The sequence below is a fragment of the Salvelinus alpinus genome, chromosome 27 (assembly GCF_045679555.1).
Source record: "Salvelinus alpinus chromosome 27, SLU_Salpinus.1, whole genome shotgun sequence".
Classification (NCBI taxonomy): domain Eukaryota; kingdom Metazoa; phylum Chordata; class Actinopteri; order Salmoniformes; family Salmonidae; genus Salvelinus; species Salvelinus alpinus.
Genome location: NC_092112.1, coordinates 47,586,049 through 47,649,336, shown reverse-complemented (window position 1 = coordinate 47,649,336; position 63,288 = coordinate 47,586,049). Strand labels below are relative to the sequence as shown.

Here is a 63,288-nt window from a genome sequence, read left to right as displayed (position 1 = left end):
TTTGGCCTTCCTGTGACAACGGGTGCTGTAGGTGTCCTGGAGGACAGGTAGTTTGCCCTTGGTGATGCGTTGTGCAGACCACACAATGGTGAAGTTGCCGTACCAGGCGGTGATACAGCCCGACAGGATGCTCTCAATCGTGCATCTGTAAAAGTTTGTGAGGGTTTTAGGTGACAAGCCTAATTTCTTCAGCCTCCTGAGGTGGAAGAGGCGCTGTTGCACCTACTTCTCCACACTGTCTGTGTGGGTGGACTATTTCAGTTTGTCCTTGATGTCTACGCAGAGGAACTTAAAACGTTCCACCTTCTCCACTGCTGTCCTGTCAATGTGGATAGGGGCGTGCTCCCTCTGCTGTATCCTGAAGTCCACGATCATCTCCTTTGTTTTGTTGACGTTGAGTGAGAGTTTGTTTTCCTTACACCACACTCTGAGTGCCCTCACCTCCTCCCTATAGACTGTCTCGTCGTTGTTGGTGATCAAGCCTACTACTGTTGTGTCATCTGCAAACTTGATGATTTAGAGGCCTGCAGGGCCACGCAGTCATGGGTGAACAGGGAGTATAGGATAGGGTTAGGGTCCCAGTGTTGAAGATCAGCGAAGTGGAGATGGGGGGGCGGCACGTCAGGAAGTCCAGGACCAAATTGCACAGGGCAGGGTTGAGACCCAGGGCCTCAAGCTTAATGATGAGCTTGGAGGGTACTATGGTGTTGAATGCTGAGCTGTAGTCAATGAACAGCATTCTTACATAGGTATTCCTCTTGTCCAGATGGGATAGGTCAGTGTTATGGCGATTGCATCGTCTGTGGAACTATTGGGGTGGTATGCAAATTGAAGTGGGTCTCGAGTGGCAGGTAAGGTGGAGGTGATACGATCCCTGACCAGTCTCTCAAAGCACTTCATGATGACAGAAGTGAGTGCTACAGGGCGATAGTCATTTAGTTCAGTTACCTTATCACATTAAATTGTTGTTGAAATGATGTGGAAACAACGTTGATTCAACCAGTTTTTTCCCAGTGGGTATTGACTTGTGGTGTTTTTTAAGTGAAGTTGTTGGCTAACTTTTTAAAAACGGGAAAACCACACACCCCCAGTTGAGTACTGGGGCCCTTAAATACGGCTGTTGACTAAATTAGGAGCTCAGCACGCATGGTTTCCTATACATTTTTGAAAAGTCTACAATGGATGTTTTCCAGAATTCCATATTCAATCTCCTCCCCTTATCTCAACTCACCAATCCCCCCCCCCCGCTTCCTCTCAAGCCAAAAACCCCCTCTCCTTCCCTCCTTTCTCCCTCCCTCATCTTTCTCCCATTGATTCATGTCATAGAAAATCATTACAGAAAGAGCACTCAAATCAATCAATAAGTGCTATAAAATATTTCAAAAGTGCTCAAAATATTTAGGTGTTTCTTGAAAGTCTTTCATGAGCATAACTAGTTTGCTACAGGCAAAACCAAAAATACCCAAACACTTGTTCTGTCGTGTGTGTTTGCATTCACGGAGTTTCTGATGAAAGGAGAAATATTCGTGAGGGTGATGACAGCATATTTAGCTCTCCTTGCCAACATAGGCACAGATTGTCATGCCCTAATTTATGACAATGTGTGTGTGTGTATGACCCCTTGCCCCCTCATTAAACTATCACATGCAAATCTCAAGACTGAGTAGCAGTGTGCCCAGGCGAAATTACCCCTAAAAATAAAAACAGACAGAATGTATTCACAGTCTCACACACACACACACACACACTAGGGACTACATGCCTACATCTTGCAACCAATCACAAACTCAAAATAGACAACTGCTTAGCTATAGCTTACATTCTACAGATAGATAGGGGCCTTGAGCAATTGTATACAGAATTACAGATCATGGGCTACATTTATTGTGTTATATACCACTTTCTAATTGCCAAATACAGATACACACTAACTATTGTACAGACAGCAACCACAGAAACACATAGGCTTATTGAAATGACAACTGCTTTAGCCCAGCTATCAAGTTCAAATCACTATTGTTACTAGGGCTGGGAATTGCCTGGGACTTCAAGTTACAATATTATTATGATCCTTCGTAGTGATGGGGTGGCAGGTAGCCTAGTGGTTAGAGCATTGGGCCAGTAACAGAAAGGTTGCTGTATCGAATCCCCGAGCGCACAAGGTAAAAGTCTACCAGGGATCTGTCATTCTGCTCCTGAAGGCAGCTAACCCACTGTTCCCTGGTAGGCTGTCAGTAAATAATAATTTGTTCTTAACTGACTTGCCTAGTTAAATAAAGATGGGAAGGAAAATCAATAGTTACATTTCGGGATATTATTTGACAATATATTGTATCGTTAATATCACAACATTATTTTTGCGCTAGATGGCTGTACCTGCACCAAAACTCCATGGCTTGTTCTCCATCTTTTTAAATAGGGATCCAATTTGTTTTCAGCACTTTAATTTCCATGACTGATCTTGTCCCTCTGCAGCAGACATATGGTCTGGTACATTGAATCGTAATAATATCACAGTATCGAATCGCAATACATATAGAATCGTGAGAATCGCAATACATATCGTATTGGCACCTAAGTATCGCGATATCGTATCGTGAGGTCCCTGGTAATTCTCAGCCTTAATACTTAGGTGCCGATAGAATGTCAGCCAAACTCAACAGGTGGACCGCGGTCCGGACCCAGAGAAGGGTCAATCCAGACGTCGCATTTTGTTGCTCACCTCTACTAGTGCCCCGTCTAATCCAATCGTGTGGTTATATGCAAATACAAGAGGCCGTGTCTTACCCAATCACATCAATCCAAATATCCTCTGTGGAACCTTGGTTACAAGCAGGCAGAAAGAAACAAAATATTGTTAAGATCACCTATATGAGCTTACTTACCAGTATCTTTGTTAATATGGCTTGTTAATTTTTTTTTAAAGTTGACTCTGAAAACCATATTTTCAAAGACGAGTGGACGGAGCAGTATTTATTAATTCTCCCCACAAATATCACAAAACCTATGTGCCTGATGTGCTGCGAGTCCGTAGCTCTTGTGAAAATGAAGCGCCATTATGATACCAGGAATAGTACATTTGATCAGACGTATTCCCTGAACACGGAGGTGAGAACAAACAGGATTAACCAACTCAGATCCCAATATGAGAGGTCCACCAAAGTCCTTGTCAATTCCCTGACAGCCCAACAACGTGCAATTGAGTGCTCACTGAGCTTAGCTTGGGTTTTGGGAAAACACACACACAAAACAAATTCTGACGCTGAGATGGTAAAAGAATGCATGTGTGAAGTTGCTGACACCTTGTTTGAAGGTAAACAAAAAGATGAGATCAGGGAAAAGAACTCACTATCAGATTCCACAGCAATGAGGAGAACTGAAATATTAGCAGAAGATTTAACTTCACAACTTGATGAGGCCATTCAGAATGCACCAGGCATTTCATTAGCTGTGGATGAATCAACAGATAATACTGATAATGCCTAGCTTCTGGTGTTTGTCAGATTTTATAATGAAACAAAGAAGGAATTCTGTAAGGAGCTGTTGGGCTTAACAAATCCAGAAGCACAAACACAGTTAGAGGATATCCATGAGGCCATCAAAGTGATGCTGACAAAAAGGGGGATAGATCTGAAGTCAGTGGTCTCTATCACCACAGATGGAGCACCAGTCATGATAAGAAGAGTGAGGGGACTGGTTGCACATTTGAAAGAGGACCACCCTGACCTGACATCATATCACTGCATTGTCCAACAATTTGTCCTGTGTGCCAGAAAGAGTATTCTGTCATGACAATGATGATGACACTGAAACTTTTGAGAGAGCAACATCATTCCTACAACAGGCATTCTGAGGCATTCTGACAGAGGCCAATGCCAGTTTTGATGACTTATTACTGCACAACAATGTCAGATGGCTCCGCAAAGACAGGATTTTGGAACGCTTTTTTCCCCATTCAAGAGGAAATCAAAGCTTTCTTATCAGAGCAAAAGAGTGACAAGGCAACTCAGTTTTTCAGAGTTTTATGAAGACGAGAAGATGGAAACAGTTGTATTTTTGACAGACATTACATCACACCTTAATCAACTGAATGTTACGCTGCAGGGACGGGACGACACAGTGTGTGATATGATAACAGCAGTCCGGGCTTCCCAGAAGAAATGTGAGTTTTTCAAGAACGATCTTCAGGGAAAACTTGTCCACTTTCCCGATCTTCTGGTGCAAACGCATGTTGATTTAATTCAGAAGCTGATGGACAACTTCAAGGCTCGCATTGAGGACTTCAATGATGAAGAGAACTCCTGCTGCTCATCCAGAACCCCTTCTTGGTCACCAATGTGACAAAGTTGTCAGAAGACGCAAAACAGATCTTCAGATGGGTAGATGTTGCATCACTGCAAATGGAGTTGATTGAGCTTTAAGAAAATGTGGCTTTGAAGGTGCAAGCTGGTGATTGTGATCCTGTCACTTTCTGGGGAAAAATGGTGCCTGCATCTAATGTACTGAAACATTAATTTACATAAGTATTCAGACCCTTTACTCAGTAATTTGTTGAAGCACCTTTGCTTAGGTTTGTTGTCCTGTTGGAAGGTGAACCTCCGCCCCAGTCTGAGGTCCTGAGAGCTCTGGGGGAGGTTTTCATCAAGGATCTCTCTGTAGTTTGCTCCGTTCATCTTTTCCTCGATCCCGGCTAGAAAAAGGGAAAGGGGAATACCTAGTCAGTTGTACAACTGAATGCATTCAACTGAAAAGTGTCTTCTGCATTTAACCCAACCCCTCTGAATCAGACAGGTGCGGGGGGCTGCCATAATTGGCATCCACGTCTTCAGCACCCAGGGAACAGTGGGTTAACTTCTTTGCTCAGGGGCAGAACGACATCTTTTTACCTTGTCAGCTCGGGGATTTGATCCTGCAACCTTTCGGTTACTGGCCCAATGCTCTAACTTCTAGGCTACCTGCCGGTGCATCCGGCTAGTCTCCCAGAACCTGCCACTGAAAAACATCCCCACAGCATGATGCTGCCACCACAATGCTTCACCGTAGGGATGGTGCCAGGTTTCCTCCAGACGTGCTGCTTGGCATTCAGGCCAAAGAGTTCAATCTTGGCATCATCAGACCAGATAATCTTGTTTCTCATGGTCTGAGAGTCTTTAGGTGCCTTTGAGCAAACTCCAAGCGGGCTGTCATGTGGCTTTTACTGACGAGTGGCTTCCGTCTGGCCACTGTACCATAAAGGCCTGATTGGTGGAGTGCTGCAGAGATGATTGTCCTTCTGGAAGGTTCTCCCATCTCCACTGAGGAACTCTAGAGCTCTGTTAGATTGACCATCGGGTTCTTGGTAACCTCCCCCTTTTGGCCATGCGGTCAGATGGTTCCAAACTTCTACCATTCAAGTGATGGAGGCCACTGTGTCCTTGGGGACCTCCAAATGCTGCAGAAATGTTTTTGTACCCTTCCCCAGATCTGTGCCTCAACTCAATCCTGTCTCGGAGCTCTAAGGACAATTCCTTCGACCTCATGGCTTGGTTTTTTCTCTGACATGCACTGTCAACTGTGGGACCTTATATAGACAGGTGTGTGCCTTTCCAAATCATGTCCAATCAATTTAAATTTACCACAGGTGCTCCAATCAAGTTGTAGAAACATCAAGGATGATCAATGGAAACAGGACGCACCAGAGATCAATTTCGAGTCTCGTTCCAAATGGTCTGAATACTTACAGTTGAAGTCGGAAGTTTACATACACTTAGGTTGGAGTCATTAAACTTGTTTTTCATCCACTGCACACATTTCTTGTTAACAAACTATAGTTTTGGTAAGTCGGTTAGGACATCTACCTTGTGGATGACAAGTAATTTTTACCAAATTTTTTACAGACAGATTATTTCACTTATAATTCACTGTATCACATTTCCAGTGGGTAAGAAGTTTACATACACTAAGTTGACTCCCTATAAACAGCTTGGGAAATTCCAGAAAATTATGTCATGGCTTTAGAAGCTTCTGATAGGCTAATTGACATAAGTTGAGTTAATTGGAAGTGTACCTGTGGATGTATTTCAAGGCTTGCCTTCAAACTCAGTGCCTCTTTGCTTGACATAATGGGAAAATCAAAAGAAATCAGCCAAGACCTCAGAAAAAAAATGGTAGACCTCCACAAGTCTAGTTCATCCTTGGGAGCAATTTCCAAATGCCTGAAGGTACCACGTTCATCTGTACAAACAATAGTACGCAATGTTTGGAGGAAAAAGGGGGAGGCTTGCAAGCTAAAGAACACCATCCCAACCGTGAAGCACGGGGGTGGCAGCATCATGTTGTGGGGGTGCTTTGCTGCAGGAGGGACTGGTGCACTTCACAAAATAGATGGTATCATGAGGAAGTAAAATTATGTGGATATATTGAAGCAACATCTCAAGACATCAGTCAGGAAGTTTAAGCTTGGTAGCAAATGGGTCTTCCAAATGGACAATGACTCCAAGCCTACTTCCAAAGTTGTGACAAAATGGCTTAAAGACTACAAAGTCAAGGTATTGGAGTGGCCATCACAAAACCTTGACCTCAATCCTATAGAAAATCTGTGGGCAGAACTGAAAAAACGTGTGTGAGCAAGAAGGCCTACAAACCTGACTCAGTTACACCAGCTCTGTCAGGAGGAATGGGTCAAAATTCACCCAACTTATTGTGGGAAGCTTGTGGAAGGCTACCCAAAACATTTGACCCAAGTTAAACAATTTAAAGGCAATGCTACCAAATACTAAATTGAGTGTATGTAAACTTCTGACCCGCTGGGAATGTGATGAAAGAAATAAAAGCTGAAATAAATCATTCTCTCTACTATTATTCTGACATTTCACATTTTTAAAATAAAGTGGTGATCCTAACTGACCTAAGACAGGGAATTTTTACTTGGGTTAAATGTCAGGAATTGTGAAAAATTGATTTTAAATGTATTTGGCTGTATGTAAACTTCCGACTTCAACTTTATGTAAATAAGATCTTTTTTTTTGTCATTATGGGGCAATGTGTGTAGATAGATGAGCAAAATTTTTTATTTAATCAATTTTAGAATAAGGATGTAACATCCACATTTTGTTACAAAGGGAAATGGTCTGAATACATTCCGAATGCACTGTATACATGAATATTGCATGGGCCACTGTGACATTCTGGTCATTCATATGATTATTTTGTTTAACTTTCCTTTGTTCTCCAGAAAACATGCATGTTATTTTTTTTATATTTTTTTATTAATTCATTCAAGTCCCATGTACAATGGTTCACAATTATGCAACCACTTTTGTTCTTCAGTAGTGTTGATACAATAATGCACATGTTTACATTCGAAAGAAGTTGTAATTAATTCAAATTCTTCTTCTCATTTAATGTACATTTTATATAACATGGTTCCTAAGTTGTAGACAACTATGTTTGTTGCTACACTGTACCACAGTGCCGATAAAGGACGATATCCATCCGGACCTTTGCCACCCATGACATTTGTCAAATCAAGTTTTATTAGTCACATGCGCCGAATACAAAAGGTGTGTAGACCTTACAGTGAAATGCTTACTTACGAGCCGCTAACCGACAGTGCAGTTTCAAAAAATACGGATAAGAATAAGAGATAAAAGTAACAAGTAATTAAAGAGCAGCAGTAAAAAATAACAATATACAGTATACAGGGTGATGCCAGTACAGTGTCAATGTGCGGGGGCACCGGTTAGTTGAGGTAGTATGTACATGTAGGTAGAGTTAATTAAAGTGACTATGCATAGATGACAACAGAGAGTGGCAGTGGTGTAGAGAGGGGAGGGGGCAATGCAAATTGTCTGGGTAGACTAGACATTCAGGAGTCTTATGGCTTGGGGGTAGAAGCTGTTTAGAAGCCTCTTGGACCTAGACTTGGCACTCTGGTACCGCTTGCCGTGTGGTAGCAGAGAGAACAGGCTATGACTAGGGTGGCTGGAGTCTTTGACAGTTTTTAGGGCCTTCCTCTGACCTCCTGGTATAGAGGTCCTGAATGGCAGGAAGCTTGGCCCCAGTGATGTACTGGGCCGTTCGCACTACCCTCTGTAGTGCCTTGCGGTCGGAGGCCAAGAATTTGCCATACCAGGCAGTGATGTAACCAGTCAGGATGCTCTCGGTGGTGCAGCTGTAGAACCTTTAAAGGATCTGTGGACCCATGCCAAATCTTTTCGGTCTCCTGAGGGGGAATAGGTTTTGTCGTGCCCGCTTCACGACTGTCATTGTGTGCTTGGACCATGTTAGTTTGTTGGTGATGTGGGCACCAAGGAACTTGAAGCTCTCAACCTGCTCCACTGCAGCCTCTTACGATGAGAATGGGGGCGTGCTCGGTCCTCTTTTTCCACAATCATCTCCTTTGTCTTGATCACGTTGAGGGAGAGGTTGTTGTCCTGGCACCACACGGTCAGGTCTCTGACCTCCTCCCTCCTCCCTCCTCCCTACCTCCCTACCACTTGTGTCATCGGCAAATTTAATGATGGTGTTGGAGTCGTGCCTGGCCGTGCAGTCATGAGTGAACAGGGAGTACAGAAGGGGGCTGAGCACGCACCCCTGAGGGGCCCCTGTGTTGAGGATTTGTGTCACTGGACCTTCTTAAATAATAGTTGAGTACCCCTGCAATATGTGTTGCGATTCCATTTCACAATTTTATATATATTGCGATTCTATATCACCATCAGTCATGGAAATAAAAGTGCTGAAAACGTGTTAGCTCACAGTTTAAAAGAAGATTGAGGCTAAGCTATAGAAAGTGAAACGCCGTAGTTTTGGCGCATGTACAGCCGACTAGCGCTAGCTAACATTAACTACCTAGCAAAAAGAAACAATGTATTGCGATACTCTACTGTATCAATTTTTCCCCTCATCCTGAATTGTTACTAATGACAAATGACTAGCTAACATGACATTTATGGTCATATGGGGTGGCTAACTACTGCCTGGTCTAGTTAGGCTAACATTGTTTGCTCAAACCCCACAGCACTAAACTGCAAAGTTATATAAGCTCATCATTCCAGTGTTGTGTAGGATGGATTTATGACAAAGGGGTAAAAAAGGTTCAAACATCCATTCCATGACAGGGCCAATAAGCAATGTGTATATTGTGCCAATTTTCCCCCAAATCGCTGACCTATGGGCAGTTTTCAATCATTGGAGTATGGTAAGCTGATCCTAGATCTGTGCTTAGGGGAAGTATTTTTACTTTTCCTTGGAGGTAGTGAAAGATGATTGGGTTGCTAGTGTGAGTAGTGAGGGCCTCTCTGGAGTGTAGTTGAGAACTTGCCAAACAGGCCATGTTTCATAATGACTGGATGCCTAGAGACCCACAGAGAGAGCAGAGGAACACAGAAAAGGTGTGGCACGCTGCCACAAAGGAAAGAATAGAGCAGGAAAAGTTTTAATTTTTTCTCCTCTCTCCCGATAGGTTTCAGCCTCACTTGGCCTAATCATCCTCAAACTACCTTTTCCTCCCCTCTCCTTTTCTCCCTCACTTTTTTACCTTTTGTTCCTTTCAGTGCCTCTCACGAAATCGGACTTACTCAAGTCAGATTTTGTGAGAGGCACTTTTCGTTCCACTCCCTCTTTCTTTCATCTCTCTATTCTTCCAGTCTCAGGGCTCCAGACTGAGACCATGTGCATTATTCTAATGATTCCTGTAATGAAAGTCCCTACCCTGCTACTGTTTCTCTGGCGCCTGCTGCTGTGATGAGCAAGTCACTCACTCCCTCTCCCCCTACGCTCCGGATGAAAGAAATTTGTTCTGAATATAGGCTGTAACATTTCAAACACAGCTTTGGAAGCAACTAATGTTGTCACGGTTGAAGAGACAAGATTCATTCTGTATGTATAATTTTGTATCTCTCAACTCTTAATATTGAGCTCTATAGGCCTATTTTACAACCAAGATGTTTGATATGGCTTTGAGACATGGAGCCTAGGCTACCTTTAGATTAATACATGGCTTCCCGCAGTGGGTATTATGTTTAGAGTTAGCGATCTAGCTAATGTATTTGGAGTTTCCATTTAAGGCGTCAGCAAGCCTCAGTTCGGCTAGCGCCTTAGCCGAACCAAACGAGTGTGATCGCATACTCCCTTAAAAAGACTTTCGTTTAAAAAACAAGAAGAAAAGAAGCGATAGTACTGTTTGTCCATTTTGAGACAACAAAGCCAGTATATACTTCCTTAAAGCAGATAACTCAAGAAATGTCATTAATGTTGATGTTTTTGTCGAAGAGATCTTAGTCGCGCGATTTGGCATCTGACTAAGATGTTTGATGCAGTATTTTTCAATGAAAAAAATGTGCATGAAAACGAGTTGTCTCTCGTTGAATGACAACAAAGGCTTTATTGAAGAATCCCTACCATTGACCAATCACCATCGAAGGGGCGTAGACTTCGGCTTCGTACTTCAGCTTGCCTCCAGAAAAAAATGTGTGTGTCTGAATAGCTGAAAAAACCCTCACCGTGGTCCAAAACGATCCAAAACGTCATGGAATGTCCTAAAATATGCACAAACTCTACCGAACTGTTTCGGCTGGGAATCATGTGGACGCCTCTACTCAGGTGGTGAATTAACACTTCTTGACGCACGGATCCCTTTAGCGGGATCATTTTCATTAACAACCGCTGAATTGCAGAGCGACAAATTCAAAACAAAAAAAAAATACAAAAAATATTTATATTCATGAAATCACAAGTGCAATATAGCAAAACACAGCTTAGCTTGTTGTTAATCCACCTGTCGTGTCAGACAGCGAAAGCAATCCAAGCGTTTGTGTGAGTTTATCGATCACTAGACAAAACATTACGAACACCTAGCAGCAATGTAGGTTGGTCACGAAAGTCAGAAAAGTAATAAAATTAATCGCTTACCTTTGATGATCTTCGGATGTTTGTATTCACGAGACTCCCAGTTACACAATAAATGTTATTTTTGTTCGATAAAGATTATTTTTTATAACCAAAAACCTCCATTTGGTTTGCGCGTTATGTTCAGAAAACCACAGGCTCGTGCCGGTCCTGAAGGGCAGACGAAAATTCCAAAAAGTATCGTAATGTTCGTAGAAACATGTCAAATGTTTTTTATAATCAATCCTCAGGGAAAGAAAATGTCGAGCTACAACTCTCGCGCGCATGAACTAATCAAAGGACACCTGGCTGTCCACTGACGCTTTTTGATAAATCTCGCTAATTTTTCAGAATAAAAGCTTGAAACGATGTCTAAAGCCTGTTCACAACCTGTGGAAGCCATTGGAAAAGGAATCTGGTTGATATCCCTTTAAATGGAGGATAGGCAGGCAATGCAACAGGGAAAAAAATAAGAGGCACTTCCGGGTTGGATTTCCTCAGGTTTTCGCCTGCAAAATCAGTTTTGTTTGACTCACAGACAATATTTTGACAGTTTTGGAAACTTTAGAGTGTTTTATATCCTAATCTGTCAATTATATTCATATTCTAGCATCTGGGCCTGAGAAATAGGCCGTTTACTTTGGGAACGTTATTTTTCCAAACATAAAAATAGTGCCTCCTAGCTTCAAGAGGTTTAAGAGCTTTCCAGACATGAAGCGGCAGCGGAGTTTCCCATTCATTTTCAATGAAGCTAGGTGAGGAGGGCGGAATTCTATCCAGGCAGAGTGATCGGTGGTGCTTCTGCGCCTGAAAGCCGCTCAGCCGATAGAGAGAAAATATGAATTTGCTTTGGTGAACCCCATTCCGCCCCATTGCTTTAAGGGCTGGCAATTGCCAGGGACCTCACAATACCATATTATCATGACACTTAGGTGCCGATACATTCTATTTGTATTGTGATTCGATACTGCGATTTTATTGCGATTCGATGTTCCAAACATATTGCTTACCATGTTTGCTGCAGACTGACAAGAGAGAGCAATGAGATAACGAGTTTTGATCAGTCATGGAAATAAAAGTGCTGAAAACAAATTGGCTCAGTACTTAAAAAGAAAATGGAGAACAAGCTAGGAAGGAAAAATACTGGAGTTTTGGTGCAGTCATAAAAATTATATTGCGATATTGTCAAAAATAATATTTAATCTTTATTTAACTCGGCAAGTCATTTAAGAACAAATTCCTATTTTCAATGATGACCTACCCCGGCCAAACCCTAACCTGGACGATGCTGGGCCAATTGTGCACCGCCCTATGGAACTCCCAATCATGGCCGGTGGTGATACAGCCTGGAATCGAATAAGGGTCTGTAGTGACGCCTCTAGCACTGAGATGCAGTGCCGTAGACCGCTGCACCACTCAGGAGCAATATATGATAAAAAATAATAACGATATGTAACAGTCTTGATTTTTTTACCCCACCACAAATTGCTTCATGTCTGGAAAGTCCTTTAACCCATGATATCAGTGCACAAAAATGAATCTCCATTGAACAAAATAAAATGATTCCATATTTTAAGAGTCAAATATAAGAAAAATTGCCTAATTGTCAACCCAAAATTCATGACAATCCCTGAATTGGGTTGCACATCAAAATATCTTGAAGCATTCCTGCATGGACATCTTACGTGAAACAACTTATTTCTTGAATACCATCAGTAGTTTACTACAGGTTATCGCAAACTTTTTGGGGCCAGGGAACCCTTTTGTGATAGCAAATTCATCGAGGACCCCCTCACAATCAGAACATATAAAAGTAGTCTACATTAAGTCTACATCTCTTGACATCAGAAACCAAATATTGCAGTTTTAAAGGTAATTTCCTGCAACTCTACACATTTTGTCAGTGGGCAGAGAATGTTTTGTTGTTGCAGCTTTAAAGCTAATATCCTGCAATTCTTCACACAGAGATAAAGCTTTTCAGTTTTAAAGCTACTTTACAGTGCCTTTATGTAAATACAAATATTGGGGGAGGGGGCATAGTTTGGAGTTGAAAATAATTGGTGAGTACTGTGGATACCAATATTCCTGTGAGCCTATAGATTAATAATATTACATTGTATTACACACTAAAACGGATCCCTTGGCCAAAAATAGTTTAATCTGTTGCTAATCATTCAAGGGTTTTTCTTTATTTTTACTATTTTCTACATTGTAGAATAATAGTGAATATATCAAAACTATGAATTGACACATATGGAATCATATATTAACCAAAAACGTGTTAAACAAATCAAAATATATTTTATAATTTGAGATTCTTCAAATAGCCACCCTTTGCCTTGATAACAGCTTTGCACACTCTTGGCATTCTCCCAACCAGCTTCACGAGGTACTCACCTGGAATGCATTTCAATGAACAGGTGTGCCTTGTTAAAAGATACATTTGTGGAATTTCTTTCCTTCTTAATGCGTTTGAGCCAATCAGTTGTGTCGTGACAAGGTAGGGGTGGTATACAGAAGATACCCCTATTTGGTAAAAGACAAAGTCCATATTATGGCAAGAACCCTCACAACACAATTGGTCAGAGCTCATCCTTTTTTAATAACTGACAACTTGAGAAAAGAGGAACACCCACATTTCCTCTAAAGACACGTGGGTTCTGTCTACTAGGGCACATGTCATGACAAAGATCTAGTCTGCAACCACAGGGGCACATACTACACAACTTGAATATACTGTATATACCCAGTGTATATATAGACAAGTTATCGTTACTCATTGTATATTCATTGTGAGTTTTACTTTTCTATTTTTTCTTTCTCTCTCCATTATTGGGAAGGGCCTATAATTAATCATTTCACTGTTAGCCTACACCTCTTACACCGCATGTGACAAATCAAATTGGATTTGAAGAGCCAATGCAGACCAACATAACCTACATATTATACAAACCCACGTACAGTAAATACACACTAACAGCATCAGACACATAGACCCAGCGTCACCAAGTGTCACTTCCTGGTGAACGCGGAATGAGGAAGAGCTCGGTTTCATTAATTTGAAAAGTTTGTAGTTTGAAAGGGTATTGGAAAGTTCTTGGTAGCTAGCTAGCTTCTTAGTTTGGATCCCGCGACGCCGTTTCCATCAGTTGCTGGGACTGCTTGTCTCTTTCCAGTGATCCTGCCGACCAAGGACGGGTCTGAGGAGCTATTTGGCGTCGCAGCTAGCCTAGCTGCTAGCTAGCTGCATATCAAGCTAGCGGGGTTTTCTTGAACGCAGCCCGCGATGCTGTTAGCCATTGTGGCTGGGACCGCGGATTGTCCCGGGTTTGTGGCTGTCTAGATCCCTACTGTTTGTTGTTTTCAATCTTCCTCGTGACCTGCCCTGTCTGGAACTGCGAGGAGTAACAGCGTAACCTAACTTGCTAGCTACCATGACAAAGACCAAAGCCGGCGGGAGTACCGTTGAGGACAATGGTGTCTCTCTATCACACATGAAGGATCTTTTAAACGAACAAAAAGAGACCTACAAGCAGTTGTTACAACAACAAGAAAATAGATTCAAGTGTTTTGTCCAAATACTCATGGATTCTACCTGTAAAAGAATGGACGACCAGACCAGAGAGGTCCAGGAACTGAAGAACAGTTTGCAGTTCTCCCAGGGTCAGCTCGATGAGTTGAAACAGGAGAACAGCGAGATGACAGCAATCTGTAAGTCATTGAGAGAGGACATCAGTTCTGTTTGTGAATCCATGATAACAATGTCAGAGAAATCAGATTATCTCGAGGGACAATCAAAGAGGAACAACATGGTTGTGGACAGAATTGCAGAATCTCCACATGAGAAATGGACGGAGTCTGAGGACAAAGTGAGGGAAATGATCTCTGAGAAATTGAAAATGGACCACAGGAAGACTGAGGTGGAGTGCGCCCACAGGACTGGAAAACCCACCACCGGCCCAGATGATACGCCCAGGCCGATAGTGGTCAAGTTCCTGATGTTCAAGGACAAGGTAGCTGTTCTGGAAAGAGCCAAGAACTTGAGAGGAACGTATATCTTCCTCAACGAGGACTATCCTGAAGCTGTGCGCCAGAAGAGGAAAGAACTGATCCCAGCCATGAAAGCTGCCAGAGAGCATGGGGACATTGCTTACATCCGCTATGACAGGTTCAATGTCCACCCTCCCTCCCAAAAGCCTGGAAAGGATGAGAGAGCCAAGCCTATTGGATTGCAGCTTCAACCCCCCCCCCCCACACACACACACACACGCACACAGTTAACCCACTGTTCGCCAGTAGGCCGTCATTGTAAATAAGAATTTGTTCTTAACTGACTCGCCTAGTTAAATAAAGTTCAAATTAAAAAGCTGCAGCAGACCCAGAACAGAGCGACAAGTTTAGCTCTGAATTGTAATCAGAGTGCTGATATAAATACGATACATGCCAGCCTCTCTTGGTTAAGAGACAGAGTTCCAACAAGGCAGAGTTCATCTCAGCCTATGCTTCCCTCCAGTCCCTCGACTTCTTGGCACTGACGGAAACATGGATTACCACTGATAACACTGCTACTCCTACTGCTCTCTCCTCGTCTGCCCACGTGTTCTCGCACACCCCGAGAGCTTCTGGTCAGCGGGGTGGTGGCACTGGGATCCTCATCTCTCCCAAGTGGACATTCTCTCTTTCTCCCCTGACCCATCTGTCTATCGCCTCCTTTGAATTCCATGCTGTCACAGTTACCAGCCCTTTCAAGCTTAACATCCTTATCATTTATCGCCCTCCAGGTTCCCTTGGAGAGTTCATCAATGAGCTTGACGCCCTGATAAGTTCCTTTCCTGAGGATGGCTCACCTCTCACAGTTCTGGGTGACTTTAACCTCCCCACGTCTACCTTTGACTCATTCCTCTCTGCCTCCTTCTTTCCACTCCTCTCCTCTTTTGACCTCACCCTCTCACCTTCCCCCCCTACTCACAAGGCAGGCAATACGCTTGACCTCATCTTTACTAGATGCTGTTCTTCCACTAATCTCATTGCAACTCCCCTCCAAGTCTCCGACCACTACCTTGTATCCTTTTCCCTCTCGCTCTCATCCAACACTTCCCACACTGCCCCTACTCGGATGGTATCGCGCCGTCCCAACCTTCGCTCTCTCTCCCCCGCTACTCTCTCCTCTTCCATCCTATCATCTCTTCCCTCTGCTCAAACCTTCTCCAACCTATCTCCTGATTCTGCCTCCTCAACCCTCCTCTCCTCCCTTTCTGCATCCTTTGACTCTCTATGTCCCCTATCCTCCAGGCCGGCTCGGTCCTCCCCTCCTGCTCCGTGGCTCGACGACTCATTGCGAGCTCACAGAACAGGGCTCCGGGCAGCCGAGCGGAAATGGAGGAAAACTCGCCTCCCTGCGGACCTGGCATCCTTTCACTCCCTCCTCTCTACATTCTCCTCTTCTGTCTCTGCTGCTAAAGCCAATTTCTACCACTCTAAATTCCAAGCATCTGCCTCTAACCCTAGGAAGCTCTTTGCCACCTTCTCCTCCCTCCTGAATCCTCCTCCCCCTCCCCCCTCCTCCCTCTCTGCTGATGACTTTGTCAACCATTTTGAAAAGAAGGTCGACGACATCCGATCCTCGTTTGCTAAGTCAAACGACACCGCTGGTTCTGCTCACACTGCCCTACCCTGTGCTTTGACCTCTTTCTCCCCTCTCTCTCCAGATGAAATCTCGCGTCTTGTGACGGCCGGCCGCCCAACAACCTGCCCGCTTGACCCTATCCCCTCCTCTCTTCTCCAGACCATTTCCGGAGACCTTCTCCCTTACCTCACCTCGCTCATCAACTCATCCTTGACCGCTGGCTACGTCCCTTCCGTCTTCAAGAGAGCGAGAGTTGCACCCCTTCTGAAAAAACCTACACTCGATCCCTCCGATGTCAACAACTACAGACCAGTATCCCTTCTTTCTTTTCTCTCCAAAACTCTTGAACGTGCCGTCCTTGGCCAGCTCTCCTGCTATCTCTCTCAGAATGACCTTCTTGATCCAAATCAGTCAGGTTTCAAGACTAGTCATTCAACTGAGACTGCTCTTCTCTGTGTCATGGAGGCGCTCCGCACTGCTAAAGCTAACTCTCTCTCCTCTGCTCTCATCCTTCTAGACCTATCGGCTGCCTTTGATACTGTGAACCATCAGATCCTCCTCTCCACCCTCTCCGAGCTGGGCATCTCCGGCGCGGCCCACGCTTGGATTGCGTCCTACCTGACAGGTCGCTCCTACCAGGTGGCGTGGCGAGAATCTGTCTCCGCACCACGTGCTCTCACCACTGGTGTCCCCCAGGGCTCTGTTCTAGGCCCTCTCCTATTCTCGCTATACACCAAGTCACTTGGCTCTGTCATATCCTCACATGGTCTCTCCTATCATTGCTATGCAGACGACACACAATTAATCTTCTCCTTTCCCCCCTCTGATAACCAGGTGGTGAATCGCATCTCTGCATGTCTGGCAGACATATCAGTGTGGATGACGGATCACCACCTCAAGCTGAACCTCGGCAAGACGGAGCTGCTCTTCCTCCCGGGGAAGGACTGCCCGTTCCATGATCTCGCCATCACGGTTGACAACTCCATTGTGTCCTCCTCCCAGAGTGCTAAGAACCTTGGCGTGATCCTGGACAACACCCTGTCGTTCTCAACTAACATCAAGGCGGTGACCCGTTCCTGTAGGTTCATGCTCTACAACATTCGCAGAGTACGACCCTGCCTCACGCAGGAAGTGGCGCAGGTCCTAATCCAGGCACTTGTCATCTCCCGTCTGGATTACTGCAACTCGCTGTTGGCTGGGCTCCCTGCCTGTGCCATTAAACCCCTACAACTCATCCAGAACGCCGCAGCCCGTCTGGTGTTCAACTTTCCTAAGTTCTCTCACATCACCCCGCTCCTCCGCTCTCTCCACTGGCTTCCAGTTGAAGCTCGCATCCGCTACAAGACCATGGTGCTTGCCTACGGAGCTGTGAGGGGAACGGCACCTCCGTACCTTCAGGCTCTGATCAGGCCCTACACCCAAACAAGGGCACTGCGTTCATCCACCTCTGGCCTGCTCGCCTCCCTACCTCTGAGGAAGTACAGTTCCCGCTCAGCCCAGTCAAAACTGTTCGCTGCTCTGGCACCCCAATGGTGGAACAAACTCCCTCACGACGCCAGGTCAGCGGAGTCAATCACCACCTTCCGGAGACACCTGAAACCCCACCTCTTTAAGGAATACCTAGGATAGGATAAAGTAATCCTTCTAACCCCCCCCTTAAAAGAGTTAGATGCACTATTGTAAAGTGGTTGTTCCACTGGATATCATAAGGTGAATGCACCAATTTGTAAGTCGCTCTGGATAAGAGCGTCTGCTAAATGACTTAAATGTAAATGTAAGAGTTGAGGAGAGACTGACTGCATCACTTCTTTTTATAAGAAACATTAATGTGTTGAAAATCCCAAATTGTTTGCATACTCAACTTACACACACAGCTCTGACACACACACACTTATCCCACCAGACATACCGCCAGGGGTCTTTTCACAGTCCCCAAATCCAGAACAAATTCAAGAAAGTGTACAGTATTATATAGAGCCCTTATTGCATGGAACTTCCTTCCATCTCATACTGCTCAAATAAACAGCAAACCTGTTTTCAAAAAACAGATAAAGCAACACCTCATGGCACAACGCCTCTCCCCTATTTGACCTAGATAGTTTGTGTGTATGTATTGAAACGTAGACTACGTGTGCCTTTTAATTTTTTTTTATGTAGTTCTGTCCTTGAGCTGTTCTTGTCTATTGATGTTCTGTATTATGTTTCATGTTTTGTGTGGACCCCAGGAAGAGTAGCTGCTGCTTTTGCAACAGCTAATGGGGATCCTATTAAAATACAACAACAAAAATAGACATAAAGAAGAGACATTTTGGTACAGCGTCTGGTGTCCATGCGCCTCCCAAACAACAAACACCCCCAAAAGGCAGGAGGCGAAACACAAAAACACCACACATATTAAGGCTTTGTCCTGTCAGCTCCTGTTGTTCCCCAGCTTCTCTTTTTCCTTGCCCTCCTGGTTTTGGCCCTCGCCTGTCTCGTCTCTGTACCGCCTGCCTGACCACTCTGCCTGCCCCTGACCCTGAGCCTGCCTGCTGACCGGTACCCTTGCCCCATCTCTGGATTATTGACCCCTGCCTGCCTTGACCTGTCTCTTACCTGCCCCTCGGACTATTAAACCATTGTTTATTCAACGTGTCTGCATCTGGGTCTTACCTTGATTCCTGATATAGTATTGGACTAAGTAAGCATGTTCAATGGATTCTGGGAAACCAGCTCTATGCATGTTAACAAACAGACACAGCGGTAGCCTATACATCAGTCTCCACACAGAAAGGTCTAGCAGAGCAGTGTAGGGCAGTGGGAAGTGGGAGTGGTGACCAGGGGTCAGGGGTGTCACTATCATGACAATCTGGTCCCTCCAGCATAAACATCACCACATGCACACGGGCCTGAGACAATGCTCCAAAGGAGACCACACAATACCCCCACAACGACACCACACCGAGCCTGCAACAATGCCACAGTAACCACACACACTGAAATAACACTGTCACCACAGCTTCAACCAGTCTAACACAATGCAATGAGGTGGGCTTAACGAAACTCTACACAATGTAACAACCTAGCCTAACACAAGACAAAGTGTCTGAAACCGCATTATCCCTAGCCTCAAAGTGTGGGATCTCCTGGGTCCAAACACAACCCCTACAGGACACCAGAATCACTTTGAACACTTGAACTAGACTTAGAACAGGACCAAAGAAAAATAAGCCCCAAATAACCCCCAGCCTAAACGTTATATCATAAACCAGGAACCAGATTTACAATCAAGCTGCAAACCATCTAGGGACACCACATATGCAGGGATGTCATCAACACAAACAAGAAAATCAAGGAAAACCCCAAATATTTAACACCAAGACCCAACAGCTCTCGAACAAGAACTAAAATATATCCCAGACTGAGGCCTTGGAGTTGTTACCCAACACAGCCTACATCAGAATGGGGTCTGGAGACCTGCCATTGGCCTATTCATGCTTTGCCACAATGTCACCTGATCCTTTAGATGCCTCTCAATCCTGCATGTTATACAAGACGGAAAAAGATACTGTACACATACCAAAAGAGCGAGCAAGATAGAGAGAATCTGAAGTCAAATGTTTACTGATGATATGGTGCTTTTGTCCTCAACCAAGGAGGGTCTTACAGCAGCACCTAGATCTTGTAAGACCTGGGCCCTGACAGTCAATGTCAGTAATAAAAAAATAATGGTGTTTTAAAAAAGATCCAGGAACACAAATACAAATTCCATCTGGACACTGTTGCCCTAGGGCATATATATATATATATATATATAAATATATATATACCTACATTGGCCTAAACATCAGCACCACAGGTAACTTCCACAAAGCTGTCTAAGATCTGAGAGACAAGGCAAGAATGGCTTTCTACGCCATCAAAAGTAACATTTAATTCGACATCCCAATTAGGATCTGGTTAAAAATACATTAAATCAGTTATAGAACCCATTACCCAATATGGTTGTGAGGTCTGGGGTCCACTCATCAATCAAGAATTAGAAAATGTGACAAACACCAAATTGAGACAGAATGCAGAATTCTGCAAAAACATCCTCTGTGTACAATGTAAAAAACACAAAATAATGCATGCAGAGCAGAATTATGCCGATACCTGCTAATGATCAAAATCCAGAAAAGAGCTGTTAAACCAAACCATCCATAACAAAGCCATCACCTACAGAGAGATTAACCTAGAGAATAGTCCCCTAAGCAAGCTGGTTCTGGGGCTCTGTTCACAAACAGACCACAAAGAGCCCCAGGACTGCAATAGAAACACAATTAGACCAAACCAAATCATGTCAAAATAAAATGATAAATTACTTGACACATTGGGAAAAAATTACCAAAAAACAGAGCAAACTATAATGCCATTTCGCCCTAAACAGAGAGTACACAATGGCAGAATACCTGACCACTGTGATAGACCTAAAAGTAAGGAAAGCTTTGACTATGTACAAACTCAGTGAGCATAGCTTTGCTATTGAGAGCAGCCGCTGTAGGCAGACCTGGCTCGCAAGAGAAGACAGGCTATCTGCACACTGGCCACAAAATTGGGTGGAAATTGAACTGCACTTCGTAACCTCCTGCCAAATGTATGACCATATAAGAGGCACATAGTTCCCTCATATTACACAGACCTCCAAAGAATTTGAAAACAAATCCAACTTGGATAAACTCCCATATCTATTGGGTGAAATACAACAGTGTGCTTTCACAGCAGCAAGATGTGTGACCTGTTGTCATAAGAAAAGGGCAACCATTGAAGAACAAACACCATTGTAAATACAACCCATATGTATGTTTATTTTCCCTTTTTACTTTAACTATTTGCACATCATTATAACATTGTACAGATCCATAATGGCATTTGGAATGTGTCTATTCCTTTGACACTTTAGTGAGTAATGTGTACTGTTCATTTCACTTGCTTTGGCAATGTAAACATATATTTGTTTCCGCTGCCAATAAAGCCCTTTGAATTTAATTGAGAGAAACAGACACACACGGGATGTTTGTTGCTTGGCCAGGGCAGGCGGAAAAAAGTGAAATCCATGCACAGGCATTGCTTGCATTCAGTTCAGTGCATGGGAAATTATTTTCTTGAAGCGCAAGAGGCCAAAGCAAGGGGGTAAAGCGTGGATGTCTGGCGCCCTGTAGTGCACGGTTATGATAACAGCCTTGTTTATTCTGAACATTATTGCAGTGACATAAGCCTAAAGGTTATGGTGGTTAGGTTGCCTAAAGAATACAATGTGGAGTTTGAAATACAGTGAAAAGGTACACACACATGCACACACAAAAGTATGTGGACACCACTTCAAATGAGTGGATTCGGCTATTTCAGCCACACCTGTTGCTAACAGGTGTAAAAAATCGAGCACACAGCCATGTAATCTCCATAGACAAACAGTGGCAGTAGAATAGCCTTACTGCAGAGCTCAGTGACTTTCAACGTGGCACCGTTATAGCATGCCACCTTTCCAACAAGTCAGTTTGTCAAATTTCTGCCCTACTAGAGCTGCCCCGGTCAACTGTAAGTGCTGTTATTGTGAAGTGGAAACGTCTAGGAGCAACAGCGGCTTAGCCGTGAAGTAGTAGACCACACAAGCTCACAGAACGCCTGTCCCTCGGTTGCAACACTCACTACCGAGTTCCAAACTGCCTCTGGAAGCAATGTCAGCACAATAACTGTTTTGTCGGGAGCATCATAAAATGGGTTTCCATGGCCGAGCAGCTGCACACAAGCCTAAGATCACCATGTGCAATACTTGAATGGTGTAAAGCTCGCCGCCATTGGACTCTGGAGCAGTGGAAACGCGTTCTCTGGAGTGATGAATCACGCTTCACCATCTGGCAGTACGATGGATGAATCTGGGTTTGGCGGATGTCAGGAGAACGCTACCTGCCCGAATGCATAGTCCAACTATAAAATTTGGTGGGGGTAAAAAGGAACTGGTTCTCTAGCAGATTAGTAGGAATGGCTCACCCAGTTTTCAAGAATGGCCTTTTTCCCTTTATTCAGATTACAACCTCTCACTTTTGGTTATTTGAAAATGAAAATTACCACAAAAATGGAAGAGGCAAGTGGAAAGGGGAGAAAGTAAGGAACTTGTCTGTCGGCCCTGCATTAAAGACCAAAATCGGTCAAAGAAAACGATATACCAGTTTAATTTAAGGACCAACAAAAAATTGACAGTTGTGCCATACAGTTTGCAAAATCGTTAGGAAGAGTTTTTCAATGTACCGATTCCATGGCACATGGTTATGAACTTATACTTAAAACGATGCCGGATTCAATACTTTGAGTTTTTCTATTTAAATTATAATACAAAATTGCAACCATCAGAATGCTACAGTATATACAGTGCATTTGGAAAGTATTCAGACCCATTTTTCCACATTTTGTTACGTTACAGCCTTATTCTAAAATTGATTAAATACATTTTTTTCCTCAATCTACACAAAATACCCTATATTGAAAAATCTAAAACAGGTTTGTAGAAATGTTTGCAAATGTATTAAAAAACATAAATACCTTATTTACCTGTGTGTGTGTGTGTGTGTGTGTGTGTCCTTATGGACTGTACTGTCAGAATGCTGTACAACTACACTGAAAGAATATATAAAAGCAACATGTAAAGTGTTGGTTCCATGTTTCATGAGCAGAAATAAAAAATCCCAGAAGTTTTCCATACGCACAAAAAGCTTATTTTTCTCAAATTTTGTGGACACATTTATATATCCCTGTTAGTGAGCATTTCTCCTTTGCCAAGATAATCTATCCACCTGACAGGTGTCATATATCAAGAAGCTGACTGCACCTTGTACTGGGAACAACAAAAGGACACTTTAAAATTTGCAGTTTTGTTACACAATGCCACATACAGTGCATTCGGAAAGTATTCACTCCTTGACTTTTAAACACATTGTGTTACGTTACAGACTTATTCTAAAATGGATTAAATAAAATAAAAATCCTCATTCATCTCCACACCATACCCCATAATGACAAAGGGAAAACAGGTTTTTAGAAATGTTTGCAAATGTATTAAACATAAAAAATGAAATACCTTACTTACATAAGTATTCAGACCCTTTGCTATGAGACTTGACATTGAGCTCAGGTGCATCCTGTTTACATTGATCATCCTTGAGATGTTTCTAGAACATGATTAGACTCCACCTGTGGTAAATGCAATTGATTGGAACACCACAACACATCACAGTTGAAAAATATATGGCAAATAGAAATCAAAACCGGATGGTGTTCTGAGATAGGAGGTTGAGGGCTTTAACCTTTATTTAACTAGGCAACTAGGGTAGCTGAAGGGTGGGACTAAAAACAATCAAACGATAACTAATGTAAAATATACTGTGACTGTAAAATGCATATAGTATGTATAAGCTGGAAGTAGAATCCTAAATGTTGTTGTCCATTCATTTTACTACAATTAGGGGAGGGGTGGTAGCGTTAGGGGAAAATAATAAAAGGAAAAAATATATTTTTAAATAATAATAATATACAGTACCAGTCAAAAGTTTGGACACACCTACTCATTCAAGGGTTTTTCTTTATTTTAAAAATGTTATACATTGTAGAATAATAGTGAATATATCAAAACTATGAAATAACACATATGGAATTATGTAGTAACCAAAAAGTGTTAAACAATTCAAAATATATTTTATATTTGAGATTCTTTAAAGTAGCCACTGCCTTGATGACAGCTTGGCACATTTTTGGCATTCTCTCAACCAGCTTCACGAGGAAGTCACCTGGAATGCATTTCAATTAACAGGTGTGCCTTGTTAAATGTTAATTTGTGGAATCTATTTCCTCCTTGATGCATTTGCGCGAATCAGTTGTGTTGTGACAAGGTAGTGGTGGTATGATAGCCCTATTTGCAAAAAAAACAAGTCCATATTATGGCAAGAACAACTCAAATAAGCAAAAAGAAACGACAGTCCATCAGTACATGAAGGTCAGTCAATCTGGAACATTAAAAACTTTGAAAGTTTCTTCAAGTGCAGTCGCAAAAACCATCAAGCGCTATGATGAAACTGGCTCTCATGAGGACCGCCACAGGAAAGGAAGACCCAGAGTTACCTCTACTGCAGAGGATAAGTTCATTAGTGTTACCAGCCTCAGAAATTGCAGCTCAAATAAATGCTTCACAGAGTTAAAATAACAGACACATCTCAACATCAACTGTTCAGAGGAGACTGCGTGAACCAGGGCTTCATGGTCCAATTGCTGCAAAGAAACCACTACTAAAGGACACCAATAAGAAAAAGAGACTTGCTTGGACCAAGAAACACGAGCAATGGACATTAGACCGGTGGAAATCTGTTCTTTGGTCTGATGAGTACAAATGTGCGATTTCTGGTTCCAACCACCATGTCTATGTGAGACGCAGAGTAGGTAAAAGGGTGATCTCTGCATGTGTGGTTTGCACCGTGAAGCATGGAGGTGGTGTGATGGTGTGGGGTGCTTTGCTGGTGACACTGACTGATTTATTTAGAATTCAAGGCACATTTAACCAGCATGGCTACCACAGCATTCTGCAGCGATATATGTGGGAACTCCTTCAAGACTGTAGGAAAAGCTGTATGTACTGTATGTACACAAGCATGTACTGGGCCGTACACACTACCCTCTGAAGTGCCTTGCGGTCAGAGGCCAAGCATTTGCCGTACCAGGCAGTGATGCAACCGGTCAGGATGCTCTCGATGTTGCAGCTGTAAAACCTTTTGAGGATCTCAGGACCCATGCCAAATCTTTTTAGTTTCCTGAGGGGGAATAGGCTTTGTCGTGCCCTCTTCACAACTGTCTTGGTGTGTTTGGACCATTCTAGTTTGTTGTTGATGTGGACACCAAGGAACTTGAAGCTCTCAACCTGCTCCACTACAGCCCTGTCGATGACAATGGGTGCATGCTCGGTCCTCCTTTTCCTGTAGTCCACAATCCTGTAGTCCACAATCACAGTGTGAATGTTGCCTGTAATCCATGGCTTCTGGTTGGGGTATGTACGTACAGTCACTGTGGGGACGACGTCCTCAATGCACTTATTGATAAAGCCAGTGACTGATGTGATGTATTACTCAATGTCATCGGGAAGAATTCCGGAACATGTTCCAGTCTGTGATAGCAAAACAGTCCTGTAGTTTAGCATCTGCTTCATCTGACCACTTTTTTATAGACCGAGTCACTGGTGCTTCCTGCTTTAATTTTTGCTTGTAAGCAGGAATCAGGAGGATAGAGTTGTGGTCGGATTTACCAAATGGAGGGCGAGGGAGAGCTTTGTACGCGTCTCTGTGTGTGGAGTACAGGTGATCTAGAATTGTTTTCCCTCTGGTTGCACCTTTAACATGTTGATAGAAATTTGGTAGAACTGATTTAAGTTTCCCTGCATTAAAGTCTCCGGCCACTAGGAGCGCCGCCTCTGGATGAGCGGTTTCCTGTTTGCTTATTTCCTTATACAGCTGACTGAGTGCGGTCTTAGTGCCCGTATCTGTTTGTGGTGGTAAATAAACAGCCACGAAAAGTATAGCTGAGAACTCTCTAGGCAAGTAGTGTGGCCTGCAATTTATCACAATATACTCTACTTCAGGCGAGCAAAATCTAGAGACTTCCTTAGATTTCGTGCACCAGCTGTTGTTTACAAATATGCACAGACCGCCCCCCCTCGTCTTACCGGAGTGTGCTGTTCTATCTTGCCGGTGCAACGTATATCCCGCTAGCTGAATATCCATGTCGTCATTCAGCCACGATTCCGTGAAACATATTACATATTACAGTTTTTGATGTCCCGTTGGATGGATATTCGTGATCGTACCTCGTCTAGTTTATTGTCCAATGTTTGCACGTTGGCAAGTAATATTGACATTAACGGCAGCTTTCCTACTCGCCTTCTGCGGGTCCGGACGAGGCATCCAGCTCTTCGTCCTCTGCGTTTCTTCCTTTTGCGAATAATTGGGATGTCTGCCCTGTGGGGTGTTTTGGAGAATATCGTGTGAGTCCTGCTTGTTGTTGAAAAAATCTTTGTCTAATCCGAGGTAAGTGATCGCTGTCCTGATATACAGACGCTCTTTTCTGCTGTAAGATATGGTTGCAGAAACATTGTGTACAATTTTTTTTACAAATATCGCGAAAAAAAACAAATAGCACAATTGGTTAGGAGACTGTAAAACGGCAGCCATCTCCTCCGGCGCCATCTTTATACTTTATTTTGATTTGTTTAACACTTTTTTGGTTACTACATGATTCCATATGTTATTTCATAGTTTTGATGTCTTCACTATTATTCAACAATGTAGAAAATAGTAAAAATAAAGAAAAACCCTTGAAAGAGTAGGTGTCCAAACTTTGGACTGGTACTGTATTATCTAAAAAACGATATATGGGGGATTGGAAATGATGCAGACAATTACACTGATAGAAGCCACAATCTATTTGTAATATTAAAGCTGATCCACCCAATACATTTTTTGTTTTTTAAATTTGGTGGAGGAGGAAAATGGTCTGGGGCTGTTTTTCATGGTTTGGGCTAGGCCCTTTAGTTCTAGTGAAAGGAATTATTAATGCTACAGCATACAATGACATTTCTGTGCTTCCAACTTTGTGGCAACAGTTTGGGGAGGGCCCTTTACTGCATATAGCCCTGTCCACAACCATCGTACACCTTTGGGATGAATTTGAACGCAGACTGCAAGCCAGGCCTAATTGCCCAACATCAGTGCCCGACCTCACTAATACTCGTAGCTGAATGGAACCAGGTCCCCGCAGCAATAATCTGACATCTAGTGGAAAGCCTTCCCAGAACAGTGGAGGCTGTTATAGCTGCAAAAGGGGGGGACCAACTCCATATTAATACCCATGGTTTTGAGATGTTTGTCAAGCAGGTGTCCACAATATTTTGGTCATGTAGTGTAAAAGAGAGTGGAAATCTATTTGTTATTTTTAAATCCATTGTCCATTAGCTTCTAAGATCATACGATCGTGATTTCAATCAAACAACAGATTTGCTGCAACCTGATCTTTGACACAACGGTATGGAGTAGACAAACTAGCTGCAATCACTACAGTTGTATTCTTCAGGATGGTCAGTTGTGTGTGTGTGTGTGTGTGTGTGTGTGTGTGTGTGTGTGTGTGTGTGTGTGTGTGTGTGTGTGTGTGTGTGTGTGTGTGTGTGTGTGTGTGTGTGTGTGTGTGTGTGTGTGTGTGTGTGTGTGTGTGTGTTTCTAATGGGCTTCCTTTCTCCATGCCTTTCAGTCTACATCGATCTCTCTCTGTATCCTTCTTTCATTCCCCTCCCATCTCTCCATCTCTTTCTCAGGGTGTGGGTGAGAGAGGGGTGTGCACTGCACTTGTGGGGTGCTGGTAGTTTTCCACTGGAGGTTGCTGACTGAATACAGAGAGAAAGGCATTACAGTCAGTGTGCTGTTAACACTGTCATTCCCCCCCTCTCCTTATTTTCTTCCATTTGAACATATTTTATCTCTCCTTTTCATTCCTTCTCTCCCACTTTCTAGCCCGCTCTCTTTCCCTTGTTATTGAATATCTCTTCCAGAAATAAGTACAGGCCAGCCCCTTGGTAAATGGTACCAACTGGACACCCTATAATGCCCCTCCTGCCACTGGTACCATAGCAACACCCCATCCACCCACCTCATCCTCCCTCCCTCTACGCCAGTATAAAATGCACTTTGGCTAACCATTGAGAGGAATAAAAACAACCCTACATTTAGAAATGCATACAGTATACACCCGTCTATTATTACAGTGAGACAGCTTTTCCCAAACTCGGTTCTGGGGACCCCAAATACAGACCCCAAATGTCACGCCCTGACTTTTGTTATATTTGTTTTCTTTATTTTTTTGGTTAGGTCAGGGTGTGACAAGGGTGGTTTGTTTAGTTTTTGTATTGTCTAGGGGTTTTGTCTTGTTTAGGGTTTTTGTTTTTCTATGGGGATTTTGTATGGTCTAGGGGTATGTTGGTTTATGGTGGCCTGAATTGGTTCCCAATCAGAGACAGCTGTTTCTCGTTGTCTCTGATTGGGGAGCCTATTTAGGTTGCCATTTTCCATGTTGGTTTTGTGGGTAGTTGTTTTCTGTTTTGTGTGAGTACCTGACAGAACTGTTGTGTTTTGTTTCACTTTTGTTTTTTGTTTCAGTGTTCAGGTTATTAATAAACATCATGAACACGTACCACGCTGCGCTTTGGTCTACTCCTTCTTCCTCAGACGAACATCGTTACACCAGAAAACGTTTTGTTTTTTGCCCTAGCACTAGACAGCTGATTCAAATAATCAACTAATCATCATCAAGCTTGAATTATTTGAATCAGCAGTGTAGTGCTTGGGCAATAAACAAAATGCTCACCCCTGTGCTTGTATGTAGTGGATAAGAAGAGTTTATAATTTCCATAAAGCTTCCAATGGGGTTGACTCTGACCTAGTTCCACACTTCCCACTCCCTCTCAGCAGTCTGCACTGAGCATTGTGTGATTCGGGAGGAGTCTGTCTTTGGGTGGTTGGAGTTTGTGTGAGGCGGTGCCCCTAACGCATGTTCAAAATATAGGTCTAGGCATGGGACGGGAGCATAGGATGTGAAAAACACACACTTATTTGGAGATGGTTGGTTAACATGAACACATTTCAGCTTACAACAAAAAGCTTTCCGCATGCAGGTACAGTTCATCTGTCAGATGATCTGATGACATGTCTCCCATAGACCCAACCCACTCAGTCTGCTGGCATCCTGAGAAACAGACCAATCTCCCACAGTCCAGGCGGCCCAAACCCCTCAGTCCTGCTACTACACAGGCCCTGCAGACAGCCAGCTGTTAATCCAGGGCGTTATATCACTATCACATTCTCCATACACAGAGAGAGCATCTCTGTGCCAAAGGTCGCTGCGCTGCCTTAATACTCTCACCATGTAATTTGTCTGACCTCGTTTGAGCAATCGCCATAATCCAGGAGATCTGCCCAGAGTCCCAGACCGCAGGCTTCTTTTCTCTCCATTTCTCTTTTTTGATACAATAAGAAAATATGGGACACATTTCAGGAAACTAGAAGTATGTCGCAAGTCACGACTTCACAGGAGAGGCATTTTAACAATTATTCAACATTTTTACCAAAATGTGTTTTTTGGCAGAAAGGCCTTCTGGAATATTTGTGACTCACCAGCTGGATTCGGTCTTATGTTGCAAAATGTGAATTTGTGTTTTTCACATTGGATAAAAGTAGAGACTCAGAGCTACACAATGGTATATCATACACTGCATTTGAGGAACAATGGGAAAGTAATTAAACTTATAAACTCACTTCTGATTAATTTGCCTTTGAATATTTTGGTATCTAGTGAAGAGCTCTTCTTTGTCTACCCCCATTCAGCATCGTTCACACCCTCACCCTAAGCTTTAGACCCACCCATCTCATTTCGCTCTCGGAGCGCACACTTGACACACTGACCGATGAATTGTTTACCTCTGGATAACATGTAAACAGCCTAACCAGCTCTGCTGGCAACAATTTCATTACGCTTTTTTACACAGGTCACGTAACGTTAGCTAACGATCCAGCCAGCAAAAGTTAGCTAGTTAAACAACAATGAACAAAGTGCCAACAATGCCTAACATTAGGCTCTAACTAGAAAATCAAACAGCACTGGGAAACGAATAATAATGTCCGCTAGGGAGCCAGTCAAGACAAGACATTTTTTACTACCAATTGGATATCACGAAATTGGGGAGAAAAAGGGGTAAAGAAAAAAAGTGTTTTCATTTCAAGCTAAAGTGTACTGTTAGCTAGCTAACGTTAGCTGGCTGGCTCCCTAGCTGACGTTATGATTTGTTTCCCAGAGCCGTTTTCTTTTCTTGTCTCATCGCTGCAACTCCCGTACGGACTCGGGAGAGGCGAAGGTCGAGAGCCATGCGTCCTCCGAAACACAACCCGACCAAGCCGCACTGCTTCTTGACACAAAGCACATCCAACCCGGAAGCCAGCTGCACCAATGTGTCAGAGGAAACACCGTACACCTAGCGACCTGTTCAGCGTGCACTGCGCCCGGCCCACCACAGGAGTCACTAGTGCACGATGAGACAAGGATATCCCTGCCGGCCAAACCCTCCCTAACCCGGACAATTGTGCGTCGCCCCATGAGCCTCCCGGTCGGCTGTGGCAGAGCCTGGGCTCGAACCCAGAATCTCTGGTGGCACAGCTAACACTGCGATGCAGTGCCTTAGACCACTGCGCCACCCGGGAGGCCATGAAAACCCTTTTTGTCAAAATTAGAAATGTGTAATATCTGAAAATGTAGCTCGCTAACGCTAGACTATCTTACCTGTCTACATCATCATGCATGATGGACGCATCTCCCTGTCAGGAATGCCATACCACGGTTGCCCTTAGTTTGAAGATGTAATCCAGAGACAGGTGTTTTCTCCATCTCTTTAGCTATCATACTCTAATTCCACTGATTTCAAAACTTGATCCTCCAGAAAGCGGAGAGCAACTCTTATGCAGCTCCGCTACACAATACATTTAAAAAAAAAGCTGCGTTCGACAGGATTACCAACATAGACTGACGAGCTCAAATAGACAGCAGCCTTCAATATGGCAAACCAATCCAAACTCCTCTCTCGGCATGTCCAGCCCACTCATTATCTCAGCCAATCACGTGTGCCTTAATAACAAACTTGTATGCCATCTGTAAATACAAATACATTTGTTAAATTATGAGTCTAGTTGGTTTTGAACCAGAAAAAGAAAGGAACCTTCCCGCTAGCCATGATTGGCGGAGATAATGAATGGGCTGGACATGCCGAGAGATGAGTTTCGGATTGGTCTGCCGTGTAGCATCTTCTGTCTATAAAATGAGCTGCTTGTTATGTGTAGATAATCATTTCTACTGCAGTTTTTTTCGAAAGATATAACGTTAGCATGGAGAACTGCAAATATGTTGCTACTGCGCTCAATAACATTGCTGCCCTGAATTTATCAGGCGCTATCAACAAAGGTCAGTGGGAAAAAGTTGTGTTGGACTACTTTCAGGAGGACGATTGTAGCATGCTGACTCTCTCTGACTCTGAAAATGAATCAGACGATGAGGAAATCCCTGACTTAGGTAAAAACATTTTAATTGAAGAAGAGTCTTCTGATCGCAGTGACTGGGAAGAAACGGCGATCAACAGTATTGTTGTCATGGAAGAAGATGACCGAGTTTTGAAATCAGTGGAATATCTGGTAGAAGCAGAGCATGATAAGGAGATTAATACAATTCTGTCTTTTGATTGCAAATTCAGAGGGAGTTGAAAAGAGAATACCTGTCTCTGGATTACATCTTAAACTAAGGGCAACCATGGAATCCGTGACAGAGGGAGAAAGATCTGATGATTCTCATGGCATTGCACATGGTCAGTGTGAACCAGAGTGACTTGACACAACGGGCCAAGCAAGCTGTACAAACAAACAGAAACGACAAAGGATGTCTTTTTTAATGAAAGGGGTTGCAGTCTGTCGTGAAGCGTTTATCCATGTATACGGACGGGTTAGAGTCGAGCTACAGTTTCAGATATTATACGTTTATAATTTTGTCAGAAAGTTATTTTCATTGTAAATTAAAGCTTACTGTTAGCTAGTTGACATTAAGTGGCTGGCTCGCTAGGTAACATTACGTGTACGATCTGTGTAGTACTATTATCTCAGAAATCCATTTGCATTGCTAGTTATAGCCTAATGTTAGCTAGCTAACTAACTAACTTTGAACATATCTAGATTGGGATTATGGTTCATTGTTTAGCTAGCTAGCTAGAGTTGAAGTCGGAAGTTTACATACACCTTAGCCAAATACATTTAAACTCAGTTTTTCACATTTCCTGACAAATTCCCTGTCTTAGGTCAGTTAGGATCACCAATTTATTTTAAGAATGTGAAATGTCAGAATAATAGTAGAGAGAATTATTTATTTAAGCTTTTTATTTTCTTTCATCACATTCGAAGTGGGTCAGAAGTTTACATACGCTCAATTTAGTATTTGGTAGCATTGCCTTTAAATTGTTTAACTTGGGTCAAATGTTTCAGGTAGCCTTCCACAAGCTTCCCACAATAAATTGAGGGGATTTTGGCCCATTCCTCCTGACAGAACTGGTGTAACTGTCAAGTTTGTAGTCCTCCTTGCTCGCACACACTTTTTCAGTTCTGCCCACAAATGTTCTATAGGATTGAGGTCAGGCCTTTGTGATGGCCACTCCAATACCTTGACTTTGTTGTCCTTAAGGCATTTTGCCACAACTTTGGAAGTATGCATGGGGTCATGCTTGGGGTCTACCAGACGATGGTTGCTGACTGTAAGACCACCTGTCAAGACCAGCAGTTGTCTCTGGGGGGCCCTACTGAACCACCAACCAAAGACATCAGGATGCATTACAGCTTTGATTTTGCTCAACAAGTAAGCAACATTTCTTCCTTTTATGATAGATAAACAACAAAATATATACAGTACCAGTCAAACGTTTGGACAGCTACTCATTCGAGAGTTTTCTTTAAAATGTTCTACTATTTGCTACTTTGTAGAAAAATTGTGAAGATATCAAAACGATGAAATAACACATATGGAATCATGTATTAACCAAAAGTGTGTTAAAAAATCTAAATATATTGTATATTTGAGATTCTTCAAAGTAGCCAACCTTTGCCTTGATGACAGCTTTGCACACTCTTGGCATTCTCTCAACCAGCTTCACGAGAAATGCTTTTCCAACAGTCTTGAAGGAGTTCCCACATATGCTGAGTATTTGTTGATTGCTTTTCCTTCACTCTGCGGTCCGACTCATCCCGAACCATCTCAATTTGGTTGAGGTCGGGGATTGTGGAGGCCAGGTCATCTGATGCAGCACCATCACTCTCCTTCTCGGTCAAATAGCCCTTACAAAACCTGGAGGTGTTTTTTGGGTCATTTCCCTGTTGAAAAACAGATGATAGTCCCACTAAGCGCACTCCTTCAAGACTTCAAGACCTTTTGTATTCGGTGCATGTGGCAAACACAATTATTTTTTATTTTTCAGTTCATGGAACATGGGACCAACACTTTACATGTTGCATTTATATTTTTGTTCAGTGTATATGTAAAAAAATAAAAATATGAAAAGCTTTAAGCTAATAACACTTTCTCCCTAGAAGGCTTTTCCTACTAGCATTGTATGATAGATTACAAAATACTTTTAATTACAGTGTCATTTTTACAAACTTGTGGCAATGAGTCTGGCTTCTTCTGATCAGATCCAAAATGTGTCCCATCTGTCTGTTTAGAAGCTCATGTAGATAATAGGAACTAAAGAACATGGTAAAACAGGATCAACTGAGATCATTTATTGTCCCCAATAATGAAATTGTATGTTAGTCACACGCAATATCACAGACACCACTGGCCCGATTTTGACGAAACATGGGTGAATGATGCATCTTGCCATGGAGATGCGAAATTAAAATGACACTGAATGGCCGATTAGTCGTGGGGGATTACATGTTTACTGTTGCCTTGTTTTACTTTGTGTGTGTGTCTGTAAAGAAGCTGTACTCCTACATTCATCGACTCAACCTCTAATGAAAGCACAATGCTAACAAGACCAGGGTGACCTTCTGACCGCTGTTGCTTATGTTGCCAGGGTGAGCTGTTCTGACCTCAGAGCATTGACCTCTCTGAACCCCCTATACAGCGATGGCTTGTAGAACTCGACCCCCCTGCCCAGCCCTACTATCCCGCAGACATATTTGGACCATGCTCCCCTAACCCTTCACCCCCAGCAGTCTCCAGTACAGAACACAACACCAGAAAAATATGAGCCCACTACTTTCACTGCAACTGTCAACACTGTCCTACATATTCAGAGGCTGCCTCCTCGGAAAATATAGCCACACGACAGCTGCTTATTTTATGTCATGGGCAATTCTATAAAATGCAGATTGTATTTTAGGATGTATCTGAACGAGAGAAGCTATTTCTATTTTAAAAAATAGCCTCCATTTACAAACACATAACCCAATATTCTCTCAGGCTTTAAGACATTATTCCACTTCATGCTTGAAAGGAAACTACATTATTCAAAGGTCATTGATATAATCCCTGGGTTGTTAACTACAGGGGTATTACAGAAGGATTCTTCTCACTAAACAGGAAACCCTCACATTGGAGAATATTGTTGGAGGGGGGCAGCTGTGTGATTAGACTAGCCGGACTGCCTGCCATGTGCTCTCCAAGATTTTCTCTTAATCTTCAGATCCGCCAGAATCAGAGGTCCATCCGCCTGAACCTCTGTGGGACCAGAGCACAGGGATGCTGAGGGACAGATGTGCAGGGCTCATAAATGCAACCTTTGGCAAGCACTCAACAATGGCAGCTTAACATAATTTGGAAATGCCAGACGGTGGTGCATACCCTCAGTGGCACACTGTTAAACCACAAAGCAGCTTTCTCTTTGACCCTCGCCCTTTTGCTCTCTCTGTCACCCGGATACACTTTTAGACACAAACATGAATTAATCCTGGAACCTAACAGGGTTTTGTCTATAATGAATATAATCCTGAGCCATATCGTCATGAGCTGTTCTGATGGTTTGTTCTTGTAGACAGATTACACTTTTATCTGGAGAGGATACAGGCTCTGTATACCAATTTATGTTAAATTACAAATCATTTAGGGCCTATTCTATAGCGTGCATTGTTTAACCTATTTTCCCATGCATGCAACAAATGGCAATATTTATAATAGTCAAAGACACCCCTATGATGATTAACACGGCAAAGTTTCCCTATGCACTGATGCTGTTATTTATAGTTTTTAAACGACCGGTATAATTAAGACAGAAAACACGAGATAGGGTCAAGATCAGAGATTAGGTTATTGTCATTTTCCTTTAGTGTTTTGCTGGTTACATAGTTATTGACCATGTTCAGTAGTCAATAATACAGTTGCCAGGAGCCCCTTCAGCATTATGATAGTGTACAATAATCTCCATCCATTGCAGCCCACACCTGTCAATGGTGATCCGTTGAGATCGGAGGTGTGCACAGGGCTTAATAACCAGACAACAACAAAACAAAGAGCTCACTCTGCCTAGCTACATGATTAAAGGTATTATGACTGTAGGCTAAACATATTGCTACAGACCAACTACTCTTCCTACATGATGTCTATTTATAAACAGAAAGATGATGTAGACTAACACTTTAGAAAACAGACTGGGACGTAGAACACCACGAACAACTGCATCATTGGCAACAGTAGTGGTACAGCCGCTGCCGCATCAGAGCAGCACCACATCTGTCGGCCTTGCAATGCGTCTTCTACTACCTGGACATTCCATAGCAGCCAAAAGCAACACTCTCTGACATCATCGAAGGGGCACTGCTTGGACAGCATGAGTAGACGGGCCAGGATGTCATTCAGGTCGCTGGTGGGGTGACCTACGGTAGCTGGAGGAGAGGGAACAGCGGCTGGTATGGGTCCTATACTCTCCACTCTCTGCATCACCTCCTGGCTGATGTGCTCCATTGCCGTGTCTCTGGATCTCGCGTCACGGCTGCCCAGCGCGTCCCATCTGGCCGTGGCATCCTGATCCTGGATGTCCATCGTATTCGGATTCTCTTGATCTCTCGTGGTATATGAAGTGCACGGTGATATAAAGTACATAAGTAAAAATACTTTAAAGTACTACTTAAGTCGTTTTTGGAGGTGTCTGTACTTTACTATTTATATTTTTGACAACTTTTACTTCACTCCATTTCTAAAGAAAATATTGGAGTGTTGGAGTGTGACCCTGGCTTCGCTTAATGAATATAAGGAATTTGAAATGATTTCTACTTTTATTTCTACTTTTGATACTTAAGTATATTTAAAATCAAATACTTTTTGACTAATACTCAAGTAGTATTTTACTGGGTGACTTTAACTTTTACTTGAGTAACTTTCTATTAAGGCATCTATACTTTCCCCAAGTTTGACAATTGGGTACTTTTTCCACCACTGGAAGTGCATGAAATGCCAACCATTGTCAAATACTCATAGACGCTAAAATATTTTATCTATAGCCTACCACCAAATGCATTCAATAGACAGCAGTTAGAACAATAATTTATGAAAGTTCTTGACAAATATGTCAAAACTTGAACAACGTGGCTAGAGGGTTTCCCCCTATTATGCAAAAGAAAAGAACACATTTTGACTGAATAAAAAGGACATTGTTTGCATTGTCAAGATATGTGTCTAAAGCTGAGAGGGAATGAACAAAAATGCATATCAATGGACAATGCAGAACACTTTTCTGAACACTCTGTGCGAAAGCCAGTCGTTTGTAAACCAGAAAGTTAATGCCAACAATGAAAGCCTGCTTTTACAGTAGCCCTACTGCAGAGTACAGCAAGCTAGCTGTACAAATCTAGCTAGCGTTAGCTGTTTTGCAGTCCGTTAGCAGCTTATAATGTGTTGTTCAACATGGAAAACCCCCCCAAAAAACATGCTTCCAAAAGGCTTGGCACTGGTCTAACAGTATCCATAACACAGCCATTGTTTTAGTGGTTTCATTAGCTAGTTGTAAACATGTGGTATATGGTTTACAGTTGGTTAGCTAGCCAAATGGTCCATTCAATCTTTTCTTGCTCTCTCGGTCTCAACCCTTTTATGAACAGTGAATGGTTACAAACACCTATAGAGCACAAATATATATTTTAGCATAGCAGCAGTTATATACCGTAGCCTCATCTTTCAGTACATCTTGCAAACGAAGGGTGTCGTTGACAAATACTTAGTACATTTACATTATTTTCCACAGTTCATGCGGCAGTGAGACACCCAAGCATATTTCATTACTACAGAGCAGCAACTTGGAAGTATTTAACAAATTGAAAATGAATCTTGATATGTAATACCCCTGTCTGTTGGGTTTATGTACTCTTGTTTGTATATTTCAGTTTATTGTATTTGTTGTGTTCATAAAAAACAAAAAAAAACAAAAAAAGCAGCATCTTGAGTTGACACTTGATTGGCAAGACTTATGTCCAATGGTCTGCTCCGTAACCAAATATAGGCAGATCTATCCAGATTTTGGCCAATAGTCATCGTTACCCACGGCAGGGGAAACATGGAAGTTTGTTTCTTTTAGCAATCGGACCCATTCAAAAATGGGATGAAGAGAAATAACAAACTACACCTCCCAGCAAACATAGTGATTGTTGCTGAGTTTATTAGAAATGTATAGTAACACAATTTTAGAAGTGCACACCCCCTACTGTGTTAGTACACAATGTTCAGACAAGCAATTCTATATATCAGGTGACACAGATGCATTTAAAATACTGTTTGCAACAGTGCCAACATTTACAACTCTTTGAATATAGAAATGTGCATTTTTCTATTTGAAGATATAGTTATTTGAAGAGTCCTTCACGATGATATGGATAGCTGAGGAACACTCAACTCTGTTATAAGAGAACGGAGTTGAGCATTCCTCAGCTAGGGTATGGAGAGAATGACATCATAGTTTGAGGTTTTTCATCATTTGGACTAATCTTTGTGAAAACATTCAGTCTGTGATGGGGAGAGTACCACAGTGGGACGTGTGCAGACTGATGTCCCGTTCAGACAGACATGTTATTTCGTTTCTTTATACATGTACACACACACACACACACACACACACACACACACACACACACACACACACACACACACACACACACACACACACACACACACACACACACACACACACACACACACACACACACACACACACACACACACACACACACACACACACACACACACAAAACCCAAACCTGTGTGGCACATGCAGAAATCTGCAATTTTTTTCTGCATCTCATCATCATCAACATCTGCAAACAGGCTGCTCCAGCTTTGACAACTTTCTGAAGGTATGAAAATAGAATTAATCATCATTTTCTACATGGCCAAATATTTTGCTAAAGTTGCTTGAAGTGCCAATTCAATCGATTTAATTATGAATCCAGACTGAGACAAAGAACAAAGGTGTTTTCAATTCTTGTCAGACTGATAAATGAATAATTTCAGATATGCCCCTGTTCCAAGCCCATTTGATTCATCATATATTATATTAGTAGATTGAAAGTTAATCTCTCAACTTGTCTCTGACGAGGTCAAACCAAAGAAGAAGAAATCCAATACCGCCTCCAGGGTACTACCCGCAATAACCACAACTTAATGACATGCAATTAAAATGTCATTTTGTGCTACATAACATTGTCTGAATTAGTCCTCGCCAGAAAATTCATTTGGGGATGCAAGAGGCCCCAGCACCAACATCTTTCCCAAAAAAGAAACTGCTCTTTGTAGCTGTAACAGTACGTCCTCATTTTACTTTGCTCTGCAAGTATATCAATATTAGGTTTGTTGAGAGAACATCTCTGTGACTGACCACATCTCTCCCTATCGTTCTCTCTCTCCCTTTCTCAGTCGACGATCCCCAGCCACTCGGTGCATGCTAACACGCAGAGTGTTAGCATGCAGAGAGATGGGAGTAACAATGGAATAAGGGGATGTTCTGGGTCTGAAAGAGAAGTGAGAGAAGGAGGATTAGTGGGGACTGGGGAGGGATTGGGGAGGGACTGGGGAGGGACTTTTTTGATATGTCTAATAATACTGTATCTCCTCTCCCTGTAAAGACAGCAGGGCTAAGGGGGAGCGGGGTGACACCCCTGCCCTACTCCCCCATTAAGACCACCTCACGGGAGGGGGGGTGGGGGAAATGAGAGCAGGGGTGAGTCAGGAGAACCTCCAGGTGCTCAGAGAAACCTAGACACTGTGAACCAGCCTGAAGAAAGATGATATCACCTAGGAGACATAGCTATCAACATGTATCAGAGCTGGATCTGGAGAATCCTTCTGTGAACAGGTTAATCTCAAACCGTGCTTGATTATGTTTAAGTGTTGCCCATTGATCAGTGTGATATGAAGATGAAAGCCTGCACACAATTTTATTTATTTAACATTTATTTAACTAGGCAAGTCATGACGGCCTACCCTGGCCAAACCGGGACAACGCTGGGCCAATTGTGCGTCGCCCTATGGGACTCCCAATCACGTACAGATGTGATACAGCCTGGAATCGAACCAGTGACTGTAGTGATGCCTTTTGCACCACTCTGGAGCGCATAGGGGTCCTTCAGGACCGGCTAAGGGAAGCACACAAGCAAAGTGTTGTGGGTCCCCCATTGTAGTTTTTACGTGTCAGCTTCTGCGTGGCCAAATGTCAAAGATATTTTATTAGAATGATTTTAGGGTAACCTTTTGTTACTTATGTTTGTAATGTATGTTCGTTTGTCATACACACTGTACATGCACAAAAACAGTCATTTTGTAATGATTTAACTATTGTGACACTTGTATGTTTTTGTCTAATAAACACTCTTAATATAACAGCATCAGACTATTTTCTTAAGTTCTAAATTCCTCAGATTTTAATGCAACTATTAAAGCCAGATTTGACAAGACTACTTTCAGTCCAGTGCTTTGTGGCCTAATGGTCACATACAGTCAATATCCACTAGATGGCAATCTTTCTCCTGGATAGGAAACTAGATGCACAGCAAGGCCTCCAGTTCTACTACAACTCATTAGTCAGTAATTGATTACAGCTTGTTGTGAAATGATGAGTTCGGTTTAGGGACATGGAGACTTATATTTCTTTACAAACAGATACACAGGTGTTGTCTCAGTCTCAGACACATAATTACCTAAGACACTCCCCAGATGCCTCCAGAAAACTGCGGTCCAACCATTAATCAACCACAACTTTGGTCCTGACGTGCAGGTGTGTGTGTGGTAATAGGACAGTGGTCCGTTTTCTCTGGTCAACTCAGGGTTCAATTAACTTCTTATGGCTGGGGGCAGTATTGAGTAGATTGGATGAATAAGGTGCCCAGAGTAAACTGCCTGCTACTCAGGCCCAGAAGCTAAGATATGCATATTAATATGGATATTGATATATTTGGATAGCACACACTCTGAAGTTTCTAAAACTGTTTGAATGAAGTCTGTGAGTATAACAGAACTCATATGGCAGGTAAAAAAAACCTGAGAAAAAATCCAACCAGGAAGTGGGAAATCTGAGGTTTGTAGGTTTTCAACTCTTTGCCTATCGAAGATACAGTGGGATATTGGTCATATTGCACTTCCTAAGGCTTCCACTAGAGGTCAACAGTCTTTAGAACCTTGTTTGATGCTTCTACTGTGAAGGAGGGGGGAATGAGGGCTCTTTGAGTCAGGGCTCTGGCAGCTGACCAGGCGCGTTCATGTGAGAGAGTTAGCTTGACATTCTCCGGTTGGAACATTATTGAAGATTTATGTTAAAAACATCCTAAAGATTGATTCTATACTTCTTTTGACATGTTTCTAAGAACTGTAATATGACTTTTCGTCTGAACTTTCGCATGGACTTGCCCGCACGTCGTGAGTTTGGATTGTGTACTGAACGCGCAAACAAAAATGAGGTATTTGGACATAAATTATGGACTTTATGGAACAAATCAAACATTTATTGTGAAACTGGGATTCCTGGGAGTGCATTCTGATGAAGATCATCAAAGGTAAGTGAATATTTATAATGCTATTCTGACATCTGTTGACTCCACAACATGGCGGATATCTTCATGGCTTGTTTGGGCTCTGAGCGCTGTACTCAGATTATAGCATGGTGTGCTTTTTCCGTAAAGTTTTTTTGAAATCTGACACAGCGGTTGCATTAAGGAGAAGTTTATCTAAAGTTCCATGTATAATACTTGTATCTTTTATCAATGTTTATTATGAGTATTTCTGTAAATTGATGTGGCTCTCCGCAAAATCACCGGATGTTTTGGAGGCAAAACATTACTGAACATAACGCGCCAATGTAAACTGAGATTTTTGGATATAAATATGAACTTTATCGAACAAAACATACATGTATTGTGTAACATGAAGTCCTATGAGTGTCATCTGATGAAGATCATCAAAGATTAGTGATTTATTTTATCTCTATTTCTGCTTTTTGAGACTCCTCTCTTTGGCTGAAAAAATGGCTGTGTTTTTCTGTGAATAGGTGCTGACCTAACATAATGATATGTTCTGCTTTCTTCATAAAGCCTTTTTGAAATCGGACACTTTGGTGTGATTAACAACAAGTTTATCTTTAAAATGGTGTAAAATACTTGTGTTTTACATGTCTGAGGAATTTTAATTATGAGATTTCTGTTGTTTTGAATTTAGCGCCCTGCACTGTTGTCATATCGATCCCGTTAACGGGATCCCAGCCATAAGAAGCAAAATCTAATTTGTAAAAAAGTGAAAATGGGGACCTGGCTGGTCTGGTCTCTAACCCTAACTGAACTGGCTGCACAGGGCCCCGGGTCATGGGAGAAGGGGCTCAGCTGACACTCGTTGTTTTTACCAGCCGTATGATTCACTTCCATATCTCTGCCATCACTGGGTTCTGTTATTTTCTGTGTGATTCGGAGCTCACTGCATCACTTTGCACAGAGAGAGGGGATAAGAGAGCAGTACTGAATCCAGTGTTTTGTTTCGTACTTCCTTATTAGATTGTCGACTAGCACTGGGAGCAGAAATCAAGTTAGCTCAGATGAGCCCTGGCTTTTCTCTACCTCTCCTTCCTTCTGTCTCTCTATTATTCCATCTCTCTCACCAGTTCCCTCTTCCACCACCAGCTTTACCCACTCCCTTACTTTCTCTCATTTACTCCCCCTTCTCACTCTCTCAACCTCCTAACCCGGTTTCACTTTCCCTCCCTCCCTCTCTTGCCCTATCTGAAACTGGCCAGTGGACAAGGCAGAGTGGTTTTCAGTAGCAGCCAGAGAGGAAGGCCAGAGTAATGTCTGTATTGTTACAACATGCCAGGTATGTTGTTGTGGGTGTGTGAAAGTCCCAAAACACAGTCCCTGGACAGTTGGCACTCAAGGTCTTTTCAAATTATAATAAAATAAAAACATGAAAAATAATAATGGCCTTTTTTTCTGTCTGTTTGGGTTACTGACAATCTCTAAACAGTAACTAAGGTGAAGCATGTTGACTTGAATGATTTCACAAGACAAATTCCCAGTCAGTTTATAACAGTGAGTTGGTCAGTAATCAAGAAACTGATAAGACTGTCTGGGAGATTTTCCCTTCTTCTGTAAAGGGCATCTGGGGTCATAAGTTAGAGATGGATTTGACTAAAATAAAACAACAATGTGGCTAACCAACCATCCATGTCCAATGCACACTAAAAGGCGCTGCGTGGTTAATCCAAAGTGGCAGTTCAGCATTTACTGCGGTGCAGCCTCTGCAGATGTCAGGGCTTTCATAATTCTTGCTCTAGCGGAGTAGAGCTATTGTAAAGGAAGTTGTCAAGGAAGTGATTTTGTGTTTATACAGGACGTACCGCCCCCACCCACCTTCAACCAATCATGTCAATGCGGAGCTACGGAGCCCTCTGCATTGTTACAAAATTTGAGAGGTGCACAGGAATGCAGTATGGAGCTCGATTTGGCCTCTGCTTGCCTCCGGAGGCTCCACAATTGCGTCCCACTCTCCATACGAAGCCTCCGACCACATTTTCAGATGAAGCATAAATTGTCTTTAAGTGCAGGGCGTAAGATTGTTATTTTTGGAAAGATAGGAAGGACAGAGTATTCAGTGTCCAAAACACCTCGTCTTTCACGTAACTTTGGCTCAAGGAAAAGAATGCCAGCCTCGAGTGCTGCTCCTGAACAGAGTGAAACCCTCTAAAAGGCGATGCATTGGCAGATGTCGGAGCAGCGCAGAGCTGTTGTGAAGATGTCAAGGAAGTGAGTTTGTGTTTATTCAGGACCTCTCGCCAACCACACTTGTCAATGCTGAGCAATATGGAGCCATCTGCATTGTTACAACATTTGGGAGGCGCATGGCAACGCGGTATGGAGCTCAATTTGGCCCCTGGAGGCTTCGCAATTGCTTCACATCGTCCATAAGGAGCCTCCGATCCCATTGACGGATCAAGCATAAATAGGCTTTAACACAGCGACAGTGCAGTCACACACACATACACCTTCAAAAACGCACATGCACTTATTCACACACACTTTCTCTCCCACTAGCATTTTCTGCTAAGTAAGCAGGACTTGTGACCCTGGGAACTGACCAAATATCCTGTTAGTTTGAGAGAGTGGACACTGAACTTTGATCTTTGTGGGCTATACTCGGCCTTGTCTCAGGATGGTACGTTGGTGGTTGAAGATATCCCTCTAGTGGTGTGGGGGCTGTGCTTTGGCAAAGTGGGTGGGGTTATATCCTTCCTGTTTGGCCCTGTCCGGGGGTATCATCGGATGGGGCCACAGTGTCTCCTGACCCCTCCTGTCTCAGCCTCCAGTATTTATGCTGCAGTAGTTTATGTGTCGGTGGGCTAGGGTCAGTTTGTTATATCTGGAGTACTTCTCCTGTCTTATCCGGTGTCCTGTGTGAATTTAAGTATGCTCTCTCTAATTCTCTCTTTCGCTCTTTCTTTCTCTCTCTCGGAGGACCTGAGTCCTAGGACCATGCCTCAGGACTACCTGGCATGATGACTCCTTGCTGTCCCCAGTCCACCTGGCCGTGCTGCTGCTCCAGTTTCAACTGTTCTGCATGTGGCTATGGAACCCTGACCTGTTCACCGGACGTGCTACCTGTCCCAGACCTGCTGTTTTCAACTCTCTAGAGACAGCAGGAGCGGTAGAGATACTCTTAATGATCGGCTATGAAAAGCCAACTGACATTTACCCCTGAGGTGCTGACTTGCTGCACCCTCGACAACTACTGTGATTATTATTATTTGACCATGCTGGTCATTTATGAACATTTGAACATCTTGGCCATGTTCTGTTATCTCCACCCGGCACAGCCAGAAGAAGACTGGCCACCCCTCATAGCCTGGTTCCTCTCTAGGTTTCTTCCTAGGTTTTGGCCTTTCTAGGGAGTTTTTCCTAGACACCGTGCTTCTACACCTGCATTGCTTGCTGTTTGGGGTTTTAGGCTGGGTTTCTGTACAGCACTTTGAGAGATCAGCTGATGTAAGAAGGGCTATATAAATAAATTTGATTTGAACTGAATGTTTTATACTAACGTTACTATCTGTACTTACTGGTGGCACAGACGCTGTTTCTTCCTTTCCTACACTGAAATTACCCTTGCCTAACGATTGCGTCTGAAGCTGGGCTTGTAGCACAGCTATTCTCGCCGTAAGGCGATCGTTCTCCTGTATATTATGAGTACAGCGACTGCAATTAGAAGACATCATGTTAATGTTACTACTTAGCTTCGGCTGTTGAAGGTGTTGACGAACCATGTCCAGATAAAGCGTCCGGAGTGAAAAAGTTGAATGAGGGAAAAAAGTTGCGATGGAAAAAAACTAAAAATATAAACGGTAATTAAAAACAAAAACAAAACAAAAAAACGTAAAGTTGTCAGCTAGCAAAGTAAAGTTGGCAGCAAAACGCACAGCAACAAAACACACAGCAACACGTCTGCAGATTCAACAGGAAGTGACGCAATACAACAAAAATGCAGCCTTATTAACTCTGTCAATAAGCCAGTCATATCAAGGTCACTGTTTGCATACACAGCCAGTGGTAGAGATCCTGTTATGTGTGTGTAAGCACTAAGTAGAGGAGCGATATCCTGTTATGGCTGCAGCCCGACACCGGAACACCTATGAAAACATCCAGCTCAAGTGCAGGGCGCGAAATTCAAAATCTATTTTTTTTTTATATTTAACTTTCACACATTAACAAGTCCAATACAGCATTTGAAAGATAAACATCTTGTGAATCCAGCCAACATGTCCGATTTTTTAAATGTTTTACAGAGAAAACACCACATATATTTATGTTAGCTCACCACCAAATAAAAAAGAGGACAGACATTTTTCACAGCACAAGTAGGATGCAAGTAGCATGCACAAGCCAACCTAACTAACCTAGAACCAACCTAAATAACCTAGAAAAAACTACCTCAGATGACAGTCCTATAACATGTTACACAATAAATCTATGTTTTGTTCAAAAAATGTGCATATTTTAGCTATAAATCAGTTTTACATTACTGCTACCATCATAGCTACAGTCAGAAATCGCACGGGAGTAGCCAGAGAAAATACAGACACCAACGTCAACTACTAATTACACATCATAAAACATTTCAGAAGAATATATGGTGGATAGCTAATGAAAGACAAAGATCTTGTGAAGACAGCCAATATTTCTGATTTTTGAAGTGTTTTACAGCGAAAACACAATATATCGTTATATTAGCTTACTACAATAGCTAGCACACAGCAGCATTGATTCTAGTCAAACGGTAGCGATAGCACAGTTCGACAGATATATGAAAAAGCATCCCAAATTGGGTCCTTATCTTTGTTGATCTTCCATCAGAATGTTCTCCAAGGGGTCCTTTGTTCAGAACCGTCTTTATTTGGATCCAGAACGAACGATTTCCCTCTTGAATTAGCAAGCACACTGGCCGTGCGGCGCTAACCTCTCCTTCTTGACAAAATTCTTGCGTCGCATCACGTCTAAAGTCCAGAATAAATTTCAATAATATAATTAAACTATATTGAAAAAACATACTTTAGGATGATATTGTGACATGTATCAAATAAAATCGAAGCCGGAGATCATATTCACCTTTAACGAGGGTTTTCCAGGAGCCGAGTCCAGGTCCTACTTCGCGCCCAGAAAAAAGCATAAAGTGCGCAACTCTCACTCCAAGAGGTTGTGTTCAATCCCAGGACGAGATAATCAAGTCATTTCTGCTCTCACTTCCGCATGACACCCAGGGGAAGGCGTATGACGCGTTTCTACAGTCCTAAGTGACATGCCCTTTTATAGACAAGCTCTTGAAGAGAGACATCGCTTTTGGAAATCTCACTTCCGGATAGGAAATGGGCTGTAAAAAGAGTTCTGTTCCACTTAGAGAAATAATTCAAACGGTTTTAGAAATTAGAGACTGTTTTCTATCCAATAGTAATAATAATATGCATATTGTACGAGCAAAAATTGAGTAAGAGGCCGTTTGAAAATGGGCACATATTTTCCAGTTTTTCAATACGCCCCCTGCAGCCATAACAAGATATAGAGAGAAAGAACGGGTAAAACAGAAAATAGTATTTTTCTGGACAGGATTTGCCACTACTACCCTGGTTAGGCGCAAGACAGGTGTGCATGTCTATGTGAGAGACAATGCTGCAGAATAAATCAGTAAAAACCTCTTGCCCCTCTACAGGAGTTATGGGCAACTTGACCCCTCCAGCACGTGGCTAGAACACCAAGCCAAGAGTGATCTGTGTTTATGTTTGACTGTCGCTGACATCCACACCTTCACTTTGGGGCCCCGAATGCAGTTGGCACTTCTTATTAGTCCAGCAGCTACTCTCTGAACTCTGTGACTTCTGCGGCAACCTGCCACCTTGTCTCCCTGATAAGAGGTTAAAACTCAAGTCTTGGTTACCAAACTGTTTCACAATGTAGAGCCCATTGTAGCGGTCTTGGTTTGTGATTTACAGCATGTTGCACAGCATTCTGAATAAGATTTCCCTGCTATGAAACGTCATAGAAGTTGCAGCAACAGTAAATACACAAAGACCATGTTCAACAATATTCAAACTTTATTGAATTTAACATCTTCAATCGAATGGCAAAACTATAAAAGAAAGGCAAATCAAGATTCCAGGCAAAATGGATATAAAACAAGCATAAAACAGAGTAGCAGGCATCATGGCTAAATAACAGCAACTGCATGTGTACATATTCATCTGTATCTTTGTGCACATGAGAGCAACGCTGAGGAATCATTCCATAAGACCTAGAACCTCTTATTTAACCGGACTAAGATCAAGGTGACGTGGACATTGTTAGAAAGCAACTAACAAAAAAAAACTCAATTTTAAAAGCTCTAGCTTCAGAGCTTCACACAGAAAATGGTGGCTGCCCCCAGAGCCATAGACATGTAAACATCAGCAAACTGGGTTTGAGATATACAATACTAATGGGCACCATTGTCCAGAGACAGCTACATTCTCAGGTCAAGAATGTAAATTGAATTATGTTGGAATGTAGCCAAGTCATGGAACACAAGTCATGGAACGCAACAATTTGACATATTTTGCATGCCTGTGAATCTGGCCAGCTGACCCATTCTTCCGTCTGGTTTAAGCTCCCAAAGTCGAGTGTGACAGAGAAAACAAATACATTTAAAGCTGCTCACCACTCAAAGCATCTTTGATTGAATCTTTACAAGGGTCTGGAAGTCCGGAGTCCCTTTAATATCTACTGGGTGTACTATCAAGTTAAGACAAAAATACAAATCTTAATTTATGTTCAACTGAGTAAGGCACTTTTCTTGAAAAGGTGCATGGAGAGGGGCCGTGTGACTTTGTCCGAGCTGAAAAAAAAAAAAAGGGTATCAGAATATTTGTTATCAGTTGCTATGGGTACTGGCAATGTCCTGTGACAAACACTGAAAGAAAATACTCACTGCTACATTGTGTGTTCCTACGGCATGCAGACATTTTAAATCACTGTGTCCTTAAGACCATGGCAAAAGGAGAAAGAATGGTTTAGTAACACTCAGAATGCACTATGGATTCACAAATGCTTATCGGTTGCCTTCTCCACCTGCCTTTTGGCCATTAACTTTCCTTTGTGTGAGTGAGTATAGAGGACTCAATGTTCAGCATACTGTGAATGCAGACAAAGCAAAACTAGATTTGTACTTCTGACTTGCCATAGTTGGGAGGGGGGGGGGGGGGGTCTTTGGGATGTAGCCTAATGCCATCGGGTGACTGCAGATTCATCTTTAAAAAAGGCAAGCCTAAGGTGATCAAGAACATACATTAAATCAGGGCCAATGAACGACAGACACGTGCACTTTTAAATTACACCGAGTGTTCCATACAAAGCAGTGATATTTTTTCAGAATTATGAAAATATTGAGCTAAGAGTTCTCACAAACATTCATACATTTTTGGCAGCAACAGGAAGGCAAAAAGTACAAAACAAAGCTGTCAGCGCCGCACTCCATTTTCCATGCCAAGACTGAGAACTTCGACTTTAACACACATTGTTCAGGCATACTCTTCTCTACCAAAATGTTTGACAAATGAATCAAGTGGTTATTTTTCTTTTAAGTGTCTGAAGCCCCAATAGCATAATTCAACAGAAAATATTACATTTCCATTTGTTTGACATGCATTAATGCAGGAAAAAATGCTAAACAAAACTGAGAAGCCATTGCAAGTGAATGCTACTGAAAAGACTCAAAGAATACTCAATCTTGCCTTTACATGATTGAAAGTTCAAACCTTTAAGGTAAATCAACTGAAAGACATGATAGCTCTATGTACAAAGGGGACAAACGTCACACTATTAGCAGCAAGCTAATCAAAGAACTAGACACATACCGTTTGCACTGTAAACTTGGGAAACCTAGTCACTGCTTTTCTGTAGTCCAACACCCGTCTCACCCGGCACTACATTTATATAAAAAAAAATTTTTTTTTTTTTTTTAATTGAGTGCTCCCCTAAGATGCCTCAATAGGAGAAAAGAAAACTCCCAAAAATGCAAAGGACAAGGTCTCAACATTAAAATTCACTTAAGATCAGGGACCAGCTATTATTAAGTCAGTTATTTGACACTTTCAAAACTCTGTCCAATTTATGCATGACTCCAGAAAACATGAGTTTACTAACTAAGCAGGTAACTGCCAATATAAAGGAAACACCAACATAAAGCGTCTTAATAGGGCGGCGGCCAGAACAGCTTCAATGTTCCTAGGCATAGAAGTACAAGTATCTGGAACTGGAGGGATGCGACACCATTCTTCCATGATAATTTCAAAAATGTGGTGTTTTGTTGATGGTGGTGGATCCAGCAGCCTGATCCAGAATCTCATTGGTGAACAACTAGATTGAGATCTGGTGACAGAGACACCAGTGGCAGCTGCTGAGGGGAGGACAGCTCACTATTTATTTCACCAGGTAGGCAAGTTGAGAACAAGTTCTCATTTACAATTGCGACCTGGCCAAGATAAAGCAAAGCAGTTCGACACATACAACACATGGAGTAAAACAAACATAATAATGGCTGGAACGGCGCGAATGGCATCAAACCATGTTTGAGTTGTATGTGATACTATATACCGATTCCGCTCAAGCCACTACGAGCCCATCCTCCTCAATTAAGGTGTCACCAACCTCCTGTGAGACACACACCATTTAAACCTCCTTTGAGACCCCTCTTTCAAAGTCAGAGATCTCTTCCTTCTAGCAATGGTCGCCAAAATAATGGGCAACTGGGCATTTTTAATACATGACCCTAATCAAGATGAGATGTTAATTGCTTTATTAACCAAGGAACCACACGTGTGGAAGCACCTGCTTTCAATATACTGTATCCCTCATTCACTCAAGTGTTTCATTTATTTTGGCAGTTACCTATAAATGCCTTTCCACCTTAAATATTTTCAAAAACACAGGTTATTAGAATGTGTCTGTACAATATGAGGGGGAACTATCAATTAGGGAGCTGTGTGGAACTTAGGCCCTACATTTAATGAAACAAAATATATTCAGTCTGCATAGGGGACACTTTTCAACCAATGGCATTCTAAATCAATTTATAGCTAATAGGTCTTCATCCATCCATCCAAAACCACGAGGAGCAACTACTGTATCTATCTACTCTTCAATAATAAAAGGCTCTTCAGTACAGCTGGGATACTAGGGTTCTCAGGGTTGGGCTCAATTCCATTTCAATTTAGTCAATTCATAAAGACAACTGAAATGTAAATCATTCCCTATGAGGAAAATGTGGACTTTCAGTTTACTACCTGGATTGGCTGAATTAAAATGGAACGGAGGCCAACCCTGGTTCTGTTCTCACGATACTGCTCCTGTCCTGTGTCCAGGCTGCTTTTACTTCACGACACTCACGCCTCAGCCAGGAGGAAGAGGAGCATCATCATAATCCTCCCTCATTCCCACCGCTTTAGGTAACAGACATTTAACATTAAAGGCACTTTGCTTCCAATACTGTCAGCATCAAGGTGCATGCCGTCTTATCTTCTTCCATCTCCATTCAACACAATAATTTATACTTCTGACTTATTTATCATTCCCATATATTTACTATAATATTTTATCTGCAGACCCCTTCAACCGTGTCCTAAAGACTTGGCTCATTGTGATTTCCTTCCTGTTAAAGGAAGGTGGTGGGTCAAGGGGGTCATCTCCAGTCTAGTGGTCTGACTCATCACTGCAATCTGTTTGGTTGAAGTCGGTAAAGATTTTTTTTTGTAGAAATTAGGGGTTGACTTGGGTTTATTGCATCGAGCTGCTCTTTTGGCAGTGTGTTATGTTTGCCAAACGCACACACAGCACTGTGTCTTAACACCAAGAGAGCCCAACTCATCCCCCACTTAAGATGGGGACATCTACATAAATAATATTCTAACTTAAGCAGAGCTCTACACTGACTTTTTTTGTGCGCCTAAGTTGAAAAATGTAAACACACAAAGAAATTTAGTAGCACAATGCTAAATATTTGAGGTAATAAAGCTAGAATCATAATTCTTCCTACGCGCATCGGTGCTCCTAAATAAATTTTCAAAATCCAGTTCACACAGCAAACTATTTACACGCATATGTGAGTAAAGTGGTCGCACTGTAGAGCCCTGCTTAGAGGATGGACCATTGCTTTTAGTTCTCCTTTTATTCTTCTTACTTTAACAGGTATCTCTGCCATCAGATGAATACAACCTCTTTATAAAGGAGTTGTGAAAACACCTACCCAGATCTGTCCCATGACAAACAAGAAAAAAAGCTATGCTATGTCATCTAGTTCCAAAAAATAAAGGGGGAGGGGACCTCAATCAAACAGTGTTTCCAAAGCGTTACCAAGGTGCATGAACAAGCTAGTACTCCAAAACTGTGGCAATCCCACTATACACCAGCGGAATTGAAAGTTTACATAAATGACTATTGGGTCTATTAATGGCAGGCCAGACAGGTAAAACATTAAGATGAAGGGCCAGGGGAGTGATGCAGTAAACAAGTCCGCTTTTCATCCAGTCAGCACACAGGAGAATAGCCACAATGACTCACTGCAGGAGAAGGGGCGGGGGGGGGGGGGGGGGTGTAGGAGAGGAGAGGGGGAACGAGAGAGAGGGGTGGGGGTGGAGAGCGAGAAGAGGGGATGAGAGACGGGGAATCCATAGTGATGTAACCCTCTGTTGAAGGCTCAAATGCCACTGCGCTGGAGTTCACTTCAGCTGCACCAGGGTGTGAGAAATGTGTAGCGAACTACGTACAGTAAAAGATGTGCCGCACTTGTGGGCGTGTACAGTTTATAACCTTGTGTGTATTTAAGCTACAGGCCTAAACCACAGGTTGGTAACGCAATGGCATTAGGCTTTTGGGAGAAACACTGATTGGAAACACTGATAATCATAATGGCCAGGGGTTAGGGTGTTCATAGTGGGCCCCAGAGTAGGTATTGTGGAGGTGGAGTGGGTTCTTCAGAGGGTGTGGTAGTTGCGGTCCTTGGACTTGCAGAACTTGTAGAGGAAGAAGACCACGGCCTGCAGGGCCAGGACCAGCACTATGCCCCCAATGAAGCTCGCTGCGTCAAATGTGGAATTCTTATGAGGCGCTGGAGAGGGCCCCACAGGTGATGCGGTGGTGACACTGACATCTGCACAAAGAGGGAGAGAGCCAAATTGGTTATATCACTGTATGAGCCACTAGCCAGGGCTAAGTGGATATAGAACCATATTGATAATACACAGGTGGAATTCAGTTTTTATTCAGTAACACTTTCTATGGAATCCTTGGTGCTCTACAAGCAGCCATAAATAAAAGTCTCTTGATTTCATACCAGACTGGGCTGGCATGGGAACTTACTTGAAGCTTGCGTTGCGGCAGAGACTGGGAAGGTGCCGTTAGTGGCGGGCTGGGAAGTTGGTACTACAGTGGTCAGGTCAGCTGTAACCAGCGGTGAGATGTCAGTTTAGTATAATTTCACTAAATGCATATACTAGACATACAAAAACAACATTTCATCTTATTTAAATTTGACATACAAAAACTCCCTCAAAAGAATCAAGTCACACAGCAAATATACACAGATTTTAGGGGAGCAGACGGGATGCTGCTTTGGGCTGGTTACCTGCGGTGGGCTCGGGCTCAGCGGTGCTGCTGTTAGTTGCATTGGCCGCAGGGGTAACTGGAACAGCAGTGGTAGGAGAGTGGGAGATTGTGGCTGGGGCAGGGATGTCAGTTACAACTGTAGTAGCAACAGGTGGAGATCCCATTGAAGCGACGGACACCGTGAGATAGACAGGGTAAAAAGCAGGAAAGAAGGAGATCGCCAGGTTATGGCGGTGTCTATGTCTGAATAGTCCCAAAATGATTCCTTCCCTTTCCTTCGTGCCTTCCCTTGTGATCTGACAGGGGTAGATTGGTGAATGTAATAGTGTGAATTCATTTAAATAGCTTTCACCCATTTAATCCTTTTGGACCAGTGGAAGGATGAGGGATGGGAGGTAGGAGCCATGGGGTGGAGAATGGCAGGGACAAAGGAATTAGGAAAGAAGGGAAGCATTTTAGAGTGTTGAGACAAAGCAACTAAGACCATAGAACAAAGATATGAAATCTCTACATATGCCTAGATCAGTCACTTACCGTTGAAGGTAGACTTGTCATGTTTACAAAGTGAGTCACCGGAATGACAAAACATCTAATCCCTCTGGAGAGGCCCTTAAATGAACCAGGTGATGTTATTAGTCCTTACCGGAGCAAGTTTCATTAGAGCAGGTGCCCACGGTCATGTTCTGACCGTTTATGGACGTGATGTTGACACAGGAAACCGTTGGAGTTTCTCTAACTGAGCAGGGGGATAAAAGAAAAACACAAGCACAAATAAAAGATGTGATTGTGTGTGCTCTACAGGAAACAACAAAGACAAGAAAATATGTGTGTGTGATAATTTCCAAAAGATTCCTTACACTAAACCTGACACCCCATGGAACACGAGCAGTTTAAAAACACAAGGATCATCTTTGTTTTCAGTCAAATGAATAAGCACATGGTGAGATTTTAATTAGATGGTTGTCAGCTCAGGAGTCTATAGTGTGTATGGGTGTTCCTTCTCACAGTCCTCCTCCTTCCTGGAAAGTCCTGAGTCAAAGCCCGTTCCCCCTCCCAATGCATAATCTTTCCATTACTGATTAATCCAAGGGTGTGCATGTGAGAAGGCGAGAGAAAAAAAAAGAAGAAGAGTGAGATGTGTGGAGGTACAGGAAGAGACTTGAAAGGACCAGAAATCCTAGCCTCTGAGCAAAACCCATTGCTCTGGACATCAGCTACGAGAAGTGACACTGACTAACCCTGTTAGTCTTCATTTAATCTTAAGAGTCTAAACACAACCACAGCCAAAACTGAACCAAAACAAAAAATGTATGACAGCTCTCTGCTGGAAAAAATGAGTGTCTGATATTCACCTCTGTTGACAGATCCTCACATGACCAATCTGGTCTGGCCTCACTATAAAAACAGTGTGAAGACAATTAGGCTAAGTTGACTCGCTGGTGCTCATAGCAAAACATCGACACAAACAGAAACCTTGGTGATCTCTTATACCCTTCCTTTTCTGAGCTTGGAGTGTTGCCACTACCCTTGCAAAGTGTCTGTGACCCCACTACTATCAGTGTATCCAGCAGGCATTCTATTGGCGGAGGGGGTAGAAGGGTCCGTTACCTCACAGGCAGCTGTGAAAGATGGAACTCACTCTCACATTTCAGAAGGATTGTGACATCATGCTAGGGGCATCCAGTGAGAGAGCAGAGAGGACGCTTGTTAGAGGAAAAACCATTAAGGCTCATAATACTGATGCGTAAGTGCGCCTTGTGTTTTTCTTACATCAAGACCTTTAAGACCACTGAGCTAAACCAGCTGACACATGTAGCTCTGCGGCATTAAAATACAGCCTTCAGAACAAAATGGTGTCACTCTGACGGCAATGCATTATTCACATGAAATCCCTAAACCAAAGACAAATCTGATAATAACAGTGGGGTTGACTAACTCGCCACAGCGAGTTGGGTTATTACCTAGGCCTAAGTGAGCTGGGTCTGTAGTGTACTTTAGAACTGCCACCTCCATAGTGAGTCTGAGCTTTCGGATTTGCTGAGTTCATATCTAATAGGCGATCTGCTGGGGAATTGTGAGAAGCATTAGTTCAGACCTAAGACCTACTGTGTGGTTAGAGATGTTAGTTCGGGTGTGTGTGTGTGTGTGTGTAAGAGTGACTGGAGTAGTGGTGAGAGTTGTTTGTTCGGGTGTGTGTGTGTAAGAGTGACTGGAGTAGTGGTGAGAGTTGTTTGTTCTGGTGTGTGTGTGTGTGTGTGTGTGTAAGAGTGACTGGAGTAGTGGTGAGAGTTGTTTGTTCTGGTGTGTGTGTGTGTCTGTGTCTGTAAGAGTGACTGGAGTAGTGGTGAGAGTTGTTTGTTCTGGTGTGTGACACACGGTGCTGTAGGATTTTGTCTATGTCGTTGTGGCTGCTAAGAGGAGCGAATATGAGCCAAACACAGCCACTCTAAGAACTAAGGCTGGGAATTGCCAGGACCTCCCAAGACAATATATTCACGATACTTAGGTGCCGATACAATATGTATTGCAATTCTCACAATTCTGTGTGTATTGCGATTCGATACTGTGATTTCATTGTGATTCAGTGATCCAAAAATATTGCTGCAGTGACGAGAGCCATGAGAAAATGTATTTCCATGTCTGATCAAAATACGTGCTGAAAACAAATTGTCTCCCTACGTTAAAAAAAAAACCTATTAGAACAGGCTATGAAGGGAAAATACTGGAGTTGGTGCAGGTACAGCAGACTAGCACTAAAATAATATTGCAAGTGTCAAAACAATACATTCAACAACAAAAAAAATCAAAATATTTTCCCCCATCGCTACTAAGAACCCAAATCAGATACTTTCTATATCTCCACACTCAGTTGCACAGGTGACCCATATAAGATGTGCGCATTCACACGGATGTAGCACACGGATACCACACTTATTTCCTGTCACTGTTCCTTTACATTTTGAGGTGGTTGTCATGGTAACGGCAGGTCATTTGCAACAAAGATATGACCCAAATAAAGGAGGAGCATCAGTGGGAAAATACCCAATTTTCATACTTGAGTAAAAGTAAAGATACTGTACCTTAATAAAAAATTACAACAGTGAGTCACCCAGTAAAGTACTACTAAAGTATACTTAAGTATCAAAAGTAAAAGTATAAATCATTTTACATTCTATATATACTGTTCAAAAAAATAAAGGGAACACTTAAACAACACAATGTAACTCCAAGTCAATCACACTTCTGTGAAATTAAACTGTCCACTTAGGAAGCAACACTGACTGACAATAAATTTCACATGCTGTTGTGCAAATGGAGTAGACAAAAGGTGGAAATTATAGGCAGTTAGCAAGACACCGCCAATAAAGGAGTGGTTCTGCAGGTGGTGACCACAGACCACTTCTCAGTTCCTATGCTTCCTGGCTGATGTTTTGGTCACTTTTGAATGCTGGCGGTGCTCTCACTCTAGTGGTAGCATGAGACGGAGTCTACAACCCACACAAGTGGCTCAGGTAGTGCAGCTCATCCAGGACGGCACATCAATGCGAGCTGTGGCAAGAAGGTTTGCTGTGTCTGTCAGCGTAGTGTCCGTAGTGTCCAATGTAACAAGTACTTGTGTCAAAATTGTATGGATTAAAACATACATTGTTTTCATTAGGAATGTAGTTTAGTAAAATTTGTCAAAAATATAAAACACTAAAGTATAGATATCCCTAAAATGAACATGAAAGTATTTTTACTTAAGTGGATCTTTCTATAAACTAGGGTACCAGCGAGCATTTCTTGTAGGAGACAACTGTGGCACTTTTTACAAAGTCAATAATAAATTAGCCTTTTTTTCTCATGTGAATACATTAAGATATAAAAGGGAAACACATGAGTTTAATCAAAACCTATGCTTTAAGTTCCTATATTTGTCAAAAATCATGTGACATAAAGCACTACCTTTCCTTACATTTATGATACTGTTAAATCATATACTAAGCATTTAACATTTGAATTACACATTGACCTTCATCCTGTGAAATTCCTGGATATTGCTGTTGGACTCTTTCTGTATGGAGATCTCGGGAAGTTCACTGTAACCTAATGCAACAGTTTTGCTTCCGTCCCTCTCCTCGCCCCTACCTGGGCTCGAACCAGGGACCCTCTGCACACATCAACAACTGACACCCTCGAAGCATCGTTACCTATCGCTCCACAAAAGCCACGGCCCTTGCAGAGCAAGGGAAACTACTTCAAGGTCTCAGAGTGACGTCACCGATTGAAACGCTATTAGCGCGCACCCCGCTAACAAGCTAGCCATTTCACACCGGTAACACTAATATTTCATATCTCTCTAGGTTACGACACTGTAGATTGCTTTTCACCGCAACTAGATTTTGAAACGCATACAATCTCTGCCTAGTCCTAACACATTTTTTTCCTCATTCCTCTATTCCTTTTCCTTCATTCCCTCTCGTCATCTTCCTGACATTCGACCCGGCTTCCTCTCCCGTCTCTGGGATTGGAACAGTCTTCATCGAGGTCCACAGTGACATGGAGTGTGTGTGTCTGAGTAGTACACACGGAGCTCTGTTATGCACCATTGTTTGGCGTCATACTTGCTCAGGCCTACTAGAGGCCTTTCAGAAAGCATCCCAAATACATTCACTCTCTCAAACACAAACAGTGACACAAACGCCGAGGGCCTTGATCCAGCTCAGTCCTCATTCCAAGTAATCAAGGAGGCTAGTATGCCTGGAACCTTGACTATAAGCCAACTTACCACACCCACAACTCAGACAGTATTTTACAGGAGTGTCTAATTAGTTTGCAATGTTAATTATGCAAATCATGACAGACAGAGGCTCTTTATAAAAACATCCCACAACCCTTGGTAGCTTAAGTGGCCGAACCTATTAAAAAACACAAGCAGATTTGCTTGGGTTCTTCCGAGTCTCACACACACAGGGGTATGACCACAGCTGCTCACTTATCATTTAGCAGCGCTCATGGGCTAGGATCTGAGCTTGGCTTAGAAAACCCCATAAAATAAAACTTCATTTACTGGGCTGATAACATCCACAGGCAAACAAATCCATTCTCCGTTCCACATTCTGATAAAGCAGTGGCTTGGACTACAATGCCACAGTAACAGGCACACTGTGAGAGTAGAGTTGGTTGGAGAGGAGAGTTTGGTTGAGTCAGTCAGAGCAGCAGGGAACAACCTCAAAGCAATAGGCTGGCTATATAAAGACTGTTATACTGCATACTGTATGACTCAGGTCTGTAGGAGCTTAATATATCACATTCGACCAAAGCAAAGACCGAAGCCTAAAAACAAACAAGCATCCCCATTGGAGATCCCATACGCACACTATCCTGCATAGTCAAGACATTTCTCAAGTCTGACCGGCACTCCCATTATCATAATGAGATTACTACATAGAAAAGTGTTCTTGTCCAAAGACCATCAGATATTTCTCTACTCTTAAATGGCTGGTACGGAAGGGATTTAGGCCAAATGTCCTAAGCTGACACTAATTGGAGGACACAAACGTGTCTGTTCACTGCCTTTGTCCAATTCCTTTTTGTATTTTAACCCCTTTTTTCGTGGTATCCAATTGGTATTTACAGTCTTGCCTCATCGTTGCAACTCCCGTACGGACTCAGGAGAGGCGAAGGTCGAAAGTCATGCGCCCTCTGAAACACGACCCACCCAAGCCTTACTGCTTCTTGACATAATGCCTGTGCTTAACCCGGAAGCCAGCCACACCAATGTGTCGGAGGAAACACTGTACACCTGGCGACCGTGCACGAGCCCGGCCCAACACAGGAGACGCTAGAGCGCGATGAGACAAGGACATCCCTGCCGGCCAAACCCTCCCCTAACCCGATCGAGGCCGGGACAATTGTGTGCCGCCCCATGGGACTGCCGGTAGATGCCCGGCTGAGACAGAGCCTGGACTCCAATCAGGATCTCTAGTGGCACAGCTTGCAACTGCGATGCAGTACCTTAAACCACAGCGCCACTCGACAGGCCCGTCCAATTCCTTTTTGACCTGCACCTCAAAATGGCTAAATCTTGATCCTTTGGAATGACTTGGTCAAAAGGCAGGCTCCACTGGCTTACAATCTACCTGAAAGAGACTGGTACTGTCTGGTAGTTCAATGATCATAACCCCAAAATACAGTGCATGGACCAGGAAATTATAGGCCTGGGCTTACACATTAAAGTCAAAATGTATGCCTCCTTATTACAATATCGCACACGTGTAGAAAATGATCGACTGCCATACCGACCACTTACCGCAGGCATTTTGCGGATATCGTTCATAGACTACACTAGAGAAATGTGAAGATTGAAATGAAATACATTTCCTAATATGGGTGATTGTTAATGGGACAATTGATGGCTACAACCATCAAACGAGTAGCAGTAGTTTAAAGGATAATGTGTATTAAAAAAAACAGTGGTGCACATTAATGTTATTACATCAATTCAGGCAATTTAACACAATATGGATTTTTGTCCATATATCACCCAGCTTTAACGGGTAGGTACTACTTACATGTGCAGTTCAACCATTGACAGTCACCGACACAAGATTCACAAGCGAGTTCAGCACATTCATCATCTGAAAGGGGAAACAATCAACATACAAGTAATTAGAAGTGTATACAAAGGTTTGTTGTAATTGACCAGAATTGTCACCAATGAGATAATTAGCCCAACTGATGGATATAGACCAAATTGGACTTGCCAGGGAGATATTTACTTAATAGGCACAACCTTAGATACTCATCAACTGTAAGTACGTTAGTCACAGGGAGTGGTACATTTACTTAGCTATGATTTCTGGTAGATGACTGCCTACGAGGTGAGAAAGGGCATGTCAATCTCTAACGTTAGTTTATGACATTTAAAACACCTGTGCGTGGAAATTAGAGGGACTGAGAAACCCGCTGCCCCAATGACGGAGATTAATATTTATTGTCCCTCTGTCCGTGTGACTTATGTAGTTTGACCTGTGATATTTTTGGTGAAATATAGCTATAGATTAATGACGCAATATAAATTAAAATGTGACGCAAGGCTGACAGGCAAGCAAGGGCCAGCTGGCCAACAAGAGCATAGTTGACCATTTCACTAACCCCCCCATCTTCTAAAGTTATGTTGTCGAAAGGGACAATAACCAAAACTCTTATTAAACAAATACATATATGTGCCTGTTATTTCAGGGTTGCTGGTTGCTGACTATAGTAGTTTTGTCCTAAAAGCTAGCAGCTATGACGATATCAAGCAGCCCACGTTGGCTATGTCGCTTGTATTCTGAATAAAGGCTAGAGGGCTAGTTCAGCTGGCTAACGTTACACATCTATCATTAAAAACAAACAAACTTGACAACACGTATGATTCCCACAATTCGTTTTTAGAAACAGTTTGCTGTCACATTCGGGGCAACTAGAACGACATGTGGCATAAATATGCACTCAAAACGGCTCGCGCATTTATGTATACGAGCTAGCGCTTAGCTCGCAGGCTTTCTAACGCAGAGAGCGCAAAAACAAGCTGTGCTTTACTAGGTCGCAAACTTACCTACGTTCGCAACTATTGTTGCAGTTACCAAGGCGAGGACTAATGTAACGTAAACAAGTTTTAAGTACATGTTTAATTTATATTTTCCCCCAACTTGTTCGTCGTTCCACCCGATGTATGCAGAGTCGCGAGAGAGAACTGATTTCTGCTGGATACGGGTAGTCTGATGCTGTTGCTATCTAACTGTCTACTTCCTTCTACCAGAGATACTCACTTTTGAGGAGATGGGAATTGTATTAACGCCTATTGTGTTTTTGCCCAAGGGTTGTCATTTGGCCGCGCGGTGCATTCTGGTAGATTTTGGCACAGGTGCGGATCGGAGTCATTTAGGCGATTGCTCCCAAAAAATAAAAGTTACGTGAACGAAAAGTACAATATTACACATATTTCCGAGGTATGAGATGCGCAACTTATTCTCTGGAATATCGTATAGTTTTGTAATCGAAACATTACGTACTTTCGACGAAAACAGTCAGGTTTCTCATATCCGGACTTTTAGAATGGTTTGCGTTACGATTAGTTTAGCAACCACTTGACGCAGCATGACAACGTGAACACAATTGGTCGACAGTGCTGGGCGGAGCGTTATACGTTTTACACCCAATTGTCGATGGGATTATTTTCTCCTCCTTTTCGAATATCTCTGCTTCTACACAGGTCATGTGGCTCTTTTTACTGCTTGCTTGCGGCAGGGTTGCCATGTCCGCGTATTTTTTGCTAATTTGTCTTCATTACAAACTATGTCGCGGGTGAAAATGTATTGGTCAACGGTTTTTGGCCTAGATCACTGCCTCCGCCGTGGCATTGCTCTTATATATATTTTTTTACTGTGACCTGCTGACTATCCGGCATTGAGTCAGACTGTTACTGAGTGAATAAGTGACTTGAGTTGTGGGGATGGCCGAAGTGGTTTGTTGCGACAGCAGGCAGCTGAGTCACGTGAGTGAGAGGAGGCAAAGCAGCACACGCGCATGTCATGACCTTTTGTAGGTATTCTATTTAAATTGTCATTATGGCGACACCTATTTATTTCCAACGTTTTCAATAAAACATGCTAAATGCTAGAACTGATGCGCTTTAATAAATAATGTCGACATAGCACTGGGAAAAAAAATGTAATTTTCTATTAAAGATATCTTTACTTTTACTGAAGTATGACAATTGTGTACTTTTCCCACCACTGGATACAATAAATGTTAAAATGGCATTATCACTTGTGTAGCCTATCCGGAGCTGGCAAACAGATTCAATAAATAGCCTATAACTTCAGTTTATATCTTGCTTAGGCTACTGTAGGCTATCTGAAATTAGATGTAGGCCTATCAAGGGCTATAGGCTACCTGCATCTAGCTGAGCAAACCATGGCAAAGTTGAATTGCAATCATAAACCCAGATTTTACTATGCAGCATATGCCTATTGAAATGACAAGTCAATCTTGCAAATGGTCCATTTTATAACAGTTTCTAGTCTTAACATCTGGCACATAACATTTTTTTTTTTTTTAAGTTCATCCAAGAGTTTCTTGCACAGAGATTGAGATCCTCTGTCCAACTGTCATCACTCAAACTCTCCTGTTGGGTTTATCTATAGTTATGCACATGTGCAAAAGGGATTTATTTACATTTACATTACATTTAAGTCATTTAGCAGACGCTCTTATCCAGAGCGACTTACAAATTGGTGCATTCACCTTATGATATCCAGTGGAACAACCACTTTACAATAGTGCATCTAACTCTTTTAAGGGGGGGGGGGGTTAGAAGGATTACTTTATCCTATCCTAGGTATTCCTTAAAGAGGTGGGGTTTCAGGTGTCTCCGGAAGGTGGTGATTGGTGGTGGTGAACAAATTTACAATTATAAACTGGGTTTGAGCACCGGAAGCTGATTGAATGAAAGCTGTGGAATATCAGACTGAATACCAGGGGTATGACAAACTTTTTACTGCTCAGATTACTTTGGTAAACAGTTTATAACAGCAATAAGGCACCTCGGGGGGTTTGTGGTATATGGCCAATATACCACGGCTAACGACTATCCAGATATTCTTGCAACATCTTTAAATTCCTTTATGTCATAGCTCGCAATAATGATTATTTTGATGAAACTGTAGCTTCTAATGTCATTACAAGTTACATCGATACTCCTTAATTGGCTTGATAACATTTTGGGGAAAGGGTTTATTGGATGAATGTGGCAACTCTTGCTGTGCAAAAAACATTTGGCCTAATTTTCAAACCTTTTGGGCTGGTTTTGAATAGTCATTGTCTAGATATTTTTGCTGGACCTAGCAAACAGATTCAATAAATAGCCTATAACTTCAGTTTATATCTTGCTTAGGCTACTGTAGGCTATCTGAAATTAGATGTAGGCCTATCAAGGGCTATAGGCTACCTGCATCTAGCTGAGCAAACCATGGCAAAGTTGAATTGCAATCATAAACCCAGATTTTACTATGCAGCATATGCCTATTGAAATGACAAGTCAATCTTGCAAATGGTCCATTTTATAACAGTTTCTAGTCTTAACATCTGGCACATAACATTTTTTTTTTTTTTTAAGTTCATCCAAGAGTTTCTTGCACAGAGATTGAGATCCTCTGTCCAACTGTCATCACTCAAACTCTCCTGTTGGGTTTATCTATAGTTATGCACATGTGCAAAAGGGATTTATTTACATTTACATTACATTTAAGTCATTTAGCAGACGCTCTTATCCAGAGCGACTTACAAATTGGTGCATTCACCTTATGATATCCAGTGGAACAACCACTTTACAATAGTGCATCTAACTCTTTTAAGGGGGGGGGGGTTAGAAGGATTACTTTATCCTATCCTAGGTATTCCTTAAAGAGGTGGGGTTTCAGGTGTCTCCGGAAGGTGGTGATTGACTCCGCTGACCTGGCGTCGTGAGGGAGTTTGTTCCACCATTGGGGTGCCAGAGCAGCGAACAGTTTTGACTGG

The 63,288-nt window shown here is 42.5% G+C and overlaps 1 protein-coding gene across 3 annotated transcripts; it reads right to left on the bottom strand.

Moving 5' to 3' along the window:
- Nucleotides 1–47,186: 47,186 nt before the first annotated feature.
- LOC139556667 (sialomucin core protein 24-like) lies at nucleotides 47,187–60,537 on the bottom strand. 3 transcript variants are annotated; one of them, XR_011671162.1, is made up of 7 exons: nucleotides 60,326–60,534; nucleotides 59,298–59,363; nucleotides 53,387–53,479; nucleotides 52,763–52,879; nucleotides 52,498–52,578; nucleotides 48,074–52,288; nucleotides 47,187–47,980 (listed from the first exon to the last, which is right to left on the bottom strand). XR_011671162.1 is itself a non-coding variant. In XM_071370899.1 (6 exons), the coding sequence occupies exons 1-6, from the start codon at nucleotides 60,393–60,395 to the stop codon at nucleotides 52,113–52,115; spliced, it is 603 nt and encodes a 200-aa protein (XP_071227000.1). In that variant the 5' UTR covers nucleotides 60,396–60,534; the 3' UTR covers nucleotides 47,187–52,112. The 3 variants fall into 3 exon arrangements, 2 of the variants coding, with proteins under 2 accessions (XP_071227000.1, XP_071227002.1); XM_071370899.1 differs by having other exon boundaries at nucleotides 47,187–52,288; XM_071370901.1 differs by lacking the exon at nucleotides 52,763–52,879 and having other exon boundaries at nucleotides 47,187–52,288; nucleotides 60,326–60,537.
- Between the last annotated feature and the right edge of the window lie 2,751 nt (nucleotides 60,538–63,288).

What these genes read in the sequence shown, in the direction of transcription:
- LOC139556667 (XM_071370899.1), bottom strand. Translation starts at nt 60,395, where the DNA reads ATGTACTTAAAACTTGTTTACGTTACATTAGTCCTCGCCTTGGTAACT. An exon ending in TCAATGGTTGAACTGCACAT is followed by an intron (nt 53,480 to 59,297) that starts GTAAGTAGTACC and finishes CCCCCTGCTCAG; the next exon opens with TTAGAGAAACTCCAACGGTT. An exon ending in CTCTAATGAAACTTGCTCCG is followed by an intron (nt 52,880 to 53,386) that starts GTAAGGACTAAT and finishes TTGCTACTACAG; the next exon opens with TTGTAACTGACATCCCTGCC.